The sequence below is a fragment of the Trachypithecus francoisi genome, unplaced genomic scaffold, assembly GCF_009764315.1.
Source record: "Trachypithecus francoisi isolate TF-2019V2 unplaced genomic scaffold, Tfra_2.0 Lachesis_group0, whole genome shotgun sequence".
Classification (NCBI taxonomy): Eukaryota; Metazoa; Chordata; class Mammalia; order Primates; family Cercopithecidae; genus Trachypithecus; species Trachypithecus francoisi.
Genome location: NW_022681453.1, coordinates 4819267 through 4880214, shown reverse-complemented (window position 1 = coordinate 4880214; position 60948 = coordinate 4819267). Strand labels below are relative to the sequence as shown.

General features: G+C 44.7%; 2 protein-coding genes and 1 long non-coding RNA gene across 4 annotated transcripts; 1 reads left to right on the top strand and 2 right to left on the bottom strand.

Annotated features, from left to right (window-relative positions):
- Positions 1-1454: 1454 nt before the first annotated feature.
- RARRES1 (retinoic acid receptor responder 1) lies at positions 1455-39823 on the bottom strand. The gene is made up of 6 exons (XM_033203075.1): positions 39275-39823; positions 19427-19489; positions 16380-16563; positions 10077-10213; positions 2366-2428; positions 1455-2247 (listed from the first exon to the last, which is right to left on the bottom strand). Exons 1-6 carry the CDS (start codon positions 39548-39550, stop codon positions 2101-2103), a joined length of 870 nt encoding a protein of 289 aa, XP_033058966.1. The 5' UTR covers positions 39551-39823; the 3' UTR covers positions 1455-2100.
- Positions 21018-21757, bottom strand: LOC117079318 (histone H3.3A-like). The gene has a single exon (XM_033203085.1). It carries the CDS (start codon positions 21615-21617, stop codon positions 21207-21209), a length of 411 nt encoding a protein of 136 aa, XP_033058976.1. The 5' UTR covers positions 21618-21757; the 3' UTR covers positions 21018-21206.
- Positions 39824-40590: 767 nt separating the features above from the next.
- On the top strand, positions 40591-49983 carry LOC117079326. Of its 2 annotated transcripts, XR_004435368.1 has the most exons (6): positions 40591-46307; positions 46449-46594; positions 47526-47602; positions 48463-48642; positions 49117-49232; positions 49865-49983. It is a non-coding gene; the product is annotated as an uncharacterized LOC117079326 (long non-coding RNA). The 2 variants fall into 2 exon arrangements; XR_004435366.1 differs by having other exon boundaries at positions 40591-46594.
- Positions 49984-60948: the final 10965 nt, after the last annotated feature.

Below are 60948 nucleotides of genomic sequence, written 5' to 3'. Positions count from 1 at the left end.
TGTTTGTGAGCCTAATCTCACTAATGAAAAATGTCTTTTGTGGCTCGTGCCTGTAATCCCAACACTTTGGGAGGCTGAGGTGGGAGGATCCCTTGAGCCTAGGAGTTTGAGACCAACCTGGGCAACATAGGGAGATAAATAACCAACTGGTGTGGGACATCCAGGAATAGATAACCATTTCTTTCCAAAGTCAAGATAGCTACCCAATGAAGACCAAACAAACAAACAAACAAAAAAAGAAAAACAAAAAGAAAAAAGAAAAATGCATTTATGGGGATGAGGACTTTGAGAAAGCTCCAACTCTAGAAAGCTGAAACAAGTTTCTAGTCCTTAATGTGACACTAAAAGATTGATTAAATATTACAGGACATTGAATGTACTATTATAATGCTCTTGGGACTTTTTTTGAAGATCATTTGGGGAACTTCAGTTACAGAAATCTATCACTTGATTTTGGCATAATTTAATCATTGTGGATTATTTTTGATAATTTAGAAAAAGTATCTCTTCATTATCACATAGGTGGGAGAGCTGATGTGTCCTTTAAATGATTGTTTGCAATGCTTCCAAATACTTACAACTCTTTATTTTATATATATATGTATGTATTTATTAAAATTAAGACTGGATTTCACTCTGCCCAGGCTGATCTTGAACTCCTGGGCTTAAGTGATCCTCCTGCCTTTGGCCTCCCAAAATGCTGGGATTACAGGAATGAGCCACCACACCCAGCCACAAATCTTTAAATCATTAAACTTTTTTAAAGAGATGGGGTCTCACTGTGTTGTCCAGGCTAGTCATTAACTCCTGGGCTCAAGTGATCCTCCTACCTCAGCCTCCCAAAGTGCTGAGATTACAGGTGTGAGCCATCACGCCCAGCCCGTTTTTTTTTTAATTAAAAAAAATTTTTTTTAAATTATAAATCAGCTGGATTTTGGGAAGATAAATGCAAAGCATAGGGTTTTAAGTAGAAAAATATATAAACTAGATCAGCTTATTTTATTTTGTATGAGTTCATGCCTTCTTTAGTATAAACTTTTCTGATTGTCTAAAAGTGCATACTTAAAAGTAATATTTTGGTATATTTTAAGGCTATTTCCTAATCAATTTACTGGCTACAGAACCTGGCTCAAGGTTTTTACACACCGACATAAACATTCCATTAAGTGATACTAATTTTGAGAGGCAAATGATGACAACATTTCCTGGATCAATTCCTCCTGCCTTAAGGAGATACTCCACTGAATTTGATTAGTACATACTGTGTACTACGTATATACTGTGTTTGCTTTTATAAATTACTTAGGCCAACACTTGGTCCAGGTTGTCCTTGTAAATGAAAATGTAAATATTTAATATACTTTCAGTTACATCAGTGTTCATTTTGATGCATGTTTGCAGACAGCTTTATCTGGTGAGACAGATGTTCTATTATTTGTAAAATTTAAGTTAAGCAAGGTTACCATTTCATTTAATTCCAGTTTAGCACAAGTTTTTCCTTTGTATACAAATCTCCACGAGAACATTTAACACATTTCATTATTTAGAAATGTAAACATTTATTTAAAAGTAGGTGGCAAGTTAAAGGAATACTTGCCTGAAATCATAAAATATAATCAAGTTCCTTTTAAACAGTTAATTTTTTTTCTATAATTTACTTTCATCGAAAGTATATTATCTTTGTTTACATACTAGAAGCAATTTAGCAACATAAAATATATTAGCTATAGTATGTTCAAAAGAATGAGAAATGTAAATTCAGAGATGAGACCATCATTTTTTGCAGTTTAAAAAAAATGCTGATCCCGTTGCAACATACTAATTATCCAGGTTTTACATTTTAGGGCTGAAACCCTGAGGAGCCTGCTGGTGACTGTTTAGCACTGAGCAGAGTTCAGTGTGCGTGCGCTTCCAGAGTTAAAAGCTAAAGCAGACTGAGAAACAAACAAAAAACAACATCTTTGAATTTTTGAGTTTTTACTTGTAATCATAGGCTTTCCCAAATTGTTCGAAGATGTATACCTTAGCTATTTTACCAGAAAAATGATTTATGCTAGTATCGTCACTTTTTAAGAAGTTGGAAAATATAATTTTTTCTTTTTAGAAATTACTAAGCTCTGTTGGTACAGCTGATCCTTCTTCAGTTCCAGAGGCTTCTTCTGGTGTCTGTAGCTCTTGACAGTGGTACTTCACTTTAAGTGGTTTGCCAGGGTACCAGACCAAGTGAATACGACAGGGAATTATTTCCTAGGAAATAAGAGTTATAAAATACTATAATCTGCAAAAACTTATGGTAAAAACATACATACAATTTATAAAATTTTTTTTTAATTTTTATAAAATTACATACAATTTTATGTTTTACCTGTGTTGATAATTCATGAAGTAGAACAGTATAATCAAAATCAATTGTATCATCATTAGTTTTCTACAGGGAGAAAAAAGAGTTAGTGTAATAAAAATGGTGGTATTTAGTGTAATAACTATACAGTACATTCTAGTTTTGAATGGGTGCCTTGTGTCTCCTACTGCCTTTTAGATTTCAGCCTCAGGGTTTTTGGTAGTATTTTGCTTCAAGACATGGAAGTCAAGGATCCTCATTTTTGTCTTGTCACTGAGTTATATGAAAGTCTGGTTGAATGTCTTATCACTTTTTTGATGGAGACTGAAGTCTGTGGGAATAGGGAGATTTTTTTTAACAACCTTAATGATCTCGATACTGTATATGCACCTCAAGGTGATATATTAGTCCTGATACGACAGGCAACAAGACAAGGGGAGGGGCAACCAGTAATTCCAGAAGGCCTACTATGGGCCGGGTTCTGTGCTAGGCACCTTCTACATGTTCTCATCTAATTCTCCTTTACGATCTATGTATTATGAGCCTGGTTTTACAGGAGAGGTAGTATGAGGTTACAACTAGGAAGTGACAAATGGGAATTCCAACCCAGATCTACCGACTCCAACATCCACATTCTTCATATATACCAACATGAAGCTATACCACAGTGTTTCTAAAACCAGCGCATTGGGTATTTTTCAGTAGGCAGGCAGTTGTCTTCACCTCTTTTATTCACATCATTTCTATACATTTTACTAGTGACTAAACCAACTCTGTATTTTCTTTTTGACATTTCCTCTCTCCCGCTTTTTTTTTTTTTTTGCAAGAGTGCTTATCTGTTCACTAGTAAAAATGGAAGAAAGAATATTTTTTAAAAATACCTTAATTTGGATTATAATTTTAGTCTTTTCCTACTATAACTGAGTACTCCATTTTTCTAAGAGAAAGAATGAGTTACTTAAAAAACAATTTGTTTCTTTTCTCTTTCCACCTATTCCCCCTGTTCTCTACTTCCTACTTAGCTCTTTAGAAATGGAGTCATAACCTTTACCTTCCCTTTTACCAGACACTCCCTGCATGGCAAGCTTATGTATGTGCTCACTTCAAAGCTCGAGAGCTGGAACTCTCTCCCACCAGGAGAAGGCCTCAAGAGACAACAGTCAATTTACAATCTCAGTTAGGCCCACGAGGGAACTCTGTCCAAGTATCTTGAGATAATGGCCATTTTATAATCTAGCTCTGCCCACAATGGCACCAGCTCTAGCACCTGGTAGATAAGGCACCCAAGAGAGTCACACAGACCCTGCAACTGCTCCCTCCTTCCCCTGCATGCCATTTATGCCAACTCCCCCTCTAAAAGCCCTTGTTTTTTGTCCCAAAAGGGAAACAGTACCTTAAAGGCAGGAGCCTATACTTCTTCCCCTAAGCTAGCTTTGGAATAAAGTCACCGTCTTTATACCAGACCTCACTCTTGTAAATTGGATTCTGCAAGCAGCAAGTGACTACACTTGCATTTTAGTTACATTACCAGGTTTGTATTAAGACTACTAAAGAATACAAAAAAGCAAACCCCCACCGCCCGCCCCCCCCCCCCGAAAAAGTTTTGTCTCCCCTTTGCCTACATTGATGGAGATTTTTACAAGCCATGAAATTTCCAGTAGGTGAGGAAGTCTGGAGGGATGATACAGGAGAGGGCCTGGATTAATCAGAAATCAACTGCATTTTCTATGGTTTTCTTGGCAGTACTCAGTAAGTTTCCCTCCTGTCTCACAGTGTACCCACAAATGTTCAAAGCAAACATCTGAGGCACAAGCTGCAAAGTCAGAGAATTCATGAGAGAAAATTCAGTGTTTCTTTCATAAGGGAACAGTTACTGGAGGTTCCAGTGATCAGTCTGGCATTGTTGCTTTGAAGGTGTGTTTAACCTTGTTAGACCTTCATTTGGTGGCTGTCTTGACCTTGGAAGGAAATGGTTATCTATCCCAAGATGTCTCACACCAGCTGAATATTTGTCTCAGACTTTTGTGCTGTCTGCACTATTTTTTAAGTCTTGACTGTTTACCATGTATTTTTATAATTTAAAAATTGGTTTTAGGCTGGACATGGGGGCTCATGCCTGTAATCCCAGCACTTTGGGAGGGCAAAATGGGAGGATCACTTGAGCCCAGGAGTTTGAGACCAGCCTGGGCAATATAGTGAGACCTCATCTCTGTTAAAATAATAATATATATATATATATATATATATATTGGTTTTACTTATACACTTAAAATGTTTTATTGAGAACAATGCCTTATTCTGCTTTTGAAAATGGCATTTCGGAAGGAAATCATGGCAGTCTCCAGTGAGGCAAAAAAGAGGCAGAGCTTAAAATAAATGTTAGGATTCCTGCCCCATTTGACAGACTATTTTGGTAAAAGTACAAGAAGAGTGTTACCCATTTTTAAATACAAAAATGTGAGTCATGATAATGCTGGTAAAACCCTATATCATTTGATTGAGAACTTCCTCAATAAAGTTATTGAAACATCCCCTTACATTATGTTTTTATAGATTCCTTCTCCTTTAGGGGGAACCACCTTTAAACCAAACCAAAAGCACAGCTTCTTAAAAAACTGCAGAAGAGGACATTGTACATCCCAGCCTGGCAAAGGATGCCAAGATCGGACTGCCCTCCCATGTCAAGCTCTGCCAAGAAGTCGTTATTTTTAATATTATTCAGAAATTATCTTTTTGGCTTCAATTCAGATCATCACAAGTGCCAAATCTTGTGGCCCAAATGGATGATGATTTGTTGTTACATTTCCTGGTACCTCAGCACTTAATCTTGTTGCAGACAGACTGGAAGTGTTTTGTTTGTTCCCTTTTACTTGGTCATGACCCAGCCCACCCCTTGCCCCTCCACCCTGCTTCCCCCAAAAGGGAGCAAAGGGTCTCTAACAGAACCAGGGTGGTTTTAGTAGGAAGAATTAGGCTTAAGTTAGTAATAGAAGTTATCAAAAGTAGATTTCAGCATAATAGATAAGGTAGATAGGATGGTTTCTATATGTAGCTTTGGCTAATGGAGACTTCTACATAATGTGAAGATGAGCTGACTGATAGTGATGTGCTGCAGGTTAGATAGTTTGGGGTGCTTACAAATCTGGTACTGATTGATAAGAGTTAGAGCAATACTCAGCTTGACTTTTCTCAGTTCATGTTAAAGGCTAAAGGTATGGGCTTATCCATTTTTTTCCCTAGCCAGCAAATATCCCTTGTTCTTGGCACAGTCCTCATAGTATTGGGAATGACATCCATTCTTCAGTTCTAAAGAAAGCGTCGTGCCAGTAAGATGGGTCTTACTTTATATTTGCATTTCAGTCCTTTTTTTTTTTTTTTTTGCACACTCTTCCCTCAAGCCTTGTTCATGTGGGGCTGTGAGTTTATAAGCTTGTACTTCTTTACACATGGATTAAAAGGTGAAATTAGCCCTAAGTATCAAGATAGTAATTCCCACCCAGAAAGTTTTTGGAAAAATTATCATCTTTATACTTTTTTTGAGCTACCTTGGGCCAAGAGCACCTCCAGTCACTTCCTGCCTCCGTGCCATACTGGCTTTCTCAGCCCTAGTGTCCTGTTACTAGTCTCTCAGAACAGTATTTAGACCTTCTGCGCATAGTGTCTTTTAAAAAAACATTGCTTGTTGCTTGTGTTGCTTCTTTTGGTGAAGGGTTACAGGAGACCTTAGTGGCCACTCAGTGGCAGAATGTGAAAATCTTTGTGCATATGTGCATACTTTTCTTTAAGAGAACTCTAAGCTGAAATGCATATCAACCTTGAAACCAAATATCCTAATTGCTCCAGGGATTTAAATTTGTGTTAGTTTCACTTCAATCCTTTGTGAGTCCTCATTTAATAGGCCCGAAGAGAGAAATGATTTGCCTTGGGTGACCCAGCAAGTCAGCTGCATATTCAGCTATTATTTATCTAACACCCAGACATCACAGGGGGAAAAAAGAAAATCTAAAACTCTAACTCAATGAGCATTCTCCCTCTGCATTTCTGTTTTTGTTTGTTTTGTTTTGTTTTGTTTTTGAGACAGAATCTTGCTCTGTCACCCAGGCTGGAGTGTACTGGCACAATCTCAGCTCACTGCAATCCCTGCCTCCCGGGTTCAAGCAATTCTCCTGCCTCAGCCTCCCAAGTAGCTGGGACTACAGGTGCCTGCCACCACACCCGGCTAATTTTTGTATTTTTAGTAGAGACAGGGTTTCACCGTGTTAGCCAGTGTGGTCTCCATCTCCTGACCTCATGATCTGCCTGCCTCGGCCTCCCACAGTGCTGGGATTAAAGGCGTGAGCCACTGCACCCAGCCTGCATTTCTGCTTTTTAACTGTCTAGTTACACATGTGTCCTCACTTTCCTACTTGCAGTTTGGTTGAGGGATATTAGTGGACAGATGATGGACATGAAAGACTGGTTAGAATGGGAGAGAAATACACCTGCTATGTTTTGTACCCTAGTATGTCCTAGTGGTAAAAATGTGTCATATGCAACTGCAAAAGAAAGGGAAACATGTTATCTCAATGTGTTGCTCTATTCCTATTAAGTTATCCTCTCACATTTACTACAATTAGTTCTGTATTATCTTGACACCATTTTCTATGCTTAAAACAACCTCTTCCCCCTAACTTTAAAATCAGGTACAGTAAAAGCCTCTTGTTGACGGTGTGGTTATCTTGGTAGATAAGAGTGTGTCAGAAATAGATAGAAACTTCTGTAGCAAAAGATAGAAACTTATCTAGCAAAAGAACTGGTACTGTATCTTGACTTGTTGTGTGGCAACAATCAATTAGATGGTAATTTCTATTTAAAAGCATTCTATATGGGAAAAGACATGTTCATTTTGACAAGTAAAGACAAAATCTAGGTTTCTAGTTGATGTGTGTTGTACATGTGGTCCTTGGAAAGCAAACCAAACTTTATTATTGGCATTAAAAATGATGACTTAATGCTGGGTAAATCCTGTACTCAGAATATATTCATTGATGATCCATCCATGGGTGAACCTATGAACAAAACAAATTTTTTAAATTGGGGCTTATGATTAGTTCAGCTTGCCTCTCTGATACTCCCAACACCTTTGCTCTTGTCCTGCTCTCAGCTGATTACTTTGCCTCCTTTTTCACTGAGAAGACAGAAGCAGTTAGAATAGAGCTTCCACAAGATCCCACTTTGATATCTGCCCTCCTAGACTGGGCCACTGTTTCCTGCTTTCCCTCTAGGTTAACTCTCCATGTTTCTAATATCATGTGGATTAATCACATCCTGTCTTGCCTACTCAAAGATAGTAACTCTAACTAACTTTTCCCTCTCTTTCATGCAATTCCTACTTTGCCTCTCTCTGCCGGACTTTTCCTCATCAACATATAAACATGCTGTTTGTTACGTCTCCCAACCAAAAAAAATACAAAGAAAAAACCCTTTCAGCCCTGTGCCCACCCATTGTCCAGCTATAGTCATCTTCCTTCCTTTTACTCTCCTTTATTATAGCTCAATTTCTTGAAAGGATGGAATGTCCACTTCCTCTCCTCCCAGCCTTTCCTGAACCTACCCCAATCAGGCTTTTGTCCCCACTGTGCCAGTGAGAGGGCTTTTGATAAGCTCTCCATTCGTTGACTTCCAGTTACTCAGTGAAATGGGCATTTCTCATCTTACTTGAGTCTCCAGCAGCATTTAATACTACCAGCCAGTCCTCATCCTTGAAATACTTTCTTTTCCCGTATCTCCAACTGCTTAAGTCAGAAGTGTTCCATGATCCAATCCTTTACATAACTTACCTTCTTTGTCTACACTCATTACCTGTGATCTCATCCAGTCTTGTGGCTTTAAATACTATATGGTGACAACTACAGCTGAGACCTCTCCTGTGAACTTTAGACTCTTCTGTCCAGATGATTATATAGATTATCTGGTTATAGAATTTAGAATGCCCCAAATCAAGATAATTCTCCCGCAATTCTGTTCCTCCTCTAAGCTTCCCCAATCGGTAAATGAAAACTCTGTCCTTCCAGTCAATTATGCCAAAATCCTAACAATCATCCTTAATTCCTCTCATTTCTGATATCCATATCTGACCCATGAGCAAATACTGTCAATCTGCTGGAATCCAAACATCTCTCTAGCCCCATTGCCACCACCCTGCTCCAAGCCACCGCCAGGCCTTGCCTAGAATATTGCAATACTTTTTTTTCTTTTTTTTTTTTGAGACAGAGTCTTGCTCTATAGCCCAGGCTGGAGTGCGGTGGTGCGATCTTGGCTCACTGCAACCTCCACCTCCCTGGCTTAAGTGATTCTCCTGCCTCAGCCTCCTGAGTAGCTGGGATTACAGGCACCCGCCACCAAGCCCGCCTCATTTTTCTATTTTGAGTAGAGATGGGGTTTCACTGTGTTGGCCAGGCTAGTCTTGAACTCCTGATCTCAAATAATCCACCCGCCTTGGCCTCCCAAAGTGTTGGGATTCCAGGTGTGAGCCACTCTACCTGGCTGAATATTGCAATACTTCACTGGTCTTTCTGTTTCTTCCTTTATCTCCCTGTTGTCTGTTCTTAACAAAGCAGCCGTAATTATCCTATTGTAAGTCAGATCGTGTCACTCCTCTGGTAAAAACCCTCTAATGGGTAAAAGAGTGAAAGACGAAACTCTTTGAATGGTCTGCAAGGTCTTACATGAACTGATGCTGTCCACTTGCCCCCCCTCCATTTGATCTGTCTCCTGGCATGCTCCCCTCATCACTCAGTTCCAGCCACACCAGCCTCACTGCTATTTCTCCTGCTCTCAGCTAATGACTTTGCCTCCTGTTTCATTGAGAAGACAGAGCAGTTAGAATACAACTTCCACAAATTCCCACCTTGATATCCGTCTGTCTTTTTACCAGTATCTGCACCGCTGTTTCCCTCCAGGTGAACCCTCTGTGTTCCTGGGATCATCTGGATTGATCATATCCTTTCCTGCTTACTCAAAGACGTGAATCTTGCAGCCTCAGCTCCTTCCGCCTGACATTCTCTTTCCTTAGGGGAGCAGGGCTCAGCTCACCCTCACTTCCCTTTGGCCTCTACTCCAAAGTCACCTCTGCTCAAATTAGCCTTACTTCAGACAAGTAATTCTATCAATACCCTGCATTCCCTGTTCCCTACCTCATTTTTTGGTTTTTCTTTACTTAGAGACAACATCTCACTCTGTTGCCCAGGATGGAGTACAGTAACGCAATCATAGCTTATTGCAACCTCCAACTCCTGGATCAAGCAATTCTCCCAACTCTGTGTCCTGAGTAGCTGGGACTACAAGCATGTGCCACTACATCTGGCTAATTTTTATTTTCTTTGCAGAGATGGGGCCTTGCTGTGCTGCCCAGGCTGGTCTCAAACTCCTGACCTCAAATGATCCTTCCACTTTGGCTACTGAATTTTTTTTCATAGCATTTACCATCATATGATATATATTTATTTATTAGTTCACTGTCTCTTCTCTCACTAGAATTAATCTCAGTGAAGGCAGCAACGTTGTGTCTTTGTTTGCAACTGTATCCCCAGCCCCTGAAACAAATACTTGGCCCATTGCATGAACTCAAATATTTATTGAAATGAATGTGATTAAAACTCTTGATATGAAATTAGAAATTCACATGAATTCAGTCTAAGAAGACTGCATTGATGGCAACTCTTGCGGCATAAGTTAGTTTTCAGGTTTTTCTTACCCACTGCCTCACACTAGTGAGCTGTGCCAGGTAGTAGTGTGAAACCTGTGTTGTCATTTGCCACATCACATAAGAGCTTCCAAGGAAAGCCAAATCCCAGATGGGTCTCAGAGAGGGATCAATATGTCCATGATTATCTGAAAGAGACAAAGCACATTTGTATTAATGCATTTTTGAGACAAAAATCTCAGAAATTGCAGAAATGAAATAGGGTTTAAACTTAGTCATACCAGTCATCTCTCTCACAGCAAGACCTTGAGCCAGATACGTGATTTGTTTGTATCTGTTTCTATGTTAGTATGTAGATTTATGTTCTTCAACTTGCCAAACTGAGTAAATCTATTATAAATCAATGGCCATTTGCTGTACTGTATACATGCAAAAATAAGAGCTATGGAGCCTACATTCTATCAAGCCTATGTCCACAAAGTATCTTGGACCCATCTTGTCTTCTCCGAACCCACTGCTACCACCCTTCAGGCCTGGGCTGCTTCTGCCTGAGACCACGGCCACAGTCTGCTACCAAATCTCTCAGATTTCAGTCTTCTCCTTCCAACTGTCTCGCACGTAGCAGCTAAAGTGACTTTTGCATACTCATTACTGAATACTCAAAGATGACATTCAATTTAACTTAGTCTTGTTAGTTAAGAAGCTTTTTTTTTTAAGAGATAGGGTCTTGCTCTGTTGCACAGGCTAGAATGCAGTGCCACAATTATACTTCACAGTCGCCTTGAATTCCTGGGCTCAAGTGATCCTCCTGCCATGGCCTCCCAAAGTGTTGAGATGACAGGTGAGGGCCACTGTGCTGGCCAAGAAGCATTTTTAGTTAGGTTGAAAAATCTATCACTGATATTCACTGATACAAACCTTACCTTCTGATTTAGGTCTGCAGTCAATGTGATGGTGGTCTTTGCTTCCTAGTCTACCAAAATATCTTTGTGCTTCTCTGGTCATTGGCTTTAAAGCTAATCAATGTGTTGGCAGCATCTCTGTCACTCTTGTTTAACACGTGAAGAAATCAGGTGGATTTTTTCTGTGGCATTGTTTTTGGACCTAAAATCTTTTAAATTTGGCAAACATCTTTCTTAAAACTTACACAATATTAGACACCGTGAGAGGTTAGGGATACAGTGACTAATAAATTACTGTTTGTGACTTTTAGGAGCTCAAATTTTATGAGATGACTGTTCATGAACCATCGTTTTATGTAGTTTTGCAGAGATACTATATTAAGGCCTAATAATAGCACAATACATGAGGAATACTAACAAGCTTATTAGGAAACTAATCCTTCTGGGTAAAGTAATCCTTAGCATAAATTCTCTTCTGTATTGGTAGAACTTGGCTGGTTTATACTCAGAGGTAATTCAAACAGCATTCATTGATTTCTTGGGATCTGTGAAGGATACCAAGATGGGGCCCCACCCTCCACATGTTGACATGGTGGGGTTATAGTTGATACATTCCTTAAGAGAGGGAGGATCGACCGGGCGCGGTGGCTCAAGCCTGTAATCCCAGCACTTTGGGAGGCCGAGACGGGCGGATCACGAGGTCAGGAGATCGAGACCATCCTGGTGAACACGGTGAAACCCTGTCTCTACTAAAAAATAAAAAAACTAGCCGGGCGAGATGGCGGGCGCCTGTAGTCCCAGCTACTCGGGAGGCTGAGGCAGGAGAATGGCGTAAACCCGGGAGGCGGAGCTTGCAGTGAGCTGAGATCCGGCCACTGTACTCCAGCCTGGGCGACAGAGCGAGACTCCGTCTCAAAAATAAATAAATAAATAAAAAGAAAAGAAAAAGAAAAAAAGAGGGAGGATCAGAAAGCTGAGGGACAGCAGGGAAGGGACAGGTTTCTTTGGGCTGGAGAGGGTTGGGGGAAACTTCACAGAGATGAGATTTTGGCTGGGCCTTGAATTGCTGTCATGTGTGTGGGGTCTGAATGAGAAAGCAAGCATGTGAAGGTAGGAAGGCACCAGGCAGGGGCAGCCTCAGTGGTCTTGATAGAATATACAGTATACTGGCAGCAGATTTTGAAAGGCCTTTTTGCAAAGATGCCAGAGTGGGTATGAACTGCAATTGAGTAGTAAGTGTGGAAGATGACTTTGACTGCCGGGTGCGGTGGTTTCAGGGAGAAGAAGCCCAGGCATGAAGGATGGTGACAGTGGATTTGGAGATGACAAGATTAGTCCAAAATACTTTGTGAATGCAGGCTTGATAGGAAATGGCAAGTTATTAAATGTTAGGAGATTAGTTGATAATGACCAAAGTTTCTGGATAACTCTAGGAGAATAGTAATACCATTAAATAAATGTAGGACAGAAAGTGGGAACGTTTTGGGTGAAAACAAGTTGAGTTTGTTATTAGGTGTATTAAATACAGTGTCAAGAAAGTCATGAAGGTGGATGATGTAAAGTGCTACAGATAGGCCGGGCATGGTGGCTCACGCCTGTAATCCCAGCACTTTGGGAGGCGGAGATGGATGGATCACCTGAGGTCAGGAGTTGGAGACCAGCCTCGTGAACAACAACATGGTGAAACCCCATCTCTATTAAAAATATAAAAATTAGCTGGGCATGGTGGCACACACCTGTAATCTCAGATACTTGAGAGGCTGAAGCAGGAGAATCGCTTGAACCCAGGAGACAGAGGTTGCAGTGAACCAAGATTGCGCCACCACACACTGGACGGAGGGAGACTCTGTCTCAAAAAAAAAAAAAAAAAAAAAGTTCTACAGATAAATCAAGAAGGATAAGAAGCAAGATCTGGTTAGGGTTTTTGGTGATCAGGGTGATCCCTTTATGTACATAGGGTAGAAGCCAAATAGGAAGAATTTGAGGATGTGGCAATGTGTATAGAATCTACTTTTGAAAAGTAGACAGAATAAAGAAAAAGAGGGGGTGATGGGTCAATGAAGAAACTGGTCAACAGAACTCTGATCTTGACGATCTTTGTAGGACAAGAGGAGGAACTGGTTGATGAAGGTTCTAAAGGTGGGAAGGATACTGATGGGGCAAAATTATGAAAGAACCAGAGAAACTAGAACCAAGGGTATAAATAAAAGGAGTCTTAGAATTAAAGAGAGGGTTGGGGAAGATGTAGCAACTTTGTGAGGTGGGAAGAAATGAAAGAATCAAATGTCTCAATCTCAGTAAAGCAGGAGGCAACACTATCTCTTGAAAGTGCATGAGGCTGGGGTGTGGGCCTTGACAAAATGGAAAAGCTTCAACTCAGCTGTCTTGTGGAGTGCAGTAAGATGTTAGAAATAAATAGCAGCACTGAGGGCTCAGCACTTGGAGAAATCTTTTAGGAGAAAATACCTGTTGAGAATAAAGCAAAAGGTATTTGTTGCCCTTCATTGTCATCATATCACCCTTACGTGACATACAAGTTTTTTGGTTCCATAATGTTTTCCTGTTAATATCGAAGTGCCTTCAAACTTGGAACTAAGGACTTTTCAGTACTCTTCACTGGCTTTTCTGTATAATTTATTTAACCTGGCAATGTCATTTTTTCATGTCACCATACGATAAGTAATCAATAGGGAACTGTGACTATTTTTACAGATGTTATTGTAGAAAGCTTGTTTCGGACTTCTACTTCCTGACAAGAATATCAGCATTTCACGAATGAATTTGTTTTTCCTCACTGCTATGAGCAGCTGAACCATTAGAACTTCAGAACATTATGTAATACAAGACTCTGAATTCAACGTCTTGGATATAAACTTTTTTGCTTATTTTGCTGTTAAGAAGTTTCCCATCATTCCTGTCTTCATTGACGAAAACTTCCTTGATCCAACTCATCATCACATGTTCTATCTTATGGTGCTGCTGTGAGTTCAGATTTGTGAAATCAAAACCCATGACCCTAGAAGATAAATCAATTATACTAAATACTGTGAATAGTCAGAACATTTGAAAGGATAAGTGCTGGCAACACTGCTGTAGAATCACTTCGGCAGACACAACTTTAGCTGGTTATTCCTAGGTCTTCAGTCTTGCCCTCTGTATGTAGTATACTTGGATTCATCACTAGGAAGTTTGCAAATTCATTAGAAGTGAAACTTTTACTAATAAAAAGCAGACAACTCAAGGGGGGAAAAATGTGGAGCAAGATATTCCAAAATGGATTAGATCTTCTCACTTATCCATTGTACTACAACAGTCCAATGCCTTGGATCGATTAAATACTGAATAGGAATCTGCTGAGATTTTTTTTTTTTTTTTTTTTAATTTGAGATGGAGTCTCGCTCTGTCGCCCAGGCTGGAGTGCAGTGGTGCAATCTCGGCTCACTGTAATCTCTGCCTCCCGAGTTCAAGCGAGTCTTCTGCCTCAGCCTTCCAAGTAGCTGGGACTACAGGTGCATGCCACCACGCCTGGCTAATTTTTTGTGTTTTTAGTAGAGACAGGGTTTCACCGTGTTAGCCAGGATGGTCTCAATCTCCTGACCTCATGATCCGCCTGCCTCAGCCTCCCAAAGTGCTGGGATTACAGGTGTGAGCCACCACGCCGGGCCCCCCTGAGATTTGAACTTGGGAAAATTTACCTTATCTAAAACCAAACCTTTTTGGTTTTAAGTAATTTTACATACACAGACAAGCTATAGATAGCACCATTAAATGTCTCTGCCGAATTTACTATGACAGCAAAATTTACAAGTTTTTTGATGGAAAGTTGCCCTCTATTAAAAAGTTTTTTGAAGTTTCACAGTAGCTACATTAAGTTAGATTATTATAGAATGGCCCCTATGGATATACAGGACTTATTAACCAAACATAATTCAGTTAACCTGCGCTGTTAAAGAGTGTCTAAAATCTCATGATCCTGTGGCAAATATTCAAAGAAAAGATCCAATACAATTTCTAAAATTTGTGTTTGAAGGAGTATAGATAAGCCCTATTTTCCCAACGAAAGGAAAACAATCCCTAAATAAGTATAGATTTGTAATATCAGTCATCACCTCATTTATTTCAAGCAATACTAAATATAAACAAATTCTGCTACAACATGAGATTTTAATTGCTCCCCTTGATTCCTAAGCACAGGATTTGATCCGAGTTGTCAGATTACTATCATGTGAGAATCATTCAGGGTTCAGAATTTTAGAAATGCAAGAAGCAGTATTCCAGTTGGAGGTTTTTAAGGACATTTCATCTCAGTAAATCGATGGGGAGCAGAGACATTCAGGAATGGAGACTGCAGAGCCTCCAGTGTTGACATGGGTTTGCCACAGAATCTGGGCAAATGAGTGAACTGTGGGAGAGGGTGGGGTGATGAGTGCTGCTGCGGTCAGACATTAAGCTTAATACCCAAGAGCAAGGCCAGAGATGACTTCTGTGGTTTTGAAAATTGGATTTGCCAGTAAATGTGCTGAGTCTCAACTGCTGCCCTCACATTCTGGTGAGGGCAGGAACAAATGAGCTCTGCTTCAGTTCAGCTGAGTCACTTCAGAGGGCAGGGCTCCTTTGTTAGAGACAGCACCACTGCCCATTAACTACTGACCTGAAATGAGATAAACATGACTCCCCTGCAGCATCTCAGAGAGCGCTCACCCGGCCCTAGGGCACAAGGCTGTGATGAGCAGAGTGGAAGCTCTGGAGGCTGTCGTCTAAAGTTTCCAAAGCCACTGCCAAGAACAGAGATGTCACCTCAGCTCCTGGACTCAACCTGGAAAACAGCACCCCTATATGCATATCCTGTTTCAAAATCCTGGACCTCTTACCTGGGGGTTCAGTTCTTACTGTGCCCCTATTCTGGGATGGAAAATGAGGAGATTTTTTTTTTTTTGGAGGTGGAGTTTTGCTCTTGTTGCCCAGGCTGGAGTGTAGTGGCACAGCCTCAGCTCCCTGCAACCTCCACCTTCTGGGTTCAAAGGATTCTCCTGCCTCAGCCTCCTGAGTAGCTGGGATTACAGCTGTGCGCCACCACGCCTGGCTAATTTTTTATATTTTTAGTAGAGTCGGGGTTTCACCATGTTGGTCAAGCTGGCCTCGAACTCCTGATCTCGTGATCTGCCTGCCTTGGCCTCCCAAAGTGCTGGGATTACAGGTGTGAGCCACCATGCCTGACTCAAAAATGAGGAGATTAAAGGGATACATACTGTTGGTGGAGTTACTGCATTGGACTAGAGATGAAGAACAGAAAGATGATACCTCTGAGTTTTGTTTAAATTATGAGGGATACCACAGTCTTCAGTTGAATGAAAGTGCCACTTTAGGGATAAAAACTTAAATGATCTTTCTATTAAAGATTTAGTTATTATATACATTCCTGAATATAGAAATTCCAAATGCTGATTCATACCAGGTATGCTGACTGTCTCCAAGGGGTTTTTCAGTTGCTTCATTTGCTTGTAAAGCAGGTAATCCTCCTGTTGTCTTTTCTTTTTCTCGATGAGCCGTGTACAAGTTACATTGATGGCTGGTCTGGGTTTCTGATTCTTGAAAAACACTCGAGCAGAGCATTTTCCCAAATGTCCCTCACCTTCCTGAAGTAAAGACTTTGGAATTAAACAGGATACTTTCTTATCACCTCCCACTCACCCCAATGCACACAAGCACACACAAGATTGAGAAGAGTTCATTGTACAAAGCAGGCAGGCTCTGGCATCAATAGATGGTAGTGGGTTTTATTTTATAGAAAGTGGTTTTTGTACCCACAGCTGAATACAACAGTCCTTCTCTTTGCTATCATTTAAACTCTTGTCCTCTGATTGTGACTGTATCAAATGATGTTGGGCATATTTCCAAAGAAATATCATCCATTGAGCACTGCTTGGCTGAAACCTCTAGGGTAGTGGCCACTTTACTCTCTAATGTGGACCAACATAATGCTTAGGTGGACCTCAAAGTTACTAACGATCTAGATGAAGCTGGCTCCTATTTACAAAAATAACAACAGCGTCTTCATGCTGCCTGATGAATTAGGTCCTCTTATTCCAGTTTGAAAGATTAAGATGCTGAAGTTTCAGGAGGAACCTACTCCATGTCTCACAGCTAATGAGCCAGGGCTTGGCCCCACCTCTGTCTAACACTGAAACTCAGGCTCTCTGTACTAACTTCATCTCTCAATGCCAAGATCTAATCCAGAAGAAATGGGGGCACCGATCATCCACATGGGATTCATTCAACTACCCGAGTAATGTTTATTTGCATTTATGTTTTTTTTTTTTTTGAGATGGAATCCCACCTGGGTGGGAGTGCAATGGCGCGATCTTGGCTTACTGCGACCTCTGCCTCCTGGGTTCACGTGATTCTGCCTCAGCCTCCTGAGTAGCTGGGATTACAGGTGCCCACTACCACGCCTGGCTAATTGTTTGTATTTTTAATAGAGACGGGGTTTCACTATGTTGGCCAGACTGGTCTCGAACTCCTGACCTTGTGATCCTCCCCCCTTGGCCTCCCAAAGTGCTGGGATTACAGGTATGAGCCACTGCCCCCAGCCTTGCATTCATGTTTAAATGTAGATGTTCTGGATATTCTGGGATCTCCCTCACTTATTTTACAATCCAGAAACATCTGGAGCTTCAACTAGACATCAGATGTATGACTCATTTCTAGCATAGTGGTTCTTCCCCCTTTTAAGGAATTCTCCAGATTCCATAATCAGATAGTAAAAGCCAGGGAACCTATTCCCTGAAAAATGCACATATCAACACTGTGCCTAGAATTTGAGGAAGTTCATGGGCCACTAGTCTTGGCCCTACCCAAATCCAACTCTCGTTGGCTGTTTGTGTAGTTGAGGCAATAATCTTCTTTTTACTTTTGTGATTGTTTAAACTGGGTGAAGTCCCAGTGAAAACAGCCACCAAAAAGAAAAAGAAAAAAGTCCATGAGGAAACAAATTGTAATGAAAATTCTATCTGCATTTGAGCCCAGAAGTCAAGGTTGCCGTGAGCCATGATCGCGCCACTTCACTCCAGCCGGGGAGACCGAGCAAGACCCTGTCTCAAAAAGAATAAATAAATAAAAATTAAAAATTAAAAAATTGGATCTGCTTAATAAGCTTATTTCTAAAACTACCTCAAAAAACCAAGAAACACTTTCCAGTGGGCAACTTTTCCTCCTGTGAGTGCTGGTTTTGAGTGAGAGGGAGTTTCAGCACTGCTTTAAGATGTTAATTATTGGTGCAACATAGAAAAACGGTGAAGGAAGCATTCAGGAAGAGGCTTAGGAAAGGGCAGAAGGAGGCTAGTACATGGCCTCCTCTGTGTTCAAAGCCATTTCCAGAGAAGAGAAAAGGAACCAGGTACTGCCTCCTTTCATTTTCCTTTCCATTTCCCCGTCAAAACATCTCCATGGAATCAAAGCTGTTGCTGGAGGATAAAAGAACTGCCCTTCAACCCCTGAAATGAAATGTTACAATTAGCTGGCTGTGCTCTTAATGCATCTACAGGATCAAATCCAAGGAAGCATATTGTTGGTGAAAATAATCTAATAATTGTATTTCTCTAGCTTTAACACTTTCAGTTTGCAACACTAACAATCAAAGACATCTTTCGTATGCTTTAAGGAAATTTTAATTCGTAGGTTAATAAACAAAGTCAGAACATACTGCTGTCATGTTGGAACTTGTTGGAACTTGAGTACTAGTGAGCATTCTTCCAGAAGCATGGGGTTGGGGAGTCATGCCTTCACTCCTGAAACTCTGCCACCTGGGAACACTTGAATCCTGGATGCTGCCTGCTCCAGGCTGCTTCTCAGCACAAGACAAAGAGCCATTTGGGCTGGTCTCTCCGCCCATGCTCTGATTGCCGCCTTTCAGCTTGACCCAGCACAAGGAAGCTCATCTGGCTCTAATTTCTGTATGAGTTTTCTCTTTACTCTCTTCTTGAAAACAGGGAAAAGGAAACTTGGCAAAACATGGTCTGCTTGGCCAAAGCTGTAGTGAGGCTAATAATGGCTGGAGCACGTGCTGGTGTTTTACAGAGTGCCTCTGTGTATGTTAGCTCAGGGGGTTGGTCTCACGCTATGCTGGCAAGAAATGTCACCATCTGACAGGAAGAGAATAAGTTGGCATTTGAGAGTGAGTCATTCTCAGGACTCTGAGGAGCTAGGAGGGATACCAGAGGGAGTGTGCAATTTTCTCTTCCAGGGGTCCCAAGGAAGAGGAAGGTGATGGCTTATATGGATTGTTTTAAATGCAACCCTGCGTAAGACCATGAAGTTGAAGTAGTTAAATATTGGGCTCTTGCCTAGTTCGTTCTTTAGTTCTTGATAACAAATAGGAACCAAATCAGGAAAAAACAAAACCAAACCTCCAGATCACTATATATTAAGATTCTCACTATTTTACAAAGACAAATTTATAGCAGTTGCTAATAGGATACTTTGCCAGTTGTGGCAGGTTACCTCTGGTTTGTAGTGCTCTGTGCTGAAGACCACGTCAACTTTACATCCCTCTTTTGGATTAATCTGGAACACAGAAACTGAATCTTAGTATAGTAGAAGCTCCCTTAAACATCTTCACATCCAGGAATCACACTTTTAGGATAACATGGTACGCAAATGGTAGCTGTAGCATTTATACCTGAATAAAACTGGTGATTACTTGGAAGAAAGATCTCAAATTTTATTCTGATTGTGCCATTCTGCTTGCTTGTTTGACACCTATTCACAAAGAGGGAGGTTGAGAAAGGGAAATGGTTGCGTTCCGACTGGAGTGACTTTGTGAGAGCAGTTAAAGGAGAAATGAACAGGTGTGTACAGGGAGCTGAAGGGAATTCCTTCATCCCCAACTCCTCAGTGCCTGCTCCACGCCCTGTTCTGGTGCCACATGAGCGAACAGGATCCACAAGGACTTGCCCTCCTGCCACCCACAGCCCAATGGGGGATGCTGGCAACAAACACATAACAAGTAATTTAGATGCTTTCAGGGGCTGATGAGTGAAGAAAGAGAGCAGTGGTATAGGAAGGTGCTTGGCAGAGGGGACCCACAAGCGCAGGCGTGAGGTGGAACTTCAGTCTGCGACAGGATGAATCACCAACACTGAAGAAGTCTTCCAATGCTATACTCTTTCTTCCCTTTGTAGTTTTTACAGGCAAGCATAGTTTTAAACTTCTGAAATGTTAATGTTAATGTGTAGCCTTTTAAAACTGTTGAATTGATTCCAATGCATATTTTGGAATATGCATATCTATGTCATTATGGCAATTTAAACTGTTCAGAAGAAGTTTATATTATTTGCCATCTTTTTTTTCAGAGAGCAAAATGATAAATCAGTAAAAAATATTTCCTAGAGAGGAAAGGGAACTTGCTGTTTTACAGAGCTGAAGTTACTTCACATAGCATTGATTAAGGTTAGACTCTGGAAACACCAGTTTCCTTTGAATCTTAGCATAGAAATGCAATAACCAAAGAACATTATTTTATTTTAAATGGACCGGATAGCATCCATTCCTATTATAGATTCTTAAAAAATGCTGGGAAATTGGAGAAGGGAAGGAAAGGATTCCTTGGCAGTTATTTATGTAGGGAATATTTAAACTTGTACATGTACAGATGTTGCTGGGGAAGGGAGGGAATTCCTGAGAGCACTGCACACAGAGCAGTTTGCTGAGGGCTCCTTGTCAGTCTTCAGATGAGTTCGGTTGTAAGCTGAAGCACTGATTTTGGTTTACACCACGCACACACACGAGTCTGTCTATTCACTCATTCACTGTTCACCACCTACTATGCCAGGCCTTGGGGAGATACAAGGAAATATGACATCCAGCCCGGCCTTCCCAGACACCTACTTCTTTTTTTTTTTTTTTTTTTTTTTTTTGCCGTCAATAAGAAATTTACTTGTTTTAAAAAAATCCAAATGCTGGCATTGTCCAGAAAAATTTAACAGGTTTATTTATAATTATTATAAAGTTGAACCGCTGAAACTTGTTCACTGAAACATTTTAACTTGCATTAATGCTTTACGCCTCTGCATTTATATTAAAATTCACACACAATGAAAATGGAAAAACTGCCAATACCTGATTTCTGTCCCCTATTTTTCCACTCGCAATCATATACTTAGGTACCTTTTGACCCCATGGAAAAAAAATATCTAACGTTCAGAACTACCAATAACAGGAAGAAGAGAATTTTTTTTTTTTTTTTTTTTGAGAATGAAATGTTTCCCATCATAGTGGATTCTTAAGCACGTTCTCCACGTATGCGGCGTGCTAGCTGGATGTCTTTTGGCATAATTGTTACACGTTTGGCGTGGATAGCACACAGGTTGGAGTCTTCAAAAAGGCCAACCAGATAGGCCTCACTTGCCTCCTGCAAAGCACCCATAGCTGCGCTCTGGAAGCGCAGATCTGTTTTAAAGTCCTGAGCAATTTCTCGCACCAGACGCTGGAAGGGAAGTTTGCGAATCAGAAGTTCAGTGGACTTCTGATAACGTCTAATTTCACGGAGCGCCACAGTACCAGGCCTGTAGCGATGAGGTTTCTTCACCCCTCCAGTAGAGGGCGCACTCTTGCGAGCAGCTTTTGTAGCCAGTTGCTTCCTGGGTGCTTTACCACCGGTCGATTTGCGGGCAGTCTGCTTTGTACGAGCCATGGTACAGAGACCTCCTTCCTTACCCCCCTTCTCCTTCGGCTGGAGCTCGGCGAGCGAAAGGCGGCGCTGGCGTTAGAGAGCGACGGCGGCGCGGCGGCGGCTGCGAACACAATTCCAGAAACCTACTTCTGTCTTGGAAACAGGTTTGTAGTGTAGCTGATCAGTATGGCTGAGCACAGCCTGCGTGAGGGTGCTGGGTTTAGGAGGCTTTCTAGAGTGGGTGAGGCCTAAGCTAACTCTTGGAGGAGCCAGTGTTAGCCAGACAAAGGTGTGGGAGTGGGATGTAGGAGCTGGAATTCCAGGAGGACAGTGAAGCTGGAGAAAAGGTGTCTGGGGAGGTGGGTGCAAGGGCATGGAAAGCCACACTTTCTTGAAGATGACTTGGAACTTGATCCCAAAGTCTGGAAGAGCAACATTAAACATATCCACAGTACACAGGGTGTTGTGAACAGTAGGATATGGCATAAACAGAGCTTATGACAGTGCGTGGGTCAGGGTAAACTTCAATGTCTGTTCACTATTTTTATTATTACTAAAATAAACAGGCATGAGAGAGCAGAAGAACTGGGCTAAACACAAGAGACTGACCCAAGTTCAAGGATAGGGGACATTATATAACATGGTCTCCCATCAAGGTTGCTCCTGAAACACCCAATGAGTAGTGAAAGACTAGACAAGGCATGCATGACAGTGGCTGGACAAGGCTCCCATGACCTCTATCTCAAAGATTCCTCAAGTTCAGCATCTTTAGTACCTGCCAATGTGGGAGGAACACAAGGCTGAGGCTTGCTGCCTTCACGCTCCCAGCCACATGGGCACCTGCAAACAACTGACACTCAGAAGGCAACACTTCTGCTTGCCAGTGGGTTCTAAGCCTTGAATGGGTCGGTGCACTAGCCCCGCCCCTGCTACGTGCACCGCAACACCTGGGAGTCTGCCTGTCCTGTTGAGTTGGGGTACAGCCTCCTGCAGAGGAGTCAGCGACGCCCTCAGGTTTCTAGCTGTGAGGTGGGCAGGGGTGGGCACGGAGGCCATTCATGAGATGAGGAGTAGGAAGCTGAGTTGGGTGGGTTCAGTCTCTGGCACATGGGGACATTTGAGATGTCTCAAAAAATGCAGAGGGTTATAGAAGTAGGATCAGCAGAGGTGGTGGTGAAAGCCATGGAATTTGATGCAACCCCCCAGGGAAGATGTGTAGAATAAGAATCCTGAGGAACATCAGCTTTCACATCAGTGATACATTAGGGCATGGTTATATGCTATGCAAAAAGATTCACTAAAGTCTTCCTTGTTCTTGATATAATTGTGCATATTTTAAATACAGGACTTAAGATATGATTTGACGCAACAGTGTTCTGGAAACACATGGAGGCAAAGTGAGAAGGGCTTTGAGCTGGTGTGGAGTCTGTGCTTTTAAAGAGTTTCTTTGCTGATTTGATTTCTTTATTTTGTTTTAAGGAGGCACTTATTTATTATTTATTTATTTATTTATTTATTTTATTTTTTTTGAGACGGAGTCTCGCTCTGTTGCCCAGTCTGGAGTGCAGTGGCGCAATCTCGGCTCACTGCAAGCTCCGCCTCCCGGGTTTACGCCATTCTCCTGCCTCAGCCTCCCGAGTAGCTGGGACTACAGGCGCCCGCCATCTCGCCCGGCTAGTTTTTTGTATTTTTTAGTAGAGACGGGGTTTCACCGTGTTAGCCAGGATGGTCTCGATCTCCTGACCTCGTGATCCACCCGTCTCGGCCTCCCAAAGTGCTGGGATTACAGGCTTGAGCCACCACGCCCGGCCGGCACTTATTTATTTATTTATTTTATTTTATTATTTTTTTGTGTGTGTGGAGGCAGAGTCTCGCTCTGTCACCCAGGCTGGAGTGCAAGTGGCACGATCTCGGCTCACTGCAACCTCCGCCTCCTGGGTTCAAGCAGTTCTCCTGCCTCAGCCTGCTGAGTAGCTGGGACTACAGGTGCACACTGCCACACCCGGCTAATTTTTGGTATTTTAGTAGAGACGGGTTTTCACCATGTTGCTCAGGCTGGTCTCAAATTCCTCAGCTCAGGCAGTTCACCTGCCTTGGCCTCCCAAAGTGCTAGGATTATAGGCGTGACTCACTGCACCCAGTGAACAAGGCCTCTTAAAAGTGTCCACATTTCATCCAAAATAAAATGTTTATATTTTTGGTTGTACTTTATCATGTATCAAGACACAGTGCTTTTATCTCTCACAAAGGCCTCTCCCTTCTCCCTTCCTCTGAGTCACAAGCGCCCCGTGCTGCTTTGCTCTGGTGAGATGAGCTGCGCACAGCCACAGGCCTGTGTGTGGGGTGGGTGGGAGCCAGGGCCACCTTCCTCTGGATGCGGTGTCTCACACTTGCTCTCCAGTGGTTTTAGGATTGTGTTGAACTTTGGCTCTCCTTGATTTAAAATGTTCTGTGATAAAGGGGTCCTTGTTGTTCAACATCACTCCATGATTTCAGCTTCTGCCTTATTCCAAGTACTGTGCTGGGTGCAGGAAAGATAGAGCAAAACAGCAGCAGCTGCTCTCAAGGCAGCCTAGTGGGAGAGGGCCTTAAATAGAGCATTGTAGGACTGATTATTTGATTGTGGCTGACTTAAGAGCTATGAAAGGATAGCTGGAGAATTAATCTAGTCTAGAGATCAGGGAAGCGACATTTGAGCTGAACTCCAAAGATGAAGAAGGAATTGGTCTTGGTTGGGGGAGGAGAGCTGGCAAGGGTCTGAGGAGCAGCCATGGGGCTTCAGGGCAGAAAGACTGGAGCTGGAGCTGGAGCTGGGACGTAAGCGGCTGACTGCGTGGCAAGAGCCACACCTGCAGGCCACAGAGAGGATTTTGTCCTGAGAGAAATGGAAAGCCAGGGAATAGAAGGAGGGATTTTGAAAAGATCCCTCTAGCTGGAGTGTTGAGAATGATGCTGGAGTGAGGAGTTGTGCAGAATGAATGCAGAGAAGAGTAGGAGGCTGGCTGGGGGCGGAGGGGGGTGGGCAGGGGAGAGGTGAGGACAGTGGAAATGGAGAGAATCATATGGTGGACCAAGTATGCCAGGTTGCCCCCCAGCCAGGCTGCAGCAGGCCACCCTCCCACCAGCCATGTGAGAGTAGTCATAAACCATCAAACCCCAAGTCCTATCAGAAAGTAAAAAATAAGCAAGTAATTCAAGATCAGAAATCATCACTGGAATATAACATTTTACACTAAGACAATTTTTTTTTTTTTTTTTTTTGAGACAGAGTCTCGCTCTGTCGCCCAGGTTGGAGCACAGTTGTGTGATCTCAGCTCACTGCAACCTCCGCTTCCTGGGTTCAAGAGATTCTGCTGCCTCAGCCTCCCAAGTAGCTGGGACTACAGGCACATGCCACCATGCCTGGCTGACTTTTTGTATTTTTAGTAGAGATGGCGTTTCACCGTGTTAGCCAGGATGGTCTTGATCTCCTAACCTCGTGATCCGCCTGCCTCAGCCTCCCAAAGTGCTGGGATTACAGGCGTGAGCCACTGCGAGCAGCCTTAAAACATTTTTAACATTGTGTCATTTAAAAGATGCTGTGTGTACAGAATAATGCAAGTAGCCCAATAATTGGGCCAGTTGCCTGCTACTGTTCTAAGCACGCTACATGTATTAAGTATGCTGACAAAGCTCTGAAGGCCTACTCAAACTCATTAGTAATTACAGGAACACAGAAATGCAAATTAAATAAGCAATGAGTTAGTACAGTACCATTAGTAGACTGGCACTCAGAAAGTGGACAGGGCCCATTGCTGGGTGGGGTCTGGGCTTTACGACTGCAGTCTGGCATATGCAATCTGGCATACGTGGTCAAATCAAGTTTATGTGTGAATGCCCTATGACCTAGAAATACCACTCTGAGCAAGTATCCCAGAGAAATTGTGATGGAGGTCTGTGAAGAAACTGACTCATACAAGGATGTTCACTGAGGCATCATGTGGGGAGATGAGGCTTTGGAGGCACCCACCTCATAAAGACCTCTGGTCTTGCCCAGGGATGCTCCCTCTGGGACTTACACAACAGGTTGTTACAGCCACATGGTGTAAAGCTAATCCATTCAATTCAAAGCCATGAGAAAAGTAAGTAGACATTTTTGAAACAGCCAAATCTGACATGAAGCAAAGGTGACCAACAATTCTAGCTTTCCTGAGGAAAGGAGGATTCCTGTAATGTAGATTACGGTGATTTCATTCCTTTCCCCACATACTGCCAGAACTGTCCATCTGTGAAACAGATCAGGAAACTTGAATCCCTCTCTTTAAACACAGCCAAAGGCAGAGCATATTGTTCCAATATTTTTCAGAAAAGGGCTGTTTAATAATAAGAAGCAAGCAAATGACCATATGACTGTATAACCTGAAGGAATCAATTAGTAGCTCTTCACTGAAGGTTTTTTAAAAAGATGTATAAAAGGGGTCTTGTGTACTACAGCCTGGAACTAAATTCTTCATAATCATGGGCCAATAACAACATGGTTTATGTGCTAATCTTTTTTATTTTAATTTTAATTAGTTAATTAATTAATTAATTTTGAGACAGAGTCTCACTCTCTCACCCAGGCTGGAGTGCAATGGTGCAATCTTGGCTCACTGCAACCTCCACCTCCCGGGTTCAAGTGATTGTCCTGCCTCAGCCTCCCAAGTAGCTGGGATTACAGGCGTTTGCCACCATACCACCATACCCGGCTAATTTTGTATTTTTAGCAGATACAGGGTTTTACCATGTTGGCCAGGCTGGTCTCAAACTCCTAACCTCAGGTGATCCACCTGCCTCGGCCTCCAAAAGTGCTGGGATTACAGGCGTGAGCCATTGCACCTGGCCCTTGCTTTTTGTATGTTTATTTAACAGGTGATTTTTGGCCCCACTGGTCAGTGAGAAGTGGCAGTCCCATCCCCCTCCCCATATACCTTCCACCTCCTGTTCCTTGTATGCCATACCACCATGTACTCTTTTTTTGTTGTTTTGTTTTGTTTTTTGAGACGGAGTCTCTGTCACCCAGGCTGGAGTGCAGTGGCGCGATCTTGGCTCACTGCAAGCTCCGCCTCCCGGGTTCATGCCATTCTCCTGCCTCTGCCTCCCAAGTAGCTGGGACTACAGGCACCTGCCACCACGCCCGGCTAATTTTTTGTATTTTTAGTAGAGACAGGGTTTCACGGTGTTAGCCAGGATGGTCTGGATCTCCTGACCTCGTGATCCACCCGCCTCTGCCTCCCAAAGTGCTGGGATTACAGCCATGAGCCACTGCACCTGGCCTCCACCATGTACTCTTCAGGGACTGATCAGCACTTTGATTTTGGTTTGATTTGCAATCAGTTTGGAGGGAAAAAGGCCACTTTCAAAGACGTATTTGAGAGAGTGCACAATGGAATGCCTTCAAAGACCTGAACTCATCACCCTAGATTTTATTTATTTAGTTTTTGGTAAATGTTCCTCAAATCCTTAGCAAATCAATATTAAGCATTCATTCAGTGCTTACATATGAAGCATCCTGCCACCATCGCAGGGAATCATGATAAAAGCGATTAAGTGTTGTCCTCTTACTATGTGCCTCACCTGACCCAACATGCTACCCATGTACTAACTTATTATTCACTAAAGCCCTTTAGTAGGTATGATTGTCATCACCATTTTAAGGATGAAGAAATGGAGTCACTTGACCAAAGCTAAGGAATTGGCCAAAGTCACAACACAGGAAGCAGGAAAACCGGCCTGCAGAGCCCCTGTTCTTCCCGAATACTGCACAGAACTGCCCAGAAAAATAGAGCCCAGCAACCTCTCTAAGAAAAGGAAGAATAAAAGTTGGCTGCTGGAATGTGTGTTTGAGAAAGAGAGAAAGTGCAAGCGCGCTGGGATGCTCTTGGACTGTGCTTGTAACCAAGGTCCCTGTGGACAGGAACCACTCCAAACCTTCCTCTGGAAGGGAGACTGCCAGGCATGGTGTGTGTATTAGTGTGCTAGGGCTGCTATAACAAAGTACCACAAACTAGGTGGCTTAAAACTACGGATATTTATTCTCATATAGTTCTGGAGGCCAGAAGGTCAATCTCAAGGTGTCAGCAGGGCGATGCTTCCTCTGAGACTCTGGATAGAATCCCTTCTTGCCTCTTTCTAGTTTCAGGTGGTGGCTGTCCATCTTGGTTTTCTTTGTTTTGCAACTGAGTCACTCCAATCTCTGTCTCTATTATTGTTTGTTTGTTTGTTTTTGAGGTGGGTCTTGCTCTGTTCACGCAGGCTGGAGTGCAGTGGTGCAATCATAGCTCACTGCAGCCTCAAACTCCTGGGCTCAAGGGATCCTCCAGGCTGTCTTTATCTTTAAATGATGGTCTTCCCCTGAGTCTGTTTGCATATCCACATGGCCTTAATATTATGTAAGGACACCAGCCATTGGATTTAGGGCCCATTCTAATCCAGTATGACTTCATCTTAACTTGATTACATCTTCAAAGACTCTGTTTACAACTAAGGTCACATTCCTAGTCACTGAGGGTTAGAACTTTTTGGATATAACATTTCTTTTTAGAAGACACACCTCAACCCATAACAGATGGAAGTAAAGGTGATCTGAGACTTTAGAAGGAGCCCCTGGATGCAGACCCTTTCAGACAAGGTATAAATGAAAGCATGACCCAGTGCAGGTGGGGACATCTCCAGGAAGGACTAGGATTAGAAAAGCCAAGAGAGAGGGAGAGGGTGCTCTGGAAAGGTAGCTTGTGTGCCAGGGCATGGAAGCGAGCAGCCCAGCCTAGGGCAGTTAGCACATTAAGTCAGGGTAGACTTGGGGTTGAGGTTACAATGGTGGGTGCAGGCCAGATTAGAGATCGTCACTTATGGGGACTTCATTCTAAAGCGGTGAGTCTCAAACCTGAGTGTGCCACGCTAATCCCCTACAGGACTTGCTAAGACCACACCCAGAGTTTTGATTCAGGAGGTGTGGGGTGGGGCCTGAGAAGTTGCAGTTCAACAAGTTCCACATGATGCTGATCCTGTTGGTCCAGGGACCACACTTCGAGAACTCTTTAGCTGCTGAGCGGAACCACTGAAGGTCTAAGGGATGCAGGTAGGAAGTGACATGTAGATCAGATGACAATCACTAGGATACAGCTGACCACTAAATAGGAGATTGATGCCGGGACCATCAATTCTCTCCAAATGCCTGAAAGTCTCATCAGGACCAGATAAAATGGAGCAGTGTTCTTTAGAAGTGTGCTGACTTCAGGAGCCTGGAGTTTCTGGTGAATCAGGTTATGATGATACCTTAGAAAGTGCAGGTGGCAGGTCTACCCTCTGCTTCAGCAGGTGCAACTGATAAACTCCATGGTGACACAGTATGTGCTGTTCTTCAAGAAGGAACACTTGGGCTGGGCGTGGTGGCTCATGCCTGTAATCCCAGCACTCTGGGAGGCCAAGGAGGGTGGATCACCTGAGGTTGAGTGTTCAAGACCAGCCTGACCAACATGGAGAAACCTCGTCTCTACTAAAAATACAAAATTAGCTGGGTGTGGTGGCACACACCTGTAATTCCAGCTACTCAGGAGGCTAAGGCGGGATAATTGCTTGAATCCAGGAGGTGGAGGTTGCAGTGAGCTGAGATCGTGTCATTGCACTCCAGCCTGGGCAACAAGAACGAAACTCAAAAAAAAAAAAAAAGAGTATCCAGAAGGAACACTTGAAGAAGGCAGCTTGGACTAAAATAATTTTTAAAGAAAATTCCTTCCTTGCTTCCTGTTACATGGATAACTACTTTGTTTTATAATGACATTTATATATGCACCAAGAAGTTAAAACTGCTCTTTCTAATAGCAACTCTACAACATCATGTCCTGTTTTCAGTGAAAGCTGTTTATAGTAAACAACAAAGCTTTGTTTTCATGTTAATGGATCAAAGATTTTTCTTCCAGTAGGTGTCTGTACTATCTTTACATTAGGCACTACCCACTTTTTTTGAATATTGCATAAAATCACCAAAATTGCATAAAGTCAATTTGAAATATTAAAATACTTAAATATTTTCCAATATTTGAAAGATTGGGTAAAGTCATTGAAATATTAGGTGTGTTAGAAATGAACCCAAGGAACTTGATGAGGGATAGAGAATAGGTATTTATGTGTTCTAAGAGCACATGTAAAACATCAAACATCCTGGCCGGGCACAGTGGTTCATGCCTGTAATCCCAGCACTTTGGGAGGCTGAGGCGGGTGGATCACGAGGTCAGGAGATCGAGATTGTCCTGGCCAATATGGTGAAACCCTGTCTCTACTAAAAATACAAAACATTAGCCGGGTGTGGTGGCGGACGCCTGTAGTCCTAGCTACTCTGGAGGCTGAGGCAGGAGAATGGCGTGAACCCGGGAGGCAGAGCTTGCAGTGAGCAGAGATCGCGCCACTGCACTCCAGCCTGGGTGACAGAGGGAGACTCTGTCTCAAAAAAATAAAAATAAAAAAAGATCTAACATCCCCTTTAAACTCTCTCAAAACACCACAAAAATGTGGAGCAAATAAAAGAGCAGGGATGGTATCCTGGAGAAACCTCGCTGTGCACCACCACACAGAGGAGTCTCCACAGACATGATTCTGCCCAAAGCTCCTCTACAGAAAACACTTTCCATTTATCTTCCTCTCTGCGGTGTCTGTCATTGGTTGCTAAGTGCTGGTCCTTCCTGTTGTGTTAGTGCCGATTGTGACAAGGTTAAATTTCCTGTTCTCAGGCTGGCAGTGCAGGTGGGTGGGGACGAGCTCACAGGTAATTCCAATCTCCCTCCATGCATCTTGGGACTCACTGGTCTAACAGCTCCTAAATGTTGCCTCCAGCATTCACATTTGGTAGAAAACATAAATGTCAGACTATTCCAGTAAAAGCAAACTTCTTCATTTTATAAGGTTACTTTTATGAGTCAAGCTTGCTTGGAGACAAGTAAACAACTCATTTGTGAATAGAAATTGCTGTGCTATCTTATGTTCCAGACGGAGACTGCATCAATATATTATATTATACCCTGGAATCATCTTATTGCATTTTCCTTCTCTCGAGCAAGGCCAGATAAAGCAAATACAGTTTATGGAACAGAAGTCAGTTACCTTCTGATCAGGCCCAGGCAGTAGGGCCCAAGGAGCCCTTTGCGTGCAAATGCTTTGCTTTCTCAGGCTAGGTAGCAGTGGAGAGGACAGCCAGAATACTGTGTATCCTCTCTCTCAGCCAACCCTGGGTCCCACATTCTTCATTTGGGGTAGGAAGTGAGAGGAAGTGGCCAGAGGCAGCTGCCCCCTCCAGGTCCCCTCTGGCCTCAGGCAGGGATAATCAGAAAAGGCTGGTTGAGAGCGGGACATGAGGCTTCAGGTTTCCTTTTCTCCTGCCTGGAGCAATGGGAATGGGCTGGGTCCTGGCCTGTCTCCCTGTTCCAGGTGCCTCAATGATTTCAGCATCCTTCCAGCTACCTTCATTTATTTTAACAAATATCTAATATTTGTCTCTAGCAGGCCGTGTGCTAGTGCCATGAAGAGATAAAGACACTTTGCGCCCTGTAGAAGCTGACCATCTCATTTGGGATAGGCAAGCACATGGGCACAGTGGAAAGAAAATTGGCTGTTCAAGAGCTTTGACACAGCTGCCTATGGTCAAGTACTGAATCGAGAGGAGAGGGCAGGTGGGTTCCCATGTGAGATCAGCAAGGCTGCAGAGGCCAGCAAGACAGGAGGTGGGAGCAAGAGCCGCATTTTCTGGGTACTGGCATATGTCGGGCAGAGTGGTCAATACTTGCAGGAGCTCACAGCCAGCCTGGACACTGGGTGTGGTAGGCTGAGTAATGCCCCCTCACACACCCCGTGCCCAAAGATGTCCACTTCCTAATCCCTGGCATCTGTGAATATGTTATTTTACATGGCAAAAAGGATTTTGCCAATGTGATTAAGGATCTTGAGATGGGGGTATTATCCTGGATTATTCCTGTGGGCATAATGTAATCACAAGGTCCTGTGAGAAGCAGACAGTGGTGTCATAATCAGAAGATGCTATGCTGCTTGCTTTGATGGAGGATGCGGTCATGAGCCAAGGAGCACAGGTGGTCTCTAGAAGCCAGAAATGGATTCTCCCCTAGAGCCTCCAGCAGGAACAAAGCCCTGCAGACACCTTAATTTGAGCCCAGGGAGACCTATTTCAGGCTTCTACCCTCCAGAACCATAAGTGAGTAAGTTTGTGTTGTTTTAACTCACTAAATCTGAGGTCATTTATTATAGCAGCAGTAGGACACAATAATGATACAGAATTACTGTGATCCTTAATGTCACGTTCTGTGTGGGCATGTGCCCTTGGGATGACCATAGATCGCATACATCCCATACACGGCCATGGTACAAGACTCCCTTTTTTTTTTCCGGACAGGGTCTCACTCTGTTAGCCCAGCCTGGAAGGCAGTGGTGCAATCAGGGCTCACTGCAGCCTCAACTTTCCTGGGGTCAGGTGATCCTCCCATCTCAACCTCCCAAGTAGCTGGGACTACAAGTATGTGCCACCACATGCAGTTACTTTATTTTTTGTAGAGATGGGGTCTCATCACGTTGCCCAGGCTGGTCTTGAACTCCTGGGCTCAAGCAGTCCTCCAACCTCGGCCTCCCAAAGTGCTGGGATTATAGGCGTGAGCCAACATGCCCAGCCAAGATTTCCTTTCGTAATTTGACTTTTCTGGCTAGACACATCCTGAACAACCATGGCAAGTCAGCCAGAGTGGACTTGTTATGGCTACTGTCTCCAACCACTGTGGGACTATCTCTGTGAAACATTCTTCAACTGAGGCACCATCCAAAAAGGCAAATAAAAGCCGAGGTTGCATAAGTGTCATACATCTCTGGGGTGATATACTGCTTAACAGCAAGTGAGATCAAGGGTCAGGCTGGATTTGGGCGAGTGTGTGTGTGTGTGTGTGTGTGTGTAACCTTCCATGCCTCATAACATCAGTCATTGTGTGCTGATTATTTACATGCAGTCTCCAGCAGAACAACCTAGGTCCTTAAAGGATGAGTCTGCAGCCAAGCCAGACTTCTGGCAGTTAACAATCATGACCCACCACCGCCAGTCCTGATGTGGGACATTACTAATGCTCTGTGATTACATGCATCCTTGGCTATGACTCCACATGTGGAAAGCCAAGTGGAAAATGTTGTGGGCTGGTAAAAAAAATTGTAGTTTAAAAACAATTTATTATAAAAAATGGTAAAACAACATTCCTACTGGCTAGCTCATCCGGGTGCAGTTAGCTTAGGAGATTGGGGCAAAGTGCCAAGGAGGTCAAAGTCAAAGCTTTAACCCCAGGCCTAAGTGGCCTTTCCCACCCCATGCTAGACCCAGACTCTGCAATCGGAGTCTGCGGACCGGGTGGGTGCTGTGGTGGGTGGTGGGGTGGAGACTGTAGGCACATCTGTGCCATTTCAGCATGAACATTGCCTGGAAGGAGAGATTCCTGCCTGTCCTGTGCTTTCAGAATTGTTATGTTTCATCCTTAGGGCAGTGTGAGGGCACTGAAGAGATCCTAGTATAATCTTGCAAATATCCCCCTCCCTGCCATTCTTTCCTAATGCCTATAAAAGCCCTTGGGAGCTTTCCTTACAGGAAAATTAAGACTAGTTCACTTGAGTATTTTATTACTTATCCTCTCCCTCTATGTTCATTGCAGCCTTTTTAGTTCTCCAGTTTTTGTTTCTATGGACTATTTAATGTCTTGCTTTCCTAGTCTTCTGAATGATCACCTCTGAATTATTGACATTAATGGAGAGAGAGAGACCTCAAGAGCAGTAATTAGATAAATTATGTTGTATTAACGTGCTTTATAGATTGAGAAGTCACAAAGGAATAAAGTTTTTCTTAGTAGAGTAAGTGCTCTCCTAACTGCCTTGTGGCCTAGAGGACAGGGCTGCATGCTTGCTGTCAGACCCATGGTGGCCTGAACCCCAGGGCATGGGATCCTGCCTAGTGGCCTGTATGGGCCCAGCCTGATGCTTACCTAAAGCCAGCTGCTTTGCTCTCAAACTTGCATATATCAGATGTACTTAGTACCTAATTACATAAGTAAATATTGTATAAACTGGTGAAGAGCAGGTACAAACAAAGACGTCATGTCCATGAAATCAAGTTAAATGCTTTAGAAATTTAGCTGCTGAATTGGTGTCAATAAGCCAAGATTAGGCAAGAAAAAGTAAAAGCAGAGGATTGTTCAGCGTATTCTTTGCACGCTCATTCCACTCTAAGTAAACAAAAATGCAAACCACAAACAATTCCCCATGGGTGTGTTTTCTTGCTAGAAAGACTGTGATATGGTTTGGATGTCTGTCCTCTTCAAGTCTCATGTTGAAATGTGCTTCCCAATTTGTAGATGAGGGGGCCCTGGTGGGAGGTGACTGGATTATGGAGGTGGGTCCCTTATGAATGGTTTAGCACCATCCCCTGGTGATACGTGAATGCTTGCTCTGAGATCTGGTTGTTTAAGTATGTGGCAGCTCCCCGCTTGCTCTCTTGCTCCCGTTCTTGCTATGTGACATGCTGGCTCCCTGCTGCCCTCTGCCATGATTGTAAGCTCCTTGAGGCCTCACCAGAAGCAGATGCCAGCACCACACTTCCTGTGGAGCCTGCAAAACCATGAACCAATCAAAGCTCTTTTCTTTATAAATTACCCAACCTCAGATATTCCTTTTTAACAATGGAAGAAATGACTAATGCAGACTGCAAGGAGCTCCAATTAAATGGCCTTGGCCCTATATCAAAAGATGGATGATAAATGTACACTTTCAGATTTTATTTTAAATTGAAGCAATTAAGGTATGGGCATAACTCCCCACTCCCCATATGCTTTGATCAACTGTTTAAAGTATGTTTCCAACCACTGGTCTTGACCTGGTCAGAGGGTGTTTTGTTTAAGTGGCCAACTCCTAAACAACAGCGGATTCCAGAATGGGTTGACTTTCTTATGGAGTGTGTGCACTTAAAGATTTCGGCTAGTCTCTCAAAATGTTAGTGAAAGGCCGACCTCTCACCAAATGCTGCATGCAGAGCCAGTGGTCCCAGAACTTGCTGAGTGGCAAGAGGAGACTTGTCTCCAAGTAAGGGGCAGCCTCGAATAGTCAGGAGCAGGGCAAACATTGTGGGGATGATCCAGGCACCCCTGGGAAGCATAAGATCACTCAGCACAATCCAAAATCTCCCACCACTCCAACTGTGGGTCCTGAGGCTATGCCATGTAATATTAGAAAAGTAAAAGCCTCATTGGTTATGGAAAGGTAGTGTAATGCCAGGTAAGAGAGGCATCAGGTGGGGTCAGTGAGGGAACACAAATCGTGGTCTGTGATCTCGCCTACAATTAGCAACAAAACAAAACACTTCCTCCACTCCACTCCACCCGACTCTAGCTAGCACTTAGTTCTTCCTTGAATTTACTACCGTAGCTATTGCTGCATTTCACCACCAGAGGGCAACAGTGTTTTTAAAATGAAAGATAACTTTGCTGTGCCAACAGCTCACCGAATCAAAGAATTTCAGAACGAGAAGAGGTCTTCAACATCATTTAGTCTAAAGGCTTTCAAAACTTTTTAAAGCTGCAACCCACAGCAAGAACTGCATTTCTCATCATGACCTAGGTCATACATATATATCTGAAACACATTTGGAGACACTACTTACCCTTGCTTTTGCAATGCACTCTAATCGTTTGTAGTCTATACCATTTCGTTTAAAAAAAAACCCAAAAAACAAAAAACGGATCCCACACTAAACTGACTTTATAACCCTAGTGAGCTCTTAGTTTGAAAAACCCTGACTTCATCTCAGCCTCTCATCTTACAAAGGAATGCAGTGACCCCTAGAATGGGGAGGGACACCCATGAGCTACACTTCTCTCCCCTACCTGGCGACCTGCTCGCCCCTCAGGGTCAGTTCTGGATGGATGATAGACATTGTGCGGCAGCTGAACACTCAGTCCAACAATGCTCTGGCTGGGTAGAGTGCAAACCTGAGTTTGGAGATCAATCGTGGTTCACTTTTTTCCTTTTTTTTTTTTTTGAGACAGATTCTCGCTCTGTCACCCAGGCTGGAGTGCAGTGGCATGATCTTTGCTCATTGCAACCTCTGCCTCCCAGATTCAAGAGATTCTCATGCCTCAGCCTCCTGTGTAGCTGGGATTATAGACATGCACCACCATGCGTGGCTAATTTTTGTATTTTTAGTAGAGATGGGGTTTCACCATGTTGGCCAGGCTGGTCTCAAACTCCTGACCTCAAGTGATCTGCTTGCCTCAATCTCCCAACATGCTGAATTACAGGCGTGAGCCACTGCACCTGGCCCATGTTTTACTACTCCCCAGTGCTATGACTGCTCTTATAATGGAGGCCGGAATTTCTTATGACTACACTGAAAGCTCCATGTAGGTGTGTCTGCACTCTTCACTCAGGCAGCAGAGTGCTTCAAAACTGAAGGAATCTCAAAGAGGCCTTCCCTAATGACCCTATGTTAAATGTGAATCAGGCCACACTATCTAGCCCAGTTCCTGGCACAGAGTAAGCATTCAATACATAGCTAATGGATGAACAGACTACCCCTGAACTCTCATTTTTATACTTTCTAATTGGCACTCATATCATCTTATATGACTCTTCAGACCACCTGACATCGTTGGCAGAACATGAATCATTTCCATTCCAAACAGGGAAATAGGCAGAAAAGACTTAAATAACCTTCCCCAAAGCCATTGGACTAAATGATGTTTAAGACCTCTTTAAGATTTATATAACTTATATAAAATTCCCAGCCCTTGCGTCCTCATTGGAGCAATGCAGGGGCTGGGAATTTTTACTTCATTCACTCAGGTTTTGAGAGCTAGTTTGATTATTTTATGAAGGATGTCAAGTATCTTATTTTATTTTCAAGGGGTGACTAAGTGCATGATAATGCCAGTTATTTTTATTTATTTATTTATTTTTTGAGATGGAGTCTCGCTTTGTCGCCCAGGCTGGAGTGCATTGGCGCGATCTCGGCTCACTGCAACCTCCGCCTCCGGGGTTCAAGCATTCTCTATCTCAACCTCCCGAGTAGCTGGGATTACAGGCGCCTGCCACCACACCCGCTTTTTTTTTTTTTTTTTTTTTTTTTGTATTTTTAGTAGAGAAGGGGTTTCACCATCTTGGCCAGGCTGTTCTTGAACTCCTGACCTTGTAATTTGCTCACCTCGGCCTCCCAAAGTCTGAGATTACAGGCGTGAGCCACCGCGCTCGGCCTGTTATTCCTTTTTAAAATGGGTTTGGAAGGGGAAAAAAAAATCTCTGGGATTGAAAACTGGTGTACATTAGAAATCTGAGTGAGCGTGGTTTTCTGTAGGTTGCCCCTGGTAACCAGGGAGCAAATCCTCAAAGGCCCCTTCTTTAGGCTCTGGGCATTGGCTACTCTCCTACCTTGATAGAAAATTCTCAAGCTCCATTATCTCACTGCTCTGTTGGACAAGGAAAACTGAACTTTTTTGTATCTCAGACAGCAAGGATTGTTAAGACAGATGACAAGACGGCCGGGCGCGGTGGCTCACGCCTGTAATCCCAGCACTTTGGGAGGCCCAGGCGGGCAGATCACAAGGTCAGGAGTTCGAGAACAGCCTGACCAACATGGTGAAACCCTGTCTCTAGTAAAAATAGAAAAATTAGCCGGGCATGGTGGCAAGTGCCTGTAATCCCAGCTACTCAGAAGGCTGAGGCAGGAGAATCGGTTGAACCTGGTAGTTGGAGGTTGCAGTGGGCCGAGATCACGCCCCTGCGCTCCAGCTCTAGGCAACAGAGCAAGACTCTGTCTCAAAAAAAAAAAAAAAAAAAAAAAAGTGACAAGAATAAGTTGCTCCTTCCTTCCTTCTTCCTTCCTTCCTTCCTTCTCTCCTCCCTCCCTCCCTTCCTCCCTCCTTCCTTCCTTCCTCTCTCTTTTTCTTTCTCTCTCTCTCTCTCTCTCGTTTTTTCCCCATAGGGTCTCACTCTCTTGCCTAGGCTGGAGGGCAGTGGTGCATTCTCTGCTCACTGCAACCTCCAGGTCCTGGGGTCCTGGGCTCAAGCGATCCTCCCATCCCAGTCTTCTGAGTAGCTGGGACCGCGGGCCCACACCACCACATCGGCTAATTTTTAAAAAAATTTTTAAATTTTTTTATTTTTGGCAGAGACAGTGTTTTGCCATGTTACCCAGACTGGTCTACAACTCCTGAGCTCAAGCGATTTGCCCACCTCGGCCTCCCAAAGTGCTGGGAGTACAGGCATGAGCTACCATGCCCCGCCAGGTTGCCTTTTTCTTTATTACTTTATTTTATTTATTTTATTTTGAGAGGGTGTTTTGCTCTTGTTACCCAGGCTGGAGTGCAATGGCGCAATCTCTGCTCACCGCAACCTCCGCCTCCCAGGTTCAAGCGATTCTCCTGCCTCAGCCTCCCAAGTAGCTGGGATTACAGGCATGCATTACCACACCCAGCTAATTTTGTATTTTTAGTAGAGACAGGGTTTCTCCATGTTGGTCAGGCTGGTCTCGAACTCCTGACCTCAGGTGATCCACCCGCCTCGGTCTCCCAAAGTGCTGGGATTACAGGCGTGAGCCACTGCGCCTGGCCAGGTTGCCTTTTTCTAGGAACAATTTGATTTAATCATTCAATAAATATAGCCGTGCTGGGTGCAGGAATAAGTTTTGAAGAACCGAGGTTGAGCGTTTTGAAGGACTTTCCAATGGTGTTCAGCACTGTTAAATGAAAATCCTGCTGCTTTGCTTTAAAACTCCTCCTATTTATTAAATACATGCGATACTCAATTCCAGATTCTTTGAGGCCGTGTGTCTGCAGGCCTTGTGGAATATCTGGGGGTTGTAGAAGGAGCAACTTTGCTTTTGGGACAGACTTAATGTAGTTCTGTAACTTTTGTAATCTATATGATGAAGAACGCAAAGTAGCTGCACACACACAAGACAATACCTACAGTCAATGCCTTGAAATCAGCAACCAAAGGGTTGCAAAGTTCTCATTCATTCGGTTCATATAGAACGCTGACCCCCGATTAACTCACTTCTATTAGATCAAAGCAGACGCTAGCATTAGCAGGTTTCTGCCCAGGTCTACGCGTAAATTCCAACCACATTACCCTGAAGCCCTAGCGTGGTGGCCTGCAATTAACAAGAAACAGTCGTCCGCGGTATGGTATGGCTACTGGCTTAGATTTTGGAAATCCCGCCCAAAACGTTGGCTGCAGTCACTAGCAGGGCGCGCGCACAATAAGCACCCCCATAGCAACCAGCTCTGGGTACTTCCAGACAAAATTAAATTTTGCCCTTTCAGCCTGTTCCTCAATTTCCCAAAGCATCACTCTCCCAGGTATAGGAGCAGTCAAAAGCGCTGCCCTATGAAAAACCTATGGCCTCATAAATGCTGGAAGGAGCGAGCCAGATTTCTGCGGACGCTGTGCACCGAAGGGCCCCTTCCACGCCCTGGGACACTTCCGGGGCGCCGCCCAGCTGGGATCACTCCTGGCGTGCGCACCGCACCTTCCCCGGCAGATCAGCCGTTGGGCGGGCAGGCGCGCGCACCCAGGTGTCACCGTCCAGCGCCGTGCGCGGACAGCCAGGCGCGTGCCCCGGCGCGTCGCTCCGCACTCACCCACGCGCGGCCCTCCTGCACCTCGGCCAGCACTCGCAGCGCGCTGGGCGAGCCGGCCCGGAAGTTGAAGAAGTGAAGCGCCGCGCGTGCCGCCTGCTGCAGGAGCCTGCGCGGGACTTCCGCATGCTGAGGCTGTCCAGGGTCCTCGGCGCCCCTGGACCCCGCGGGCGCCACCACCGGGGCTAGCAACAGTAGCAGCGCGAGCAGCGGGGCGGTGGGGCGCGGGTTCCCGGGCCCGGACCGGGGAGCGGGCGGCGGTTGCCGGCGGGGCTGCATGGACGCGGGAAAGTTGGCGCGGCACCCGACAGACCCGGGCTCGGAGCGGGCGGTGCCGGCGCTCGCGGAAATAAGGCCGTGGTGGGCCCCTCCCCTCCGCCCCCGGGGCGAATATCTGGAGCGAGCTCGGGTCCCCGTGGGGCCACTTCTTTTCCACGCTTCCTGCAGCCGTTGGGCTCTCTCTGCCCCTCCGCACTGCCCCGGCTTGGTGCCAGGATGCGGCGTCGCCTTCTCGGCGCGGGGCCGGGTGTTTCTGGCCCGGGCCACGAGGGGAGAGGGACGGGGTTGCAGGGACAGTGGGGACGCCTCCCTCGAGGGATCGCGGCCCGCCCATGCGACCTCGCGCCGCGCCCCTAGCCCAGCTCAGGGATTCGGCGTTTCCCCTGCGGTTTCGCAACCCTGGGGTTTTAAGGGAAACTGCTTGGGTTCTCCAAGCCTTAGGGCTGTGATTTCCCAGCAGGTGAAAGGGGACCAGCGCAGAAAGGGGCAGGTCGCAGCGGGCATTGATGGGGCTCCTCGTGGCGTAGCCGCTGTGGAAGTGGGAGAAGTCGCCAGAGGGCTGGGGCTGGAGACGAGGCTGAAGGTGGACACCAGCAGGGAGCCCGGGACTACGGAGCCAGTGGCTGGGGACGGGCCTGAGCACCTGCAGGTCCTGCCCAGGAGGAGAGGCGCTGAGGAGGGAGGAGTGGGCAGCAAGGCAGGGTAAGATAAGGCCTGAGAGTCCCATTGGTCTCAGAAGCAAGTAGGTCATTGATACATTGATAACCCAGGTGCGAGGCAGATTTAAAGGCGGGGGGTGGAAGTCGGATTCCTGCGGGGTGAGGCATGGATGTGCTTCAGGGAACGGAGGCAGCAAGTGTTGGCAACCTTTCTTTTTTTTGAGACCGAGTCTTGCTCTGTTGCCCAGGCTGGAGTGCAGTGGCGCGATCTTGGCTCACTGCAACCTCCACCTCCCAGGTTCAAGCAATTCTCCTACCTCAGCCTCCCGAGTAGCTGGGATTACAGGCGCCTGCCACCATGCCCGGCTAATTTTTGTATATTTAGTAAAGATGGGGTTTCACCATGTTGGTCAGGCTGGTCTCAAACTCCTGACCTCGTGATCCCCACGCCTGGGCCTCCCAAAGTGCTGGGATTACAGGCGTGAGCCACCGTGCCCGGCAGCAACTCTTTTTAGACAGGTGGCAGTGAAGGGCTGAGATAGCCATTGTTTTTAAACCACAGACAAGAGAAAAAGCCCTGGAGAACCAGGGCTCAGAGAGGAGAACTGGTACTGCTAGGCAACATCCATCCATTTCTCCATCCTGCATTTTGTTCAGCGGTCTACCCCTGCTCCAAACCTGGACCCCAGTGCTGTTGTGGGACTAAAGGAAATCCCTTCTTGCCAGTGAGTGGTTGAGACTGGGCACGTGCCAGTTCTCCATAGTGAGCAAAGCCTGTGACTTGATGGACGTGGTGCCATCTCTGGAAAGATCCTGTCTCACTGCACTTCTTCCTCTGGCTGTTGTCTGTCCCTTGTCTGTCTTTCCTTCCTTCTGTAGATAATTGTAAAACACCTACTCTGCCAGGCCCTGGGGAAATGAGGGTGAACAATCTTAAACATGTCTGCCTTCCTGGAGCACACCTAGGCAAGTGGGGCCCAGACAGTCAATGAGGCCGAGGGAATGTGCCCTATGTTGGACTCAGTTACATGCCAGGGAGAAAAATTAAGCCAGAAAAAGAAGTGGGAAGTTGGGAGGTGGTTAATCATAAAAGGTGTGGTCAGGGCAGGCCTCTCTGGGGAGGTGATACTTGGGTGAGGACGTGAAGGAGGTGAGGGAGCCAGGTGGACATGTATGCAAAAGCACTGTAGGCAGAGGGAACACAAATGTAGAGGCTGGGGCAGGAGTCTACCTGGCATGTTTGAAGAAAAGCAAGAAAGTCTAGCTGGAGGCAGAAGCCAAGAGGAAGAGTGCAGGCCCTTGATAGGCCCCAGTTAGGTCTGGCTGTGCTGCCCAGAAGCATGCCCCCGTCTTGCTGGCTGCCTGAGAATGAAGCCCATTTCAAGAGTGGCAGAGCAGAGAGAGGGGAGGGCCCTGGGTTCCTGATGGCATTGTTGGACACAGGAATCAGCTGATCCTGGAGCCTATTTCTTATTATTTCACTTCTTTGAAGCTGGAGTTGCTGTTTCTTGCCCTCAGAGGCAGCCTAGCACAGGTAATCACCTCCCAGAACCCAGTCATCTCCCCATAGTTTGTTTTGTGCTGTGATAATAGAATACCTGAGACTGGGTAATTTATAAGGAACAGATATCTATTTCTTACAGTCCTGGAGGTTGGAAGTCCAAGATCCAGGCACCACCAGATTTGGGGTCTGGTGAGGGCTCAGCTCTGTCTCCCCTTCCAAAGTGGGGCTTTGCATGCTTCATCCTCTGAAGGGGAGGAACACTATATCCTCACATGCTGGAAGAGCGGGAGATAACCCACTCTTATGACCTAAACACCTCACTCTAGGCCCCACCTCCCAACGTTCTTTCATTGGGAATTGAGTTTCATCATGAATTTGGGAGGGTACAAAAACACCCAAACTATAGCACCCTCCAAGAGGTTATAGTAGCAGACTTGAGAATGATCACCTCCAGGTTTTATAAAGATTAAATTTTCCTCATTTTACTTCAGTGCTTTGTCCCCCATGAGTATGTTAGGTTGCTTTTAACTGTATGTAATGGAAAACCTGATTAACAATGTGGGCTATTTATTGGTCTGGAGTGGGAGATCTCAGTGAGTTTCTGAAAGACCCAGGCTCTCTCCATCCTTCTGCACAGCCATCCTCAGCTGGCTGGCTTTTTGTCCATGGACTTGTAGTTTCATGGTTATAGAATGGCTGCCACAGCTCCAGACAGCACATCTTCACGTGCTGCAGCCAAAAGCAGGTAGCAGGGAATAGGTTGCCAGAGTGGAAAGTGGAAAGAGAGCTGGACATTATGCACCTGTTTGTTTTTTGCATCAGTAAGAAATGTCTTTTCCAGAACCTCCTGCCTATACCTTTCTTCCCCTGAGACCTTCCTTTATACCAAATCAGCCACATCTGGGTTACACTGGCAAAGCCTAGCTGCAAGGGAGGCTGGCAAACTGAGTATCTGTCATTTTTCAGAGTCAATGGTCTGGTCTGTAAACTAGGATTAAATTTAACTGCATGGAACAAACACCCGAATGACATTGGCTTAAACAGGAGAGGAACTTATCTCTCACATAAAGGAAGTTGTAGGGTAAAGGTGGGGTGGTGGACAATCTGTGGTTGGTATTGGCAGATCCATGAGGTTGTTAGAGGTCCAGGCCTTTTCCAGATCTCTGCTCCCACATCCTAAGGGTGTACTCCTTGCCCTCAGGGTCCAAGATGGTCACTAGCCATCAGCAGGGCTCCCTTTATGGATTTCCTAGAAGTCTCACGGGGCACTTATGCCCTGTATCTTATTGGCAAGAACTTGGTTGCAAAGGAAGCTGGGAAATGTAGTTTTTATTCACGGTGGCCATATGCCAAAATAAAACTCAGGATTTTGTTACTAAGGAAGAAGATTGTGTCTTACGTTGGGTATCCTAGAAGCAGGCCTGGAAACAAAGATTGTTCACAGAAGAAATGCTCCTAGAAGAATTCAGTAAGGAGCTAGAAGAAGGATAGCCATGCAAGGATCTCAGCTAGTTATATGACAGGTAGGTTCAGCCTGACCTGAAGGGGAACTCTCAACTGTAAACGATGCCTCTGAGATGTCCCTGCCCCAGGCAGGGTATCTGGGCTTCCATTCTTCTATGCCTGTCAGCCACTGGCTAAGAGCCATCCTTGTTGATAACCCAGGTACTTCAGTCTTTCTGTAGGTGGGCATAAAAGGGCAGTAGTACAAGAACAGCCCTCCCAGAAGAGCTGCAGGAGCCTCAGGTCAGAAGCAAAAGTATGCCAAGTGGAAGGGGCAGACTCAGAGAAAGGGATCCAGGAATCTCTGCAGAGCCCCAGTGGGGTCCCTGCAGGGACAATGCCTAGTGGGAAGGAAGTAGCCACCTCTGTCACTGAGGCGAGGAGGGGAAGGGTGGGAATGGCTGATAGTGGCCAACAGGCAGCCTGTGCAGCATGTGTGCAGTTCTTGCCTATGAGATAGTGAGAATCGTGGAAAGTCATAAGCAAGAGGGAAGACAGAAAAGACCGGGAGACCAAGTGCTGCTGTGTGAGCTCCGGGCGCTCTTCCAAGTTTAGGTGTTTTAAATAGTGACAACAGTTACAATGGGGGCAAATTGATGCTGATCAGGAACACATGTAGACATTTAATTATAGTATTTGTTTTATAAACAGGGATTTTCTGGAACACAGAGTATTTCCTTTGCAAGAACTGTCCATATTCTTTGCCCACTTACCTGTGGGATTGTTGGATTACTGGTTGATTTGTAGAAGCTCTTTCAATACGAGGGAAATCAGGCCTTGGTCTGTCATGGGTATCCCTGTTTTTTCTCAGTTCATAGACAGATTTTGTGTGTTCACAGATTGTTCTTCCTTGCCACGTACTGTGTCGGGAGTGGTATTGCTAACCACGTTCTCCAAAAGACCTGTCATCATATCCCACCCCCAGCGCAGGGCTGCTGGAAGACTGTGCCACATGGGAGGGGAGGAAAGTATCAGCCAGCAGGTTCTGCTGCAGCCTCTGCACAGAAGCAGATGTGTCCCCACAAGGGTGTCATGATATATTATGTTCCCTAGTTCCTTTGTCATTGCTCAGGTTATCATGAGCATTTTAGAAAACTTACTTTGTGTTTAAGAAACCTAGTGATATATGAAGCTATAATGACTTTTAATCATATGAAAAGATAGTACAGACTGTGAGAAGGGAAATTGACATGACCTGTTTGGTGGACTATTTGCAATATCTATTGAAATTAGAAATGCATATGGCTTTGACCCAGCAATTCCACCTTGAGAGTTTATACTAACAATACATTCACACATGTACATGAAGAAGTATGTCCATCATTTCCACATATGGATTGTAAACTCCTCCACGGAGGTAACACTGAATGTCTCATTTTCTTCTCTGTCTTCCCTAGAACAGTGACTGGCACACAATAGGCACCAATACAGATTTTTTTTTTTAAATAATGAAGAGTTAAGGGCTGGGAAAACCCGTGTTTCATGGTTGAATAATTATGGTACCTCCATAGAATGGAATATTGTACAATCATGAAGAAGAGGTATATTGAGGTGTGTGTGATACTGAACCATCTCTAAGGTATAATGTTAACAGCAAGGTGTAGAGTAGGGCAAGTAGTATGCTGCTGTTTGTTTAAAAAGAAAAAAAATAACATACATAGATGTGGAAATATGCAAAAACAGTCTCTGCGAAGGTTTACAAGAATTGCCCATAGAGGTTGAGAGAGAAACTCTTCACCATAGGCTGTCTTTTTGTGGTGGTTGCTTTTTTCATGTGTGTATAATGTATGTTACCTATTCTAAATAAGTAAATAAATGAGGTGCTGTTTCCGAGTGCACTTCAATCAGTTTCTCCTCTGGTAGGGAAGACCGCCACAGGAGCTTTCCAGTTCTGTGGTTCCGCGTTGCCAGAGCAAGCCTGCCTTGCTTGTTGTGTAGTTCCGGCTTGTCTCCCTTTCTCTGAGTCTTGCCTTGCCACACTCTTTCTTGCCTCGGACCTAGTCATGTTTCCTCACATTGAAACTTCCAGGGAAGGAGCTGCTGAGCAGATGCACACTGTAGTGTCAGTGGCTATCATGGCTCACTGCATTGCTCATCTCGGAAGTATTGTTATTTAAATAGGGACAAGGTCTTGAGCCAAGATACCTAAGTTCTGACTGAGCATATTGCAGCACTGGCTCCTGTGCCCTATGCTAGGTAGAGGTATCCAGCAGCCCCTGAACAGCTGTACTTGCACCCCTCCTATCCTCTTGACTACATAAAGAGGCCCGAGAGCAGAGAGAAAGGGCTCTGAGAGGCATTGGCTGTTTATTTTCCTTGTCTTGACCAACTCGGGCTGCCATAACAAAATACCTCAGACTGGGTGGCTTAAACAACAGAAATGTGTTTTCTTATGAATTGGAAGCTGGGATGTCCAAGATCAAGATGACGGCTGATTCCGTTCCTGCTGAGGCCCCTCTTCCTGACATGGCCTGGAACAGTGTGCTCACACAGCAGAGAGGGAAGCAGCAAGCCTCTATGTCTCTTCTTATAAGGATGCTAATCCCATCATGGGATTAGGAATTATGGTTAGACTTCATCTAACCCTAATCGCCTCCCAAAGGCCCCACCTCCAAATATCATCACATTGGAGGTTAGGGCTTCAACACATGAACTGGGGGGGACGCAATTCAGTCTATAGCAAACCCCTCCCAGAGGGCCTCCCGGCAGATGAGAGGACTGGGCATGAGGAGACCGGGTGGTTGGCTGTGGAGAAAGAAGGGCATAGTGACACTGCCATCCTGGCTACCTTTGGCCACCCCAGCTTGTGGAATGTAAGAAGGCCCAGGAACCAGCTCCCATGCACCTCAGGCCCCAGGTTTTCTTAGCCAAGCCCTGAGAATACCTCAAGAACAGGTGAGGGCGTGTGGACGCAGGTGTGCGGGGGGCCTCCCAGCAGCTGTCCCTGCTTCCTCCTAATGCTGCTCTGATTTTCGCCTTTGCTCACGTCTCTCCGGTGCTGCTGAACACACCCCGTTCTGGCGATCTGACTGGAGAGAGACAGTGTCACTGTGGTGGGCTCAGGGATAGACTCGGGACCCTATTTGGACAAGTAAGTCAGGAGAAGCGGTTGGTGGAGTCTTGGAGGGAAGTTGTCTTGCTCTTCTGAGAGTGTGTGCTCTCGCTTCCTCTGCCGTGCGTGTGAGAGGAAGCCTGTGCCCCAGAAGCTGGTGGTGCCATCTTGCCTCCTCAGGAAACAGGGCGCAGGATGGTGTCGACTCAGTGGAAGGCAGAGATGAAGCTCAGAAAGAAACCAGGCCCTTGGGGGTGTTACTAACCCACTGGACTGTGACCCATTTGAAGCCTGCCCTGTCTCTAGGCTTTTTATTGTAAGAACCAGTAAGTCTGTTTCATGGTTAAAGCTAGCATGAGTGTGGTTTTATAAGTTTGGTTGAAAATTCCTAATGGATTGCTGAGGCGGTTAGTATTGGCAGGAAACACAGAGATCTAAGGCTGCCTCGTACTGGGGGTGGGAGGTGGGAGGCAGTGGGGAGACTGTGCCAGGTGTGGTGGAAGCCAGACACAATCTGGGAACACCACAGCTGCTACCTGCGTTGGGACTACCATATCTTCAGGGTCCACCAGTTTTGGGATGACCTAGCTGGAGAAGGGACATTTCCCTTCACCAGCAACTCCCAGCCATGGCAGTAGTGCCTTGTCAGCCACAGGGGCCAGGCCAAGCCATGACCCCAGGTCAGAAGTGACTGCTCCCAGGCTAGACAACTGTCTGTTCCCATTTGAGCATCATCTCTCAGCTCCACAAGCCCTGCTACCCTCTCTAAGGCTGTAAGGGAGAGCAGGGTCGGGGGGAGAGAGGAAAAAAGACCCTGGGGAAAGAGAAGGAATCCCTGAGATAGAGGCTTTAACCTACATCGTGGCTGAGAGTCACATCAGAGAAGACAGCAGAGTCACTGGGGTGGATGGAGTCTTTTGCAAAGGTACCCTTAGTTGAGACTGTTTTCTCCTCTCTCCTTGTCCCTGCACTCACCAGTGTAAGCACTCACACAGGGGCTTGGAAAGCAAAGTTGATACCAGTTATTAGAAAAGATAAAAAACGTCTCCTATTTGTGCATGAGTGTGACTGCCCAAGGTGATACTAGAAGCTTCTTCCTTCTAGATGTGCATTTAGAAAGATGTGCACACAGACCGTCTCTGGAAGGACAAATCAGAAATGACTAACAATGGTTAGGGGAAGAGAGAGGATGCTTGGGGTCAGAGGGGCTTTCTCTAACTGTTAAGTCTTTGGGTTCTTTTCTGTTATCATTTGTAGGTAGCACAGTGGCTCAGAGAGTGGACTTGGAGCCAGGCTGCCCGCTTTGTAGCCCAGCTTGACCTGTGTGATCCGAGGTGAGTTATTTCATCTCTCTGTGTTTTGTGGTACTTCCTACCTCATTGAGTTGTTTGTGAGGTGCAAACAACTCACTATCTGTATACGTAAAGCATTTGAGGACAATGCCTGGCACAAAGTAATGGCTATGTAAGTGATTGCTATTATTAGTATTATTGCCATTACTTCAAAATTAGATACAATCTCGAAAAACATGCAGTCACCTGTGGATTTCATTTCACAAAGGGTGAGAAGGAATGGCAGGGACTGAAACCTACTAGGCCACTAAATAAAATCTCAGCTATTACTTGTAGCCCCTGTCACCTAGTCTTTCATTAGAACTATTTGCAGTTAAGAAAATAAGAATCTGTAATCATTTTTGGTCTTCCCCTTGTAGAGGTGAGGGTGGGTGAGGTTGGCAAGAAGAATAGGGAAATCCAGCCTTAACTATTGAAATCTGATTAACCAAAGATAGGGTGTGGCTGAGATGATTCTTATCTCAGAGCTTTGGAACCAGAATGCTGGTGGAGAAAAGGGAGCTCTCCTGGTTCCTTGGGCCTGCATCTTGCATGCTCTGAGGGGAACTCAGCTTTTGTTTAGGTGAAGCCCTGTAGACCTACACATTTACCATGCTGTGTTCCTGGGCCCATAATGCCTGTCCTGAAGCCCTTGTAGGAAGGCACTTAGCTGTCCACAGAAAGAACAGAGCCCCTGATCAATGGAGCAAGCTGCGTTGCTAGAGCATTTGGCTTACTGGTCTCTCCTGTGAAGGTGCTTGGGACTCATATGGGGAATTCACAATGTCCTAAATATTGTGCCTGTAAGCTACCTGAGGTTTATGTGGCTGTGTTGAGTCCCCAACAATGGTATTTTGCTTTAGGAGTGAGACCCAGTACTTGGAGCCTTCAACATTATGCCCACATCCCATCAGACTCTCAGCAGGAAGCAAAGACCGCGGTGCAGAGGACCCTAGAATCTGCATCTGGGCTGCAATGCAACAGTGAACTAGAGTTTTCTGAATCCATGAGGTTAAAGAATAAGCCTTTCCAGCTTGAATCTAGTGAGACTGAATTCTTTGGGGATGTGGAACTGGAGATGAGGTTCTTTCTAAAAGAGGTGCCACAGAAAACAGTGGTTGCATTTATTGCTGTCACCAAGGAAAGATTTCACATGACATAGTTTAGGTAGAGACTGACATGGATGTGTTTGAAAGTGTCAACACCCAAGGGGATAAGGTAATCAACGCTGTCCAAGAGAGCTTTCTGATGACAATGATCCGTATCTGCACTGGCTACATGTGGCTCCCAAGTGCTTGAATTATGGCCAGTGCAGTCTAAGAACAGAATTTTTAATTGTATTTAATTTAAGTTGATTTAAATATACATAGCCACATATATTTACATGGTGTCTGATGGTAACTATATCATACAGCACAGTTGTAGACAACCGGCTTTTCCCTGTAGCACTTCGTTTAGAAAGAGAATATTCTGGGGAGCTGTGTTTCAGACATGATGCTATGTGCTTTCTCTTACAGAATAATCTTGTTTAATCTCCACGAGTTTGAGGACTAAACTGGGTGCCAGAGAGAAGTTAAGTAACTTGCTGAGATTGTGTCAGTAACAAGGGAGCAGGGAAGAGATTCAGGCTCAGGTATGGCCCACCCAAGTACTGCTTGTACATTCCACAACTGGGGAGACTCTAATTTACTTAAGGGTTTAGATTACAGCAGCAAAGTGAATTGAGGGCCAGGAAATGTGGCTTTGTGTTTAGGTAAGTTGAGATATTTCACTTCAAGAGAAGAATACTGAAGAAGTCACTTGGTATTTAGAACTATATTCAAAGATCATTTCCTTTTCTTTTTTTTTTGCTTGAGATGGAGTCTCGCACTGTCGCCTGGGCTGGAGTGCAGTGGTGTGATCTTAGCTCACCTCCCGGGTTCAAGCGATTCTCCTGCTTCAGCCTCCTGAGTAGCTGGGATTCCAGGTGCCCACCACCACACGCAGCTAATTTTTTGTATTTTCAGTAGAGATGGGGTTTCACTATGTTGTCCGGGCTGGTCTCAAACTCCTGACCTCAGGTAATCCGCCTGCCTCGGCCTCCCAAAGTGCTGGGATTACAGGCGTGAGCCATCATGCCTGGCCTCAAAGATCATTTCTTAGAGAACAGCTGGCTGTCTCTGTCACCATTCATGAAATCTTCATTTTATTCTGGTTTGCATAAGGGCTATGGAAGAATGTGATAAAGTCTTGTTTCTGACATGAGCATTTCTCTTCACATCTCAGGGAGCCTGGTTGGACTTCAGACCCCTGTGAGGCTGACTCTATAGTCCTAGAGAAACTCAGCAGCCAGGAACTTAGGACCATTTGTGTGTGGCATTTGGGCTAACCAGATTGGTGGCTTCTAAAGAAGATGGAAAGCATCAAGTTTCCTGTATTTAAATTATTTGGTGATCTCAATACTGGTTGTTAGCCAAAGTACACAATGGAGACAGCCTATTCGCTCTACTACTTTTGATGTAGAAATATTACTAAGCTTGAGCTGATTAATAGAACTGTTAGACATTTCTGTGCTCCCCTTACCAGTGGCATGAAACAATTCTTTTGAAACCTGCCATGTGTTCACATTTAAAACTAAAAGTAATTTAGATTACATGGATTTGAGAAGCCCATGTTGACACATAATTGCCAACAGATGGGTTTTCAAATGTAATGAAGTAAAAATGGTCAGTACCCCATGTGTTGGATTTTGCAATTTTCCAAAGTAAGCCCTCAGTTTTGGCATGTCATGCTAGTTAAGAACACAATGTATTTATAGCTCAATTATACATTTTCTGATGAATTTGGCATGGTATTTTGTTTTTCCATCAGTCACTTAAGACAGGACATTTGCCATTCCAAGAATGAATTAACACTCTTCTAAGTGATCTATAAACTGAGATGTAAAATAAATTACAAATTGGGACTGTTTTAGTTTTCCAAGCAACGGATATTTAAATAAAGCTTGAAATCATAAACCTTATTTCCTGTTTGAGAAGATGCTATATTCATTACAGAGTGAAATAAATGATTTTAACTTTTTTTTTCCAGCAATAATAGTTAGAATCTTATGTTCTTCAAAGAAAATTCGTAACACTTGTTAATATTTGTATGCCATGAACTTTCTGGAATGACTGATTTATGCAATTCTGTTTATGACACTGGCGTTCATCAGTCAAATTTGCATAGAGTATGTTATCAAGGCAAAGCACAACCAACTCTTCATACCACAGAGGAAGGCATCTGCTCCCATGTGGCAGCCTAGATAACAGGACAGTGTGTTAGAAAGCCCTTACTCTATTTTCCCGTCTTCACCATTATTTCTACAGGGTGCACAGCAGGGCATATGTATACTAGTGAGAGCAAACAGAAGTACTGATAAATAAATCACCTGACTAATAAATAGACAGCACAATCACCCAGACGACTTAGAATACATGAATACATACAGACAGAGGTTGGTTGATTCCTTGGAATGTTCTTATGACAGTGCTGATTTGTGCGTGTGGTTAGTTGTTAAAATTTGGTGCTCCTGCAGGAAGGATGATTGGTGCAGGCCTCTATTCAGCCATCCTGCCCCTAGTTCCTTGGAATGTAATGTGCGGTAGGTGGATCTTCAAGAAGCAGAAAAGCTGGATCTGTGGGCGTTCAGAAGAGTCAGCAAGTTGCGAGAACAGCAAGGGGCAGACTGGTCTAGGCAGATGGTGTGGGCTGAGTGAATGAATTGTAGGGAAGACCAAACAGAACAGCAGTGAAGCTGGCTGGAATCATGCCAGTGGCTACTTGGCAGTAAAGGAAAAAGGAGGAAAACCTTGAAGCCCAGCAATGGGCATTTGCTCTTAGAAGCTTCTCTAAAGTCCCAGCACACCTAGCCTTGAGAGGAGCCTACTGTGCACAGGGTGAGTTGGGTTGGATTCTTTTTTTTGAAACAAATGCTAGTGTAAACATGTTTTTCTCTTCAGTGGTAAATATCAGAATTATGATGAGGCTTTAGGATAAGGAGATACTATTGTTGGCTAAAATGAAATTCTATCTTTTGATTCTTAAAGAACTAAGAAGGATGGTACAGGGCAAAGAGCTCTGGTCTGAGAGTCAGAAGGCATGGGGTCTAGTCCCAGCTCAACCACTCAAACTGGCTCAGTCTCTTCTGTGTAAAGTGCGGGTTGTGGGAAGAATTACATGGTAATCAGAGGGAACTGCCGATTTGAAACACTGTAGTTTTATTCTCTTTTTCCTGTGCCTACCTAGTGCAGAGAACCTTGCTAAGCTGTCCTTTCTTTGGGCTAATCTCAGTAGCATCTTCCCACCTTCTGAAAGAAGACTTGTGCCTTCTTACCATCATGCATGTATCATGCATGGCCTTATTACCAGATATTTTAAGTTAAAAAAAAATCCAAATCACCAAAGATCAGAGTTTAATTGATATGCTTATTGTTCTGAGCTAAATGAAACAAATGAATGTCTGGAATTTGATAAATGAGATGACTCCTATTTTGAATTGTAAGTAAACTAATGTGATAGTCGGGGTAGTCTAGGATATGCTGCAATAACAAACGATGCTTACATCTCAGGGCCTGAGATGAAAAAGATTTATTTGTTGCTCTCATCACAAGTCTATTATGGCTTGGCTGAGGATTTTACCATAGCATTGTCAGTGTTCTTATTCCACAGGGCAGGCCGGTGGAGCAGCTGCTTCTGGAGCATTTCTTGTTGCTACAACTGAGAAAAAAGAGAACAGGGTGAATTATGCTTAGGCCCTTAGAGTTTCTGTTCGGGAGTGATATATGTTACTTCTGCTCACCTTTTATTGACAAAAGCATGTCATAGGTGGTGCTTAACTTCTTCAGGGGGTGGGAAAGTACAATATCATCATCTTCTCCAGGAGGCGGAGAGCTGGAGGTATGTGGAACAGCACAAATGCTTACCACAGCAGTGACTGCTGGGTGACACCCAAACTCATCATGAGCAGAGTCTTTCGTATATTGTATTAGTTTGCTGAGCTGACATAACTGAATACCACAGACTGGGCAGATCAGACAGCATTTATTTTCTCCCAACTCTGGAGGCTAGAAGTCCAGTGTCACGGTGTAGGCAGGGTTGGTTTCTTCTGAGACCTCTCCCCTTGGCTTCCCCTTCTCTGTGTGTCTTCACATCATCTTCCCTCTGTGTGTGCCTGTGTCCTTGTCTCCTTATGAGGGCACCAGTCATGTTGGACTACAGCCCACTCCAATGACCTTACTTTAACAAATTACCTCATTAAAGAGTCTGATTCCAAATGCTGTAATATTCTGAGGTGCTGGAGGTTAGGGCTTCAACATATGTATGAACTTTGGGGGGACACAATGGAGCCCATAACAGATATCATGTTAACATTAGAACCGGGGCTGTAACAATGGTAATTGTTAATAGCAATTAGTAATTAGCAAAACTTTCTGATACATATTTTCCCTATCCGTATACTTGGTACCAAAAACTCTTAAGATGTTTTTTTTTTTTTTTTCGTAGAGTCTTGCTCTGTCACCCAGACTGGAGTGCAGTGGCGTGATCTTGGCTCACTGCAACCTCCACCTCCTGGGCTCGGGTGATCCCCCCCATCAGCCTCCTGAGTAGCTGGGACTACAGGCATGTGTCACCATGCCTGGCTAATTTTTGTGTTTTTAGTAAAGATGGGGTTTTGCCATGTTGCCCAGTCTGATCTTGAACTCCTGGCTCAAGCAGTCCACCTGCCTTAGCCTCCCAAAGTGCTAGGGTTGCACGCATGAGCCAGCACGCCAGGCCACAAAATCTATTTGTGCAAATAAATTATTTCTTGCTATAACATTCATGACAGCTCTAAGATGCTGTGATTAGAGTTTAAAAATTGTAGATTTAATTGCAGACCTATAGAAGGTTTTCCTAATATACCTCATACTCTAAACTCTCTTTAAACACATTAGATACTACAGAATCCAGAAGACTGACTTAACTTTTTAGTGGTTTTAATATTTCTCCCGTGATATGTGTTAGAAAACCATTGACCTGTTACTTTTACTGAGTATTTTCCTGCTATTAGACATGATTGGCTGGGCACGATGGTTCACGCCTATAATCCCAGTGCTTTGGGAGGCTGAGGTAGGCAGATCACCTAAGGTCAGGAGTTTGAGACCAGCCTGGCCAACATGGTGAAACCCCGTCTCTACTAAAAATACAAAAGTTAGCCAGGCGTGGTGGCATACGCCTGTAATCCCAGCTACTTGGGAGGTTGAGGCAAGAGAATCACTTGAACCCGGGAGCGGAGGTTGCAGTGAGCTGAGATCGCACCGGTGCACTCCAGCCTGGGTGACGGAGCGAGACTCCCTCTCAAAGAAAAAAAAAAAAAAAGGTATGATCTAGGCTGGTGGTTCTGAGACTTGAGCATGAATCAGCATCCCCAGGAGGGTTTGTTGAGACAGACGACTGAGCCTCTCCCCCAGAGATTCTCATTCCGTAGGTCTGGGATAGACCTAAGATTCTGCATTTCTGATATGTAACCAGGTTGTGCTGATGCTGCCAGTCAGACCAGACTGCAAGAAGCACTGGTTTAGGAAGTTGCAGGTGAGGTGATGGAAAAACCGTCTTTCTGTGTTTCCTCATCTCTGGGGCTTGAGGTCCTGGAAGGCAACCAGGCTAATGTGGGTACATCACTGATACCTTCCAGTCACTGGGAGACAGGGAGTCAGAATTGTCAGAATGGTGAATGAGGCACTGTGCAACCAGGACCAGCTCTTCTGTATTTCTTAATCCTTATACAAACCATGTAGTATTACCCACTCTGTGTAAGGCCTGCTTCCTCTTGAACCATTCTTCAGTCATTTTGTTTCTGTTTTTAGAACAGAGGGGCTGGTACAATGTTCTTTTTAACAGTTATGCCAATTGCACCAAAATCTTGAGAAAAAAACACTTACCCAGTCATTTTCTGTTTCCAACTGTGCTGCCTTTCATACACACAAATTTCTGGGGCCCAGTGCTAACTGTAACCACTTTTGCTTTGGGAGTCCCAGATCTCCTTGCCAAGGCTCAGCCTCGTGGGCCACACTCACCTCTCTTCCTGATGGCCTTAGCCTCCTGTTTGAGCCTGCACACTCAGACCATGCTGTTAGGACTGATGGATTTTTAGTCCCCCAAGTAACAGTGAAAACTGGAGAAGTGACAAGTGGATGTGTCCAGAGAAGGAGGCCGAGGCAGACTCTGCTCTCTGCTTCCGCAGTATCCGTTCTCCATTTCTTCCTTACTGTGATGGTCTGAGTTTTGTGTTCCTCCTGAATTAACATGTTTCAGTCCTAACACTCAAGGTGATGGATTAGGAAGTTGGGCCTTTGAGAGGTGACTAATGGCTGTATGAAAGAGGCCCAAGAGTGACACCTCATCTTTTCCATCATGTGAGGACACAGCAAAAAGGCGTTGTGAACCATGAAGTGGGTCCTCACCAGAACCTGAATCTGCTGGCACCTTGATCTTGGACTTCCAGCCACCAGAACCATGAGTGATAAATTTCTGTTGTATAAGCCACCCAAGTCTATGGTATTCTGTTATAGCAGCCCAGATGGACTAAGACACTGACCAGATCCAAGGGTCATGTAGGGTGGTGATGTGCCCAGCTAAATACTGTGCCAGTGACACTGTATCTAGGGGCAGCTGTGTGACCTGCTACTGGTTCACGCATGCAAGAGTTCTGTGTGGGGCTTCTGAGAAAACCTTTAAAAGGAGGTGTGGCTCAGCTGGGGTGCTCTTATTGTCCTCTGCCCTTCACCGTTCCCCTTCTTCCTTCCTGGAATGCAGATGCTAGGCTTGGAGGTGCAGCAGCCATGGTGCTACAAGGCAGGCTCCATGCTGAGCAAGTTGGAGCAGGAGGAGAGCAGGAGCCTGCCTCTCCAGTGGCAACCCCAGCAGCTGCTGAACTCCAGACTTCCTCTCATGTGAGAAAAACAAACCTCTACTAGACTCTGCCTGTTTGTTAGATTTTCTGTTACTTGCAAGGGCTCTGCCTCCATCAGCACGGAGTCTGAGAAAGAAGAGAAGTGACTGGGAAGTGACATGTGAGTGTCCCACCACTGATGACGGTGATAAGAATCAGCAGACTAGCAGCCACACGAACATTTCCTGAGCACTTGACTCCAGATCAGGCATGATGCCAAGCCCTTGGCATGGCATTTTACAGATGAGGAATCTAAGGTTCAGAGGGTTTTAGTAACATGCCCAAGTCACACAGCCAGGAAGGGTAGAGCTTGGATTCACACCCAGGCCTGTCCAACCTCCCTGGCTCTCATCAGGACTCTTGACCTCTCTAGCTCTGGTCCCCAGGCCTCTGTCTTTGGTGTCTAGAGTCAGGCCTTAGGCACCTGTCCACTTTCAAGGCCCTGGCTCTCATGGCTTGTATCTCCACCAACCTCCCCGATCCCTTCCCTGCAAACACAGCTGCTCCTCCAGGGCTGGGCTGGGGTTGAAGCCCCTCTTCCCCTGCTGTGCCCACTCTCTTCTGTCTGGTGACTCCTGCAGGATGGGGCTCCTCTGCCTACTATTCCCTGTGTTCTCCTCCTTTGCCTTCCTTATCAGAATGAGAACAGGCATGGCGCCTCTTCTTAGAGTTTAGATTTTTCAGAGTAGCAAATACATGTGCTCTTCACATTATATCTTTATCATTTTGATTGATGTCAGTTTCTAGAACACCTCAGCACTGGAAACAAGTACCAGAGGAAAACAACATACATTATAAAGAAAAATATGAATAGTATTGATAAATGATAGAATCACAGAGTTGAAAGGAATCTTGGGGCACCATTCAGCCTCACCATTTCCCCTGAGGCTGAAAACCTAAAAGGTGAACTGGGTGTGTAGCAGGCTCAGAGTGCTTGCAAGGGAACTGAGGCCTGAGCATTCTGTACAGAAAGAATAAATCCCACATCTCCCACACAACGTGTTCAAGCACTTTCTTTTTTTTTTTTTTTTTTTTTTTGAGACGGAGTCTGGCTCTGTCGCCCAGGCTGGAGTGCAGTGGCCGGATCTCAGCTCACTGCAAGCTCCACCTCCCGGGTTCACGCCATTCTCCTGCCTCAGCCTCCCTAGTAGCTGGGACTACAGGCGCCCGCCACCTTGCCCGGCTAGTTTTTTGTATTTTTTAGTAGAGACGAGGTTTCACCATGTTAGCCAGGATGGTCTCGATCTCCTGACCTCGTGATCCGCCCGTCTCGGCCTCCCAAAGTGCTGGGATTACAGGCTTGAGCCACCGCGCCCGGCCTTCAAGCACTTTCAAATGTACGAAGACACTGTTGTGATTTATAGAATATGGATTCCTTTAAAAGCATCCCTGAACATAGAGGTTTTGACCGTGGGGCATTTTCTGGTGTATGTGTGTGTTTAAGGGGTCTTCGTACTCAGGGAGTCACGAACTCCTTCTCAGGCAGGCCTGGCGCATGCTGCTCACTCATCCACGAAAGCTCCTTGGGAGCCTCAAAGCCAGCCTTATCTTGCATCCAGCTTTGCCTCTGGGTCACATCTACAGTTGCCCTGGTCCTATGTAGCGTAACTGAGAATAAGCCCCTCCAACCTTTGGAAATCAGAGTCTGTGTCCTGGTCCAAATGTGTCCTGGCACCTCTTACTCATTCTCATCTTGACCTATGGTGGCCAGCTTCTCCTGGTCTGCCAGAGAGTATCCTGGATTTAAAACTAAAAGTTCTGGGTCTGGAAACTCCCTCAGTCCCAGGAAAACTGGAATGGTTGGTCACCACTGTCTACTCTCTTTCAGGCTGAACAATGCCATTTCCTAAAATGTTTATGGTAGACAAGGTATCTATATCCCACCATCCCGGTACCCCTCTGGGCTCATGCTCTAGTTCATCACCGCCACTCTGAACATGCTGCATCTTGAGCTTCAGCTTGAGGATTAGTCAGTTGAGATTGTGGGTCTGTCCATCAAGGCATTCAACTTTTAACCAACTGGTCCACAACACTGGCTCATAATGCATGTGTGACCAATTAAAACCACAGGGCGTTCTCCATAAGCTTCTGTCAGGTCGGGTTTCCCACCTCCACCCTGTACATGGCAGTTGGTCTTTTGAGCTAATGGCAGTTTATTTTAAATGTAGTTTAATTCATTGGCTTGGGCCTAGCCAATGTCCCTTTTCAGGTGATGTGAAATGTGAGCCCATGGCCCATCTTATTGGTCGTCTCGCCCAGGTGTTGTGGCCTCTACTTATTTGATAAACACACCTTCTGTGCCCTCATCCAAATTGTCAGTACAAATGTTTGGCACAGATCCCTGGGGCACATCACCTGAGACATCCATTGAGATTCACATCAAGCTGTCAGTTGATAATCTCTATTTTCTTGTTCAGCTACCAGGGAATAGATCTAATTGGATTTTGACTTTTGACCCTTAGGGGTAACCCCAGAGGCTTTGGACACATGCTGATGAAAAATCAAAATCTCTTGGGGGCTGAAGCATATTCCAGAAAGACTACGATGCCACCAGGTCAACACCACTCTGAATAAGCACAGGTAATTGAGGCACTGACCCTATAATTATGTGAGTGGTTTACTCCCAGCAAAGGGCTAACCCTCAGTTGGCTCCTCTTTGCCACTCAGAGGTCTCTGAGTCAGTTCCTTTCACCAGTCATTTTAATAAACTCCTGGGGAGTTCGGATCAATTTGCTAAATATTTCAAGATTTTATTCCATCACATAAAGAAATAGAGTCGTGGGATGTACCTTCAACTCTAACCTCTTAGAATTTGTGTTTTAACTTTTGTCCCTGTACCTGTTGACCTTTTTAAAAAATTGAGTTAATACCTACAGAGAAATGCCCAGATCTTAAATATGCAGTTCCATGAGTTTAAGCAATTGTATAATCCATGCCATCAGCACCCCAGTCAAGATACACATCCCACCCATCACCCCAGAAATGCTTCAGTGCCTCCTTCCAGTCAGTTTCCCCCTCACCCTTCATATGGCCTAAGACTGTACCACTCTTAACAGGTCTTAGACACCAGGCAAATATAACCAAAGGTGATTAGAAACAAATATCCTATAAAAATAAAATAAGACTGATATACATGGTTTGAAAATAACTACAGTTTATCATTTTCCATCTCCATCTATGTTACAGGTAACCAAGTGTTTACTACATTGTTTTCTTACATTTTCTATTGCATAATTTTCTTTGAATAGTTCAGTGTCATACCAATTAAAATGTTTATTCTGTGTTGCAACTTGTAGTATCTTAAAAAAACATATATGTAAAATTGAACTTAAAAGGGGGGACACTCTACTGGAACATGAGAGTCATTAGGTGTATAACAACCAATGTCATCATTCCTGACTAGTAGAATTGTCTCATGAGGCCTGCAGCCAGCAGGGGTACTCATAGGTGGAGGAGTGGGTACTGGCTGGCCTCCACCTGGTGGTTTGTGTTGGCTGCTGTTTGTGGAGACCTGCATTTGTAAGAGCATCCCTGACTGCTGTGGACACATCTGCAAGTGTCTGTGGAATGTAATTAGTGCAGCCAAGGCTTGCAAATAATTTCTCTATATATCCTCTTGGCCTGTTTCTCTGGAGAACCCTAACTAATACGGCATTTTGCCTAACTATGGTAAGGTGCTACTCAGATCCCTGCATAGCAATGAAGAAATAGTAGTAGTAACAGCAATAATAAAAACCACCATGACAATAATAGCAACCATTTACTATGCTCACCATGCTGGCAGCTGTGCTGAGGAGCTTGTATAGATCATCAAAATTAATTCCCACAGCTGTACCATTTATAGATCAAGTAGTTGAAGTAAAACAGGTGAAGTAACTTTCCTAAAGGGGTAAACCACATTAAAAGTAGAATTTGTACCAGGTGTACCTGTCAGTGTCCCAGGAGAAAATGGCTGGTATGTTTAAATTGAGCAATCGGAGGCAAGTATGATAAATAAATAATGGAGTTTTCATGTGTGTGAGGAACTGCACCTAGATGTGTTCCTTGGTCTGTCTGTCTGGACCATTCTGTGCTATGATGTCCTTCTAATATCTCTAGCTTTCATAGTAAGTCATATTATCTGGAAGAGTGAGTCTCTGGCTCACCCTGCTGCTCCTCCTCCTCTTCTTCAATTTTTTTTTTCTTAGCTCTTCTTTTCTGTTTATTCCTTGCATTAATTTGAGGATGTACTTGAAAAGTTTCATGAAAAAAATATCTGGGTGGGGTGCATTGGCTCACACCTGTAATCCCAGCACTTTGGGAGACTGAGGCTGGCAGAGCATTTGAGGCCAGGACTTTGAGAACAGCTTAGGCAACATAAGTGCCACCTTATCTCTACAAAAAAGGAAAAGAAAATTAGCTGGGCATGGTGGCTTATGCCTGTAGTCCCAGCTACTCGGGAAGCTGAGGTGGGAGGATCACTTAAGCCCGGGGGTTGAGTCTGCAGGCAGCTGTGATTGCACCACTGTACTCCAGCTTTGGAGTCTACAAGGCTTCATTCTGTCACACAGGCTGAGTGCAGTGGCCTGATCACAGCTCACTGTAGCCTTGACCTCCCAGGCTCAAGCAGTCCTCCCACCTCAGCCTCCCAAGTAGCTGGGACTGTGGGCACGAGCCACCACACCCGGCTAATTTTTTATTTTTTTTGTAGAGATGAGGGTCTCACTGTATTGCTCAGGCTGATCTCAAACTCCTGGGGTAAGGCAGTCCTCCCACCTCGGCTTTCCAAAGTGCTGGGATTACAGGCATGAGCCATTGCACCTGGCCAAACTATCATCTTATAATAGTTTTTAACACTCTCATGGATTTTCTGTACTAAGGTAGTCAAAATTCGAAGGCCCCCAAGATTTTCACCTCTTGATGTACATACCCCATATAATTCCTTTCCCTTGAGTGTCAGTAGAACCTGTGAATATGATGGGATAGTCACTCCCATTATTATGCTGTACCATTTAAGACATTTCTAGGTGACTGAAGGGAGAGATTCTCCGGTGGCTTTGAATAAGTAAGCTGTCACAGTGTAAACCAAGTGGGAAGGGACTGCAGGCGGCTTCTGGGAGCCGAGAGCAGGCCCCAGGCAACAACCATCAGAAAATGGAAGCTTCAGTGCTATCATCCCAGGGAACTGAATTCTGCCAACCACATGAGTTTAGAAGAGGATCATGAGCTCCAGCTGAGAGCAGAAGTAGAACCCCTGCCTTGATTTCAGCCCGACCTTGATTTCAGCCTGCTGATACCCTGTATAGTGATACTGACTTCTGACCTACAGAACTGTGCCATAATAAATGTGGGTTTTTTAAACTGCTAAATTTGTGATTGTTACCCAACAACAGAAAGCATTGTAAAAATTAATGGCGTT

Excerpts from the sequence above, each read along its gene's own strand:
- LOC117079318 (XM_033203085.1), bottom strand. The coding sequence starts at position 21,617 with ATGGCTCGTACAAAGCAGACTGCCCGCAAATCGACCGGTGGTAAAGCA.
- RARRES1 (XM_033203075.1), bottom strand. The coding sequence starts at position 39,550 with ATGCAGCCCCGCCGGCAACCGCCGCCCGCTCCCCGGTCCGGGCCCGGG. Across the intron at positions 19,490-39,274 it reads TGCAGGAGGGCCGCGCGTGG|ATTAATCCAAAAGAGGGATG; the intron begins GTGAGTGCGGAG and ends TCTGTGTTCCAG. Across the intron at positions 10,214-16,379 it reads GGAGACAGTCAGCATACCTG|ATAATCATGGACATATTGAT; the intron begins GTATGAATCAGC and ends TGTCTCTTTCAG.